A 72,089-nucleotide genomic window follows, 5' to 3' on the forward strand; every position below is an offset into this window, starting at 1 on the left:
GATATAAAATATAGACTGGCAATGGCAAGGAAATCGCTTCTGAAGAAGAGAAATTTGTTAACATTGAGTATAGATTTAAGTGTCAGGAAGTCTTTGCTGAAAGTATTTGTAAGGAGTGTAGCAATGAATGGAAGTGAAACATGGACGATAAATAGTGTGGACAAGAAGAGAATATAAGCTTTCGAAATGTGGTGCTGCAGACGAATGCTGAAGATTAGATGAGTAGATCGCAGAACTAATGAGGAGATATTGAATAGAATTGGGGAGAAGAGGAGTCTGTGGCACAATTTGACTAGAAGAAGGGATCGGTTGGTAGGGCATATTCTGAGGCATCAAGGGATCACCAATTTAGTATTGGAGGGCAGCGTGGAGGGTAAAAATCGTAGAGGGAGACGAAGAGATGAATACATTAAGCAGATTCAGAAGGATGTAGGTTGCAGTAGGTACTGGGAGATAGAGAACCTTGCACAGGATAAAGTAGCACGGAGACCTGCATCAAACCAGACTCAGGACTGAAGAGCACAACAACAACATGGCACAATGGCTCCACGGGTAGTAACACGATTGTTTGACCAATGACAGAGTGTCATGGAGATGCCGAAGAAATTGAAGTAGTGGATAACTGAAGATAGACACAATCTATCACGAGAGAACCTACTTAAATAGTTTCTAGAACCAGCTCTTAATGTTAAATCTTAGAATGTATTCTTACCCCAATGTTTCCCTCCCATAGGGTTCAGTGGAGAAGATTAGAGTATTGCGCCGTGCGCAAACGTGTTCAAACCATCATTCCTCCCACGATCCATATACAGTATAACTGGAATGGGAAGAAGCCCTAATAACTGATTGATATGGAAGTACCCATTGTCATGTACTTCGTATTGGTTTGCAGAGTATGGATGTGGATGCAGATGAAGGTTGCTCGCGCACCAGATACTTACCAATATTGAAATTCAGGTGGACACTCTGTGCTTAATGACGTAACGGCCTTTCCAGAGGACTGGTACGTGTCATGGAACCAACACACCAGATATGTAGTTTGTACAGGTGCAGCTGACTGTAGTAGGTCATGATATGCAAAAAACAAAAACAAGTGTTTGAAGAGTATCTTTAAATTTGAATCGTCGCCACCAGACCTGAGGGGTCGTAACGGAGCAGTATAGCAAAGCACCGTGGAGGTACTACTGCTAGAGAGACAGCTCTGTTTCGCTTGTAGCACGGCGCATGCGCCGTCTGGGGCGCTCGGCGGGCACACTCGACCCACCTGCCGAGGGTTTCATATCCTCCAGACTTCCGCACTGTTGCAACGGACGCAGACGCAATTTCGCGACCGTGTTTTCGCCTGCTGCGGTCGCACTTCAGCCGCGCCTGTTCATCCTTGCCTTGCGTTTGAAACCTAAACGTACGGTGTAGCTTTTCTTTTGTTCCTTTTCTCGTGCTTTTCCTCCGCTACTCTGTTTGTTGATAAATTCCTGTACGCTACGTATATTACCAACTCGCCAAAGCAAAACGACAACGTTTCCTAGAGGAGTTTCTAGAGAACAAAGCATCTTGGGAAATGATGTTCTGTTTATACTCTGCTCTTCTTCACAGCGCAATAAGTAGAGCGTAAAAGCGCGCCATCGTGCAGCTGCAGTTAGTTTCCCCTTAATTTCTTATGTGTGCTGCCGTAAACGTCCACTCAGAGAGAAGAATGACATCTGAGTGAAGAACGGAGAAATGTGACACTGGAATACGAACCGGCGCAGCTACAACTATAACCGCAGATTGCAGAATTTAGCTTCGTTAGTTTTATCTAAAATCGACTAATTTTTGCATCTGTCATCCTCCAACTACCTTCACCTCTCTCTCCTTTACTCGTATGCTTTTCTTTCCACTTACCTCCTGACGAATTACAACTGTTATCATCAACCGTGTTGATCTTCCATTTTTCTTTGATCGTTCGACAGTCCTCGCTCCATTGGCTAATATGTATATAATTTGCCGGCAATGTGGTCAAGCCGAAAAAAATGGTTCAGATGGCTCACTACGGGACTTAACATCTGAGGTCATCAGTCACCTACTCTTAGAACTACTTACGCCTAACTAACCTAAGGACAGCCGCCGTTGTGGCCAAGCGGTTCTAGGCGCTTCACCCCGGAATAGCGTGACTGCTAAGGTCGCAGGTTCGAATCCTGCCTCGGCATGGATGTATGTGATGTCCTTAGGTTAGTTAGGTTTAAGTAGTTCTAAGTTCTAGGGGACTGATGACCTCAGATGTTAAGTCCCATGGTGCTCACAGCCATTTTTTAAACCTAAGGACATCACACACATCCATGCCCGATGCAGGATTCGAACCTGCGACCGTAGCAGCAGCGCGGTTCCGGACTGAAGCGCCTAGAACCGCTCGGCCACAGCGGCAGGCGATCGAATGGATTTGTCCACAGATCCTTCTAAACTCCTATATGCTCTCTTTTATACTTTGTATTGTAAATTTGAACCTTTATTTCTGTTCTTCCGGTCTGTTGATATGTACCAAGAAACTCTTCTTAAAAACGACATTTTTGCTATGTGGAATCAATTATCTTTGTCTTTGGCAAAACCCACGAATCATTAGTAAAAGAGGCGTAGGAATAGTTACGGCTTTTTTTTTAAATTTCATCGCGGTTGCGCTTATTTTTTTCTTAATTTCTCTGTCTACAAATAATATAACTGAATCATTTGGACTTATTTCTCATCTTCGTCTTGGGCTAGTAAAGAATATTAAACGACGCTGAACGAGTTTGTCAGATATGTTTTTTCATTTAATATTTAGAGATGTAATGATAATTAAATCAAGACCCTACGCTGTCGACAGGTGTTGATATACATCAACTGGGACAGCTGAGAATGTGTTCCACGACCGGGACTCGAACTCGGGATCTCCTGTTTACATGGCAGACGCTCCACCCATCTGAGCCACCAAGGGCACAGGGGATAGTGCGACTGCAGGGACTTACACCTTGCACGCTCCCCGTGAGACCCACACTCCCAACTTAATGTCCACAGACTACATTCGTAGTGCCCCTGCCCATTACAGTCATTACTCGCGGCAGACAACCATACCGAGTCCCGTAAGAGTTCGGGCAATACGTGTGCATCCGTACAAAAGGAGGAGGTCAATGGTCAGTTAGCCTTAACTATATGGAGATGCTATCTGTTCTTTCGGACATGTCCAAAATAACAGATACCATGAAACTTCCTGGCAGATTAAAGCTGTGTGCCGTACCGAGACTCAAACTCGCGACCTTTTCACTTTCGTGGGAAATTGCTGTACCATCTGAGCTACCCAAGCACGACTGAAAGCCTCGTCCTCACAGCTTTACTTCCGAATATCCTTTCTTCCAGGAGTGCTAGTTCTGCAATGTTCGCAGGAGAGCTTCTGTGAAGTTTGGAAAGTAGGGGACGAGGTGTCGGAGGTAAAGCTGTGAGGACGGGGCGTGAGTCGTGCTTGGCTAGCTCAGATGGTAGAGCACTTGCCAGCGAAAGGCAACGGTCCCGAGTTCGAGTCTCGGTACTGGCACGCAGTTTTAATCTGCCATGAAGTTTTACATCAGCGCACACTCCGCTGCAGAGTGAAAATCTCATTCTGGAAACAGATACCATCTTCATATATTTACAGATGTTCTGATACTCGGAATGCCATATCTTGTTGTTCTACACTAACCGATCACACTAGCGTGACAACTTGTAAAAAACCTAAACAACCACCTATTGCAGCGCAAGACGTGCAGGAAGAGGCTCAGTGAGGTTGTGGAAGGATCCGACATGGATTTGGAGCCATCCGGACTCCAGTGTCACGGCCACCTGCGCTAGGTTTCGCGGTTGAGGATCCATGACGCAAATAGCTCGATCGAGATGGTCCCACAGTTTCTCGATTGGATTTAAATTTGATGAGCTCGGTGGCCAGGGGAGTACGGTTAAATCATCCTGGTGCTCTTCGAACCACGCAGGTACGCTGCTAACTGAATGACACGTTGCATTGTCCTGCTCGTAGACGCGACTGTGCTGAGGATGAACAAACCTCATGTAGCGGTGGACATGCTCCCCAAGGATAGATGCACACTTGTCTTCATCCACTGTGCCTTGCAGAACGACGAGTTCACCCACGCACACATTCCGCTGGCCTGCACCCTTCCGATGGTTGTTGTAGGGTGTTAGCGTCCAGTCCAGTGGAGCGAGAAACGTGATTCGTATGAAAGGACCACCTGTCGCCAATCACTGGACTTCCAGTTGCGGTACTGGCGTGGGAATTCCAACCTCCCTCGCCGATGAACAGCAGTCAGCATGGGTGTATGCACATGGTGTCTCCTGCTGAGGCCCATACGTGGCAACGTTCGCTGAACGGCCTTTGAGAGGACACTGTTGGTAGCTCTTGGTTCATCTCGGGCGGTCAATTGATCAGCAGCTGCATTTCTGTTCGCACGTACACATCTCTGCAGACGTCGTTAACTCTGTCATCTGTCACTCGTGGCGCACCACAGATGCCTCGGCGCCGGTTTTGGATAGGTCCGTTGTGACGTGCACGGTACCATTTAACCAAAGCGGCATGCGAACACTTCAGAAACGTAGCCGTTTTGGAAATGCGTCCACCCTTGAGCCTAAAGGCAACGATCATGCCGTTTTGGACATCAGAAAAATCTCTCCGTTTCCGTGTTACGATAACGACTGCACTAGAATGAATTTTCACTCCGCAGCGGAGTATGCGCTGGTATGAAACTTCCTGGCAGATTAAAACTGTGTGCCGGACCGAGACTCGAACTCGGGAGCTTTGCCTTTCACGGGTAAGTGCTCTACCAACTGAGCTACCCAATCACGACTCCTGCTCCGTCCTCACAGCTCAGATGGTAGAGCACTTGCCCGCGAAAGGCAAAGGTCCCGAGTTCGAGTCTCGGTCCGGCACACAGTTTTAATCTGCCAGGAAGTTTCAACGACTGCACTGTTTTTCCGCGTCCCACCGACACACATTATGTACCGTCCATTGCTAGTGCTACCACTTGCCATCTTAGAGTCAGTATTGCACGTTGACGAGAAACATTGGTAGTGATCGCATTAATGTGTCTGGACAGTGCAAATACTAAGACTGTGCTCAGTACCTATCAAGTGGAGCTTCTTTGTAAAACTTCTCTGTGAAGTTTCCTCGCCGCGCGGTATTAGCCGAGCGGTCTAAGGCGCTGCAGTCATGGACTGTGCGGCTGGTCCCGGCGGAGGTTCGAGTCCTCCCTTGGACATGTGTGTGTGTGTGTGTGTGTGTGTGTGTGTGTGTGTGTGTGTGTGTGTTCTTAGGATAATTTAGGTTAAGTAGGTGTCAGCGTAGGGACTGATGACCTTAGCAGTTAAGTCCCATTAGATTTCACACACATTCGAACATTTTTTTGAAGTTTTCTCAGTGACAACAAATATTATCCGGTCACTAGGGAGCATTTACTACTACTCAAGTTAGCGTGTATAGTTATTTATTATCTTTGTCATACAGCCACTTCATTTGCCCCGTTTGAAGGTCTCAACCATATTTAATGAGCACAAAACGTGTTTAGAGGATTGGCAGTGTTCGTAAGATCTACGCACTGCAGGCTTTTTTTTTTTTTTTGCTTCTTATTATGTGCCAGGTCACTTTTTCGACCACCGAAGCTATAATTTCACAAGTTTCGATACTTCCACCGTTGTCTGATACGTCGTACCTATATCAGCGTTCCATAACTCCGGCCTGCTTGGATTACAACAAATGTCTCGAATTTAAGCTAATAACACGCTGTTTTCTCTAGCTTTCAAGCCTTGTAAAATAATCCGACTGCCTTTTCTGGATATCCTAGCCAAGCCCCGATAACAAGGAGATGGTATTTTCGCACTTCCCACTTAGCAGTTACCCTCACTGCGTAGGCTCGTCTCCCATTACACATCACTTCTAGTCCATGTTACCTATATGACTTGCACGATCAGGTGCGCAGAGGCAACATTGTAACACACCCAAAATATTGCAGCCGTCCCTCTTCCAGACGCGGAATATCTTCTATCTTGAACACCCAGTGACTGCAGTTACATATGAGGGCTATTCGTAAAGTAAGGTTCGATCGGGAGCGAAATGGAAACCACAGTAAAAATCCAATGAAGCTTTGCACAGACGTGTTCTGCAGTGTCTCTAGTATATCTGTCGATCGTGTCACATTGCTCTTTTCAGTTCTGAGAGCAGACTGAGCACGTAAATATCACTATAAAATAGTGCCTCCTGCCAAGTACGAGGCCCTAAGGGGGGGGGGGGGGATATTTCGCATAATGTCGTGCAGCCCACATAACATACCTGCCATGCGTTTCCTCCTTCATAACAATTCTTGGGGATACTCTGCAGGGGCTCTGAAGATGCTCCTGCAGAGTTTTCGAAGGGAAGTGTTCGGTCACCCACAATACAGCCTGTAAATGACTCCTCCTGAGCTTCATCTCTGCTCAGATGAACCGTTCGCTATTAAGACATCAGTTTGGCGGAGGTAACGAGTTCTACACCAGCTTAGAGAGTGGGCGGAAAGCACAGGTGGCTACTTTCTATGACGAGGATTTTGGGAAGTTGGTACAACAGTAAGACATCAATCTAAGCCAGAGCAGCGGCTATGTAAAGAAGTAGCTGGAAGGTGCTGCTACCTGTTGCAAATATAACATTTTTGATTTTCATGGTGAATCCCATTTCACAACCCGTCAGACCTTACTTTCCAAATAGCCCTTTTACTTCATAGGAGATGTTGTGGTCTTCAGTCCTAAGACTGGTTTGATGCAGCTCTCCATGCTACTCTATCCTGTGCAAGCTTCTTCATCTCCCAGTACCTACTGAAACCTACATTCTTCTGAATCTGTTAAGTGTATTGATCTCTTGGTATCCCTCTACGATTTTTACCCTCCACGCTGCCCTCCAATACTAAATTGGTGATCCCTTGATGCCTCATAATGTGCCTCACCAATCGATCCCTTCTGCTACTCAAGTCGTGCCACAAATTTCTCTTCTCTCCAATTCTACTCAATACCTCCTCATTAGTTATGTGATCTACACATCTAATCTTCAGCATTCTTCCGTAGCTCCACATTTCGAAAGCTTCTATTCTCTTCTTGACTAAACTATCTATCGTCCACATTTCACTTCCATACATGGCTACACGCCATACAAATACTTTCAGAAACGACTTCCTGACACTTAAATCTATACTCGATGTTAACAAATTTCTCTTCTTCAGAAACGCTTTCCTTGCTATTGCCAGTCTACATTTTATATCCTCTCTACTTCGACCATCATCATTTATTTTGCTCCCCAAATAGCAAAACTCATTTACTACTTTAAGCCTCCAATTTCCTAATCTAATTCACACAGCATCACCCAATTTAATTCGACTACATTCCATTACCCTTGTTTTGCTTTTGTTGATGATCATCTTATATCCTCCTTTCAAGACACTGTCCATTCCGTTCAGCTGCTCTTCCAGGTCCTTTGCTTTCTCTGACAGAATTACAATGTCATCGGCCAACCTCAAAGTTTTTATTTCTTCTCCATGGATTTTAATTCCTACTCCGAATTTTCCTTTTGTTTCCTTTACTGCTTGCTCAATATACAGATTGAATAACATCGGGGATAGGCTACAACCCTGTCTCACTGCCTTCCCAACCACTGCTTCCCTTTCATGTCCCTCGACTGCCATCTGGTTTCTGTACAAATTGTAAATAGCCTTTCGCTCCCTGTATTTTACCCCAGACACCTCAATTTGAAAGAGAGTATTCCAGTTAACATTGTCAAAATCTTTCTCTAAGTCTACAAATGCTAGAAACGTAAGTTTCCCTTTCCTTAATCTTTCTTCTAAGATAAGTCATAGGGTCAGTATTGCCTCGCGTGTTCCAACATTTCTATGGGATCCAAACTGATCTTCCCCGGGGTCAGCTTCTACCAGTTTTTCCATTCGTCTGTAAGGAATTCGTGTTAGTATTTTGCAGCTGTGACTCTGATAGTTCGGTAATTTTCACATCTGTCAACGCTTGATTTCTTTGGGATTGGAATTACTATATTCTTCTTGACCTCTGAGGATATTTCGCCTGTCTCATACATCTTGCTCACCAGATGGTAGAGTTTTGTTAGGCCTGGCTCTCCCAAGGCCTTCAGTTGTTCTAATGGAATGTTGTCTACTCATGGGGCCTTGTTTCGACTTAAGTCTTTCAGAGCTCTGTCAGACTCTTCACGCAGTATCATACCTCCTATTTCATCTTCATCCGCATTCTCTTCCATTTCTATAAAATTGTCCTCAAGAACACCGCCCTTGTATAGACCCTCTATATACTCCTTCCACCTTTCCCTTATAGAAGATATGTATCAGGAAATCGAGCCCAACCTTGTCCCATTCTTGTGCGTGTTTACCTATCCCACAGGGGCGTCCAATAAATAATCTAGTACATTTTTTCTCCCCCACTTTTGGTTGGAAAAATACGTAATTTTTTGTGTGATGTATTGCTGTATTCCAGCCTCAGCCTCTATAGTTTCATAAAGTTCCGATGGCGGTGGCGCCATACGTAGCCTTCAAAATGGTGTCTCTAACAGAGGTCCGTTCCAGGCAAAGAACTATCATCGACTTTCTTTTGGGGCAAAACCTGAGCACCGCAGAAATTTATAGGCTCTTGCGGAATGTCTATGGAGATCTGGCACTTAAAAATGCACAGCGAGTCGTTGAGCGATCATCACGCGGTCGTGTAAACCTGTCCGACGACCCACGTGCCGGCCGGCCACCCACAGGTGTGACTGCTGCAATGGTGGAACGTGTGGACACACGCATTCGAGAAGATCAGTGGATCACAATCAAACACCTCGCTGCCTCACTGCACAGCAGGACGACTCTTCAGGATGTGCTGACACACACTTCCACCTGTAGGGGTGTGACCGCTAGGTTCCTCGCCGCCTAATGGAAGACCATAATGAGCAGCGGAGTTGCTTGCTTGTTACGAGGCTGGTAATGACCATTATTTTGTCGAACGTCGACACAGGCGATGAAACGTGGGACCATCACTACTACTATTCATGGAGTGGCCCGACACCAATTGCGATGCCACTACCTGAATTTACTGTATTATTATTAGACCATGCGGCATCGGACTTCCAGAAAACGGCTCTCGCATGTAATAGGTTTGAATAGTGTAGTGTAACGACGTAAGTTTTGTATAAATGATTTTCTTTTGACATATGACCATGTGCAGTCTTCGTCACTTACAAAATACTTCAAAATTAATTATATTCTTTTTAAAGGTGTCTCTGAATGGTTCTTGAACGAAACTGTAATTAAATCATCATCCTTTGAGTCGTATGCGCAGAATTACGTCACTCAGTTCAAATGGTTTGCGCAAACTTTTTTTAATTTAGATATCGTTTGTTTCTTCTCAGAAATTATATTAATACAAGTTATCTGCTTTAATAAATATTAAAGCCACATGGAATAAACTTTTAAGACTCAAACTCGCGATGAATGTTGTCAAAAATTAATAAACTTGTCAAATAAATCAGTAATCCTTCTTCCTTAATATAATTCTTCATAAATAAATTCTCGGAACACGTATTTAAACTTTTGCAGTATACACTAGTTTATTATCTTCATATATACTACATATAGACGTGAACCTGAGCCTTGTGATTTCCCTAAATCACTCAAGGCAAATGCCGGGATGGTTCCTCTGAAAGGGCACGGCCGACTTCCTTCCCCATCCTTCCCTAATCCGATGAGACCGATGACCACGCTGTCTGGTCTCCTTCCCCAAAACCAACCAACCAACCTGAGCCTTGACAAGATAGGACTGAACATTTACAACATGATTAAACTTTCTATGACGTCATTGTTGTAGAAACATGACACATTCTTATTTTTTCAGTTTTTAGAAGCACGATGCAACAACTCGGCTTCAGGATCTTCTGTTGCTCTTTGGCTGTCGACCCGCGACGTATAGTGGCCAGCAACTTTCTCTCTGGTCCCGGCAGTGTTCGTTGCGACGCCCTCTCCGTACATGATACATAAAAATAAATACAAAACTTTAGATAATTCACAAACATTAAAAATATTACATAATACATAAACAAAACACTAAATTAAACTTATATTCACCTGCAAACTGGGCTGACACTGGTGGATGGGTGACGCTCCAATTTCGCGCCCCACTACAATTGACACCCTATGGTGATCCAACTACAACACGGAATTTTTGGAATAAATAATGATAATGGCACGTAACAAACTTACTTTTACGTCTATATTTGATTATTAGTAGCACTGCTATCTCTTTGAAGTGACTGAACAGGAAGCACTTAACTCTGTATGTGTGATATTGCCTAGTGGGAGGACATTATTCATTTAAAATAATACCAAAGCCTGAAATCGTTTCACAATAAATAAACACACATGATAAACACTTGAACCTGGTTTAGGTTAATGTAAACTACACAAATTGTAATTACTGAAATTAATGTTATTGAGCTTGCACTGTGCTGAAGGCACAATGTGTACTCTGGTGGCAGCAATTTCCTTGAACGCCTACTTAAAGAACAATATAGATCTGCTTGTCAATATAGTTACTGAAAACACTAATTGAGAATCACGTTGCTCGGACGGAACCGAGGAATTTTTGATTATGGCAATGTACTGAAGAGCCACCACATCGAGCTGGATAGTAATTAAGGTGGCACAGTACTTGGCATCTTCCATGCGTTGCATGAAGTGGCGTCTGCTGGCAATTTCGGCGTTAGTTCCGTCTATTGTCTCTTGTAAAATAGCTACGCCGATACCCACGCACCATAACTGTTCACTGATGTTGCAACACATAGAAATCACTGGATATGGGGTAATAATGAGCTATTTCCTGTAAATAATTGATTACACTCGGGGAATTTAAACCACAAAATTATTATTGCCTCCAAACTTTACACACTGTAGAGAACTTGGTTTGACTATTACACAAACTGATTCACAAAATATAAATGTACTGGTAATGACGTCGGTATAACAACCACTGTTCATAATAATACTCTTGTAAGATAACTTCTAGTTCGTTGCTACCGAAGTGAGCTCAGCAATGGACCTCATCAGTACTATTTTGCCTCTCGCAGCTCATCTCCATCGAAATACCACGTCTTACAATCCTTAGTGTCCATTTAGCATGTGGCCATACGATAAACGAAGTCCATATCTGTTTTCAGCTCATTTCTAAAATGGTCTGTTAGCAACGTTACCGTAGCACGCACAGACAGTCACTTTTGCGCCACTTAACACTTGTTCTGTCTCAGAGCTATGCCAACTTACTTCTACCCCTATTATTACGCGCCAACCTGTCATTGTTCTCATTCGCGGGGTTTCCCCCCACATCTAAACATTATTTTAGATTGCGCCAAGTTCTCTATTTACAATTAAACATACAATAGCATTACAATATTCAATTACAGTCATTTTCATATATTAAAGTAATATTACATTTATATTTTTACTACATGTAACAATATTATTTTATTTAATTCTTTTGTTATTTCGCTGGCAGAGTGCAGCAAAAGCCAGACACTGTCTCCCGCATAGCGTTCTTTAATTTAGCTGCCACCAGGCGGAAGCACTTCCGCTTTGCCTTCGATTCTGGCCCACAATGGCATAAGCGTCTACTTTCTCATTCACTAGATGGCACATTGTCACGTTACACACTTCTCTTACGGCGAAAAGTTCAAAGCCACACCCTCAGCCTGTAAAGTCGGGGCAATGGTCTTTTGGAACTCTGGAGGGGTTAATTTGCTCGATGTCCTCCTTCGTGGTCCAACGATCAACTCGGAAGTGCATCGTACTACCCAGTTGGCAGCATGAAATTGAAGAAACGAATTCAGATTGTTCGTCGCCACAATTATGCAAACAAAATTATCGTTCTCCATGACAACACAGGTCTGACACCATTGTGTGCACATGAGAGGATCTCACAAAAACTCCATGTGGTTGTTCTCCGCCCTCCATCTCTCACTCCGGATCTCGCACCTTTCGACTTTCATCTGTTTGTCCCAATGCAGGATCAACTCCCAACTCCGCGGGAAGTAGTAAGTGGATGATGGGGGACGGGGGCGGGGTTATTGATGCCGTAAGACGTTGGCTGCGACTTTGGTTGAAAGTAACAATGTGGTCACACAGGCCCTTTCAGTAAGGTGGCGTAAGGCCGTCGCATTGAATAGAGATTATTTTGAAAAATAGGATTTTGTAGCAAAAACAGTGGGGAATAATTTGATGTACTGAAATTCTGAATAAAACCAACCTGCTTTTAGAAAAAAAAATGTTCCATTGCTTATTGAACGTCCATAGTATTTGAGCTTTCCGTTTCGATGAACAGTGCCAGTGGTCAGGTGTACCATGGACATGCTACACTTCATGTCTCATTCGAATCTTATGTATTCGACCGAACGTCAATTCCACGTCGTTCCATATTGCCCCGTTGTTTAATCCCAAGTTATCCAATACCCACCCGGGCTGCCATGCGAGTTAACGCTACCGCCCCCGGGACGGGGAATTATGACAGCCCGGATCGAATCCGCCCACCGGATTAACGACGATGGTTCGGTGTGCCGACCATCCTGGATGTGGTTTTAAGCGGTTTCCCTCTCCCCATTTGGTGAATACCGATCCGGTTCCCATGTTGCGCCTCACACTCACGGTTCGAAAATATTTAGAACACTTGCACACAGAGTTTACTCTATACGCACACAGATCGGGTCCACTGCATCTGTCCTGATGATAAATAGGTGCTTGGTGACCACAGCACTTTGCTCTGCTTACACGCTAACTCAACATGAGCAGCGTATCCAACAATTTTCCATAAAAAAGTGAAAATCGCTGCTGAGTGATGGTGGTCGATGTTGTTGTTGTCTTCAGTTCAGGGATCAGTTTGATGCAGCTTTTCACGCTACTATAACCGGCGCAAGTCTTCTCACTCTCGTATAATTACTGCCACATGGTGTAGTATTAGCCCATCCCTTCTTTAAGCTGTGCCATAAACTTCTTTTCTCTCCCGTTCCATGCAGTACCTCCTCATTAACTGTCTGATCTACCCATCTAATTTACAGTATTCTTCTGCAGTACGCAATTCAAAAGATTTTATTATGCTTTTGCCTGATCTGTGTACTGACCAATTTTCACTTCCATACAAGGTTACACTCCATATAAATACCTTCAGAAAACTCTTACTTGGATTCAAATTTGTATTTGATCTTAACAGAAGATTTCTCTTTTACGGAATCGCATCTTTTTGTACAGCAAGAATGAATTTTATATCGCCTCTGCTTCGACTATCGTCAGTTATTTTTCTGCCAAATTATCAAAATTCATCTACTACTATTAGTGTCTCATTGCCAATTCTCCTTCATTATCGCCTGATATAGTTCTATTATATTCCATTATCTTCGTTTAGCTTTTGTTAATGTTAGTCTTATAACCTCTTTTCAAGACACTGTCCGTTCCGTTCAACAGCTCTTTCAAGCCCTTTGCCGTAACTGACATAATTATGATGCTTTCGGCACACTACAAAGTTTTCATTTTCTCTCCCTGAACTTTTTCTTTATCCAGATTCTTCCATAATTTCCTTTACTGCTTGCTCAGCCTACAGATCGAATAACAAGGGGTAGGCTACAACCGTGTCTCACTCCCTTCTCCAACCACTGCTTCCCTCTCGTGTCCTGCGACTCTTGACTCTTACTGCTTCAGTCTGGTTTTTCTACAAGTTGCAATTAACTTTCGTTTGCTACATTTTATCCCAGCTACTTTGAGAATACCAGAGTTTGTATTCCAGTCAGCAGAGTCAAAAGTACTCTCTGAATCTATAAATGCTGTAAATCAGGGCTTAACAACTGGCCGGTTTTGAGCGCGAGTACTCACGTCTGCTCAGGCACGTGCTCGCGAGCAGGTGCAAGGTCACGGAGTAGGGAGGGAGGGGAGGGAGGGGAAATGCGCGCCCACGTTTGAATGTGATCTCGCGTTCGTAGCAGATTTAACTAGCCATCTGAATGCTTTGAACATTTTACTACAAGGTAAAGATCTGCTAATTACTCATTTCATAGATCGAATACGAGGTTTTAAAATGAAATTGACACTTTGGGTGAGTCAGCTGGAAACAGGAAACCTAGCTCATTTTCCTAAATTATCATCCATGCAAGATGTCACAAAGACTGTGAACGTTATTCACATAGTTTAGTTGATCAGAGCTATCAAGATCTGACAGCACTAGACAGTGATTTTGATCTGTTCTCTCCATATTCAGCGAATATTTAAGAGATTCGTCCTGAGCTGCAGCAAGAAATTATTGACCTGCAGTGTGACAGAGAATACAGAGACAACTTTCAGAACAATAAAAAAAATTTTGGAATTCTACAGACACTTCCCTCAGGATAGATTTCCTCGTTTGCACAAACTGGCGGCGACAATAACATCAATGTTCGGTTCCACGTATGTTTGTGAACAACTGTTCTCTGCAATGAAATGTAACAAGACGCGCCTGAGAAACACATTGTCTGATCGAAATTTAAACTGCACGCAGCGCCTAAAATGCACAAGAACAATTACTCCGAACATAGACGCAATTGTAAAGGGCAAAAAGTACAAGATAACCGAGAATTCCACACTTCAGTGACACCTTTTATTGTGTAACAGTTCACAAATTAATGCGAAGCTAATAAAATTATGTGGCATGTGTACATTCTCCTTTATTTGTTTCATTTGTCGCAGTAATAATTCGTGAGTGATATCCCTGCAGGTGGCCGCGGGTTTACACTGACTGGCGGCAGCTGTTGTGTGCCTCACGTGACTTTCCCCACTCTCCGCTCTGGTCCGGTAGTGGGGGTAGCGTGCTCGCGCTGCTCCATGCTCGCACCTTGCTGCTCACAGCTTGCTCCGCGAGCACGATGTTGTGAAGCCCTGCTGTAAATGTAGGTTTCCCTTCATTAACCTATCTTCTAAGACACGTCACATGGCCAGGATTGCCTCATGTGTTCCTGCACTTTTCTGGAGACCAAAGTGTTTTTCCCCAAGGTCAGCATCAAATAGTTTTTCCATTCTTCTGTAAATAATTCATATTTTGCAACCATAACTTATTAAACGGATGCTCAGTTCATTTAGGGGAACGACACCAATGATAAGTGTAACACATGGCGAGGAAATAATAAGTATGATGGAAACTTCAAAGATCGTAGGTGTCCACACTGTTGAGAATTGACCTTGAAAAAGAAGGTTATGGATCTCCTAAAACAACTTAATTCAGCCACACTTGGTCTTAGACTGTTGAAAATTATTGCAAATCTTTGGATCTCAGGGAGAAACAAATCAGTAAGATGCCACATTTTGCATATTTGATTCAGTAACGTCATATGGAATAATGTCCGAGATTAACTTGTCCTTAAGAAAGTAAGTGTTCGTTGTTCAAAAACTTGCTGTAATAAACATCCGTTGAAGGAGTTAGACATTCTGACTACTGCTGCACAGTATATTTATTCCCTCATGAAGTTTGTTTTAAATAATCACACTCTTCAAAAAGAACAATTATGTACGTAATTAACATACCAGAAGGAAAAATGAATCCTATTACTGCAAGTTAAGGTTATGTTTTGCTCAGTGGTGCACAATTCTTCAATAACAGTTTCTGATCACTTACCTAGTGATATGAAATGCCTGATAGCGAAGTAAAATTTGAAATGAGCTTAGAAAGTTTCCCCTGGGCAAATCTTTATAGTCCATTAAAGAATTTCTCTCATTATAATGCGTAAAAGATGGTGGCTAGGAATTAATAACTCACATCTGTGTATTTAAAAAAAAACCTTATAGATATTCAGCATTTAGCCATGTTTACAGATGAATTCTCGATAATGAATTCCACACCATTACGATTTATCGCGCAGGATTATCCATGGGATATGACTAACTTTGCATCAAAATTTACAAATATACAATATAGAAAGAAAATTGGCGTTCTACGGATCGGAGCGTGGAATGTCAGATCCCTTAATCGGGCAGGTAGGTTAGAAAATTTAAAAAGGGAAATGGATAGGTTAAAGTTCGATATAGTGGGAATTAGTGAGGTTTGGTGGTAGGAGGAACAAGACCTTTGGTCAGGCGAATACAGGGTTATAAATACAAAATCAAATAGGGGTAATGCAGGAGTGGGTTTAATAATGAATAAAAAAATAGGAGTGCGGGTAAGCTACTACAAATAGCATAGTGAACGTATTGTAGTGGCCAAGATAGACACGAAGCCCATGCCTACTACAGTAGTACAAGTTCATATGCCAACTAGCTCTGCAGATGACGAAGAAATTGAAGAAATGTATGATGAGATAAAAGAAATTATTCAGGTAGTGAAGGGAGACGAAAATTTAATAGTCATGGGTGACTGGGATTCGATAGTAGGAAAAGGGAGAGAAAGAAACGTAGTAGGTGAATATGGATTGGGGGGGGGGGGGGAAGAAATGAAAGACGAAGCCGCCTGGTAGAATTTTGCACAGAGCATAACTTACTCATAGCTAACACTTGGTTCAGGAATCATAAAAGAAGGTTGTATACATGGAAGAATCCTGGAGATACTGACAGGTTTCAGATGGATTACATAATGCTAAGACAGAGATTTAGGAACTAGGTTTCAAATTGTAAGACATTTCCTGGGGCCGATGTGGACTCTGACCACAATCTATTGTTTATGAACTGTAGATTAAAACTGAAGAAACTGCAAAAAGGTGGGAATATAAGGAGATGGGTCCTGGATAAACTGACTAAACCAGAGGTTGTACAGAGTTTCAAGCGAGAGCATTCGGGAACAATTGACAGGAATGAGGGAAAGAAATGCAGTAGAAGGAGAATGGGTAGCTCTGAGGGATGAAGTAGTGAAGGCAGCAGAGGATCGAGTAGGTAAAAAGACGAGGGCTACTAGAAATCCTTGGGTAAAAGAAGAAATAATGAATTTAATTGATGCAAGGAGAAAATATAAAAATGCAGTAAATGAAGCAGGCAAAAGGGAATACAAACGTCTCAAAAACGAGATCGACAGGAAGTGCAAAATGGCTAAGCAGGGATGGCTAGAGGACAAATGTAGGATTGTAGAGGCTTATCTCACTAGGGGTAAGATAGATACTGCCTACATAAAAATTAAAGAGTCTTTTGGAGAAAAGAGAACCACTTTTACGAATATCAAGAGCTCAGATGGAAACTCAGTTCTAAGCAAAGAAGGGAAAGCAGAAAGGTGGAAGGAGTATATAGAAGGTCTATACAAGGGCCATGCAATTGGGGACAATATTATGGAAATGGAAGAGAATGTAGATGAAGATGAAATGGGAGATAAGATACTGCGTGAAGAGTTTGACAGAGCACTGAAAGACTTAAGTCGAAACAAGGCCCCGGGAGTAGACAACATTCCATTAGAACTACTGACGGCCTTGGCAGAGCCAGTCCTGACAAAAATCTAGCATCTGGTGAGCAAGATGTATGAGACAGGCGAAATTCCCTCAGACTTCAAGAAGAATATAATAATTCCAATCCCAAAGAAAGCAGGTGTTGACAGATGCGAAAATTACCGAACTGTCAGTTTAATAAGCCACGGCTGCAAAATACTAACGTGAATTATTTATAGACGAATGGAAAAACTAGTAGAAGCCGACCTCGGGGAAGATCAGTTTGGATTCCGTAGAAATGTTGCAACACGTGAAGCAATACTGACCCTACGACTTATCTTAGAAGCTAGATTAAGGAAAGGTAAACCTACGTTTCTAGCATTTGTTGACTTAGAGAAAGCTTTTGACAATGTTGACTGGAATACTCTCTTTCAAATTCGGAATGTGTCAGGGGTAAAATACAGGGAGCGAAAGGCTATTTACAATTTGGACAGAAACCAGATGGCAGTTATGAGAGTCGTAGGATACGAAAGGGAAGCAGTGGTTGGGACGGGAGTGAGACAGGGTAGTAGCCTATCCTCGATGTTATTCGATCTGTATATTGAGCAAGCAGTAAAGGAAACAAAAGAAAAATTCGGAGTAGGTATTAAAATCCATGGAGAAGAAATAAAAACTTTACGAGGTTCGCCGATGAAATTGTAATTCTGTCAGAGACAGAAAAGGACTTGGAAGAGCAGTTGAACGGAATGGATAGTGGCTTGAAAGGAGGATATAAGATGAACATCAATAAAAAAAACGAGGATAATGGAATGTAGTCGAATTAAGTCGGGTGATGCTGAAGGAATTAGATTAGGACATGGCACATTTAAAGTAGTAAAGGAGTTTTGCTATTTGGGGAGCAAAATAACTGAGGATGGTCGAAGTAGAGAAGATATAAAATGTAGACTGGCAATGGCAAGGAAAGCTTTTCTGGAGAAGAGAATTTTGTTAACATCGAGTATAGATTTAAGTGACAGGAAGTCGTTTATGAAAGTATTTGTATGGAGTGTAGCCACGTATGGAAGTGAAACATGGACAATAAATAGTTTAGACAAGAATAGAAGCTTTCGAAATGTGTTGCTACAGAAGAATGCTGAATTTAGATGGGTAGATCACATAACTAATGAGGAGGTATTGAATAGGATTGGGGAGAAGAGAAATTTGTTGCACAACTTGACTACAAGGTGGGATCGGTTGGTAGGACATGTTCTGAGGCGTCAAGGGATCACCAATTTAGTATTGGAGGGCAGCGTGGAGGGTAAAAATCATAGAGGGAGACCAAGAGATGAATACACTGAGCAGATTCAGAAGGGTGTAGGTTGCAGTAAGTACTGGGAGATGATGAAGCTTGCACAGGATAGAGTAGCATGGAGAGCTGCATGAAACCAGTCTCAGGACTGAAGACCACGACAACAACAACAACAATGTGCTGTTGCAGAACCAAACCTTCAATAAAACGTTTTCGGGTACGTCACCACTTAATCGTGAAGTATCAGGGAGTAACGTTTCTGTGACTGTGACAAATGAGTTCATCGGTGTGGTAGTAAGTACATGGCAATTCAAAGTAAATACATGGACAAGAATGAAAGTAAATGTAAAGTGCTCTGAGTAACTCCATTTAGTCACATGGACATAATCTATTCCATAATCTATTTCACGCCATATATTACCATCATATAATTACCAGTTTGGTCGCTTTATCTCGTTTACATTTTCAGAGACACTTCGTCTTTTGTAACTAAGTTACTAATGACTTCTGATCGTTTGTGATATCAAAATTGCCCTTCCTGATGTTCAGTATTTTACACAATTATTTAGCAGCTGTATTTTATAATTACTCACTTGCTGACATAGCTGTCAATTGACGATTAGTTTGGTGTAAACATTGTGACTATTTTCCTTATGATGGGATAAAAGATGTTAGTGTTATATATTGCATACCTCTGGGAGTAAGGTTGTCCAGGGAAAGAAGAGGAAAAGAAAAACTAAGAGAAAATGTAGTGTGGATGTTGAGTGAAATGACATGTTTTAATATCTTTATTGTTGTTTGTTTGGGTTACATTTTTACCAAAACCCTCCTCTACGTTACCTAAGTAGTCTTTCACTTTGTGCAATTTATTGCTTAAGAGGTAGTTTTTAACTGCTTTGTCAAACAAGTTCGTTTTAGTATTGTCTTTAATCTTCTTGGGCCGTTGATCCTAGAGTTCTGCTCCTTGACGCAAATTGATGTTTTATTTTTTGTGCTTATTCTTAGGTTCAGTCTATAACTCTGTCCACTGTCATACACTGAGCTCTTTGTACACTGATTATCAGTGTTATTTATTGTGTGAACTGATGACTGGTAAATGTACTCATTTATTGTAGTTAAGATCCTAAGTGTTTTGAATAGATCTTTACCACAAACTTGCGTACAGTTTTTGGTGTTATTCTTATGGCTCTTTTCTGCAGTTTGAAAACTGTGTTCATATTTTGTGCCTTTTTCCCCAGAAAAGAATTCCATGACTAATCCGTGGACTCAGTATTGACCTGTAGCATCAGCCATTGTTCAAGCACTGTAGGGTAAATCTTTGTCGAAACACTTAGCTCAAAGTATAAAAATGGACCACAGAGATTTTGTGGCTGCATTTCACAAAACAACATTAAGTTTCTACCAGCTATGCTGATGTTCCGTTGTTCAAGAACGCTTTTGTGTATCCAAAATACGGATGTTGTAACGGTTAACGTTTTTATTTACATGGAAGGCTGCGTCATCGCTAAAGATGAGATGTGCACCAAATGTTTATTCTTTCATGGCAAGCAGTATTGCCGCAGCATTATTCAAACCTTTAACGTAGTCTTTCTTTTTCAGTTTCTATTAGATTTGAATGACGAACATTTTTAATTTGAGCTTGGTTTTGACAACACATCAACCGTTAATTGTTGCATTTATAAGTCCGCCTCAATAACTGAACGGTCAGTGCGTTGGAATGCCACGCATGAGGGCTCGGGTTCGATTCCCGGCTGAGATCTGCGATTTTTCTCCCCTCAGGCTCAGGGTCTGGGTGTTGTGCTGTCCTCATCAGCATTTCATACCCATTGTCGACATGCAAGTCGCCCAATGTGGCGTCGCACTCAGTAAGACTTACACTTGGCGGCCGAACTTCCCGACTGGCAACTCCCGGCCACTGACGACATACGCTCATTTCCATGTAGCATTTATAGCTATGGCTTTGTACACAGATTTCCGAGAGGTATGCTCAAAAGAAAGGCGAGTTCTTTCAACGTTTTGTGCTGATATTCAAGGTCGGCGGTACTTTTTCCTTTACACAGATATCCTGTATCTTCAAACTGCTGATGCCATCTGTTAAATTTGTTGGTATTTGGGGGTGCTCTAGTGTACCGCTGCCAACGAATTCTCTGCTTCATAATGAGAGAACGAAAGTTGTTAAATTTTGAAAGATACGATGCCTTCTGTTCGGGATCAGAGATTTCTACTAAAGACGCGGAACGTTTCACTTAATTACCACATCCGATTCAGCGTGCTCAATCAACTATAGAAATTTTCAACTTTCTTTTGCACTGTCTGTAATTCTCATCGATGTATAGCTATATATTATATTCGAGGAATGATCAACAAAGACTTGGATCGATGTCTTTCTGTAGCTTCCGTGATAGTTTCCCATCTGTAGGAAAGATGAATATTTGAAAAGAGCGGGTTTTTATGTATCATGTCAAAGCAGCACTCTAGTATCGGTAAATTGGTAGTAATTTTGTAGATGCTCTGTTTCGCAAAGCATAGAGTGGAGGTGACGCGAGAGCAGCAGTACGGAGCAATGAAATTCTGTGTTCTTTCAAACCACACAACCAATGAAACTTACCAAAAACTGCAGCAAGCGTACGGAGAAGACGCGCTACCTCGTGCGTCAGTATTTAGGTGGTTCAAGGACTTCAGAGAAGGCAGACTTGTCTATGTTAAGTAAGTTGGTACTCCTGTTTCGGCTTTTGCTGTGACTACAGTCATCATCGACGCAACTGCTGTGGTTGACCGTGAAAAGCGGTGGATAACATTACGTAACTTCAGGGAAGTGTTGAGAATTCCTCTTCGAGGTGTCTTTACGATTATCTGCGTATGGACCGAGTTTGTGCCAGTTGGGTGCCACGTTCGTTAACTCCCGACTTAAGGCTGTGCGAATGGAGACAAGCCGTCAGGTGCTGTGCCTCTTTGCTGACGCAGGGGATGCGTGTCTGGAATCGATTATCACCGTTGATGAGTCATGGCGGCATCATTACGATCCTGAAAGAAAACGAGTCAGCGCAGTGTGGAAATCGGTAGGTTCTCCAAAACTAAAAAAGGATAAAATTGTGCCATCTGCATGCAAAGTGATTCTGATCTCATTTTTAGACTGTCATCTAACGATTTACCAGCATGCACTTTCCCCTCATATTACTAATGCAGCAGCGCACTACACGTCAGCACTGGCTAAACTGCAACTTGCACTTTGCAAGGAAACGACCAGAACTTCGTGGGATTCCTTGGTGACTTCATCATGTCAATACGCTGCCTCACGTCGCAAATAAAGTCTTGCTGTTGCTGACACACACACCGCATCCGCATTATAGACCCAAGTGATTTCTTTTTAATTCTCATCACTGAAGACAAAACTCTGAGGAATTCAATTTAAGAACTCTGAAGGAATTCTCAAGGAAAGTGAGGCGATTCTCAAGGAGCTGACAAAGAATGGTCTGCACCATGTGTTCAGGGGCAGGCAAAGATGCTATAAAAGTTTCATTCAAGTACGAGTGGAATACTTTGAAAAATCGTATAAATATTGAAATAGAATAATAAACATATGTGAAACAAATCAGTCTCAGTCTTCGTTGATCAGACCTAGTAGCTACAGACGTTTGGAAGAGCTATATTCATTTCGTACTGTCCTGTACATCGCCCTGGCGAATGTCACCTGCTACACTGCTGAAACGTTGGCCCCCAATACAACGTGATGACGTGGTCAGACACCCAGAAACATTTTACTGCCAGATGACAAAGGATTTAAAAGTGTATTATGCTCATCAGTATCTGAAGGACCCGATTTACATATGAATTGACTGCCATGAAGAACAGGTTCTTTAGTTGCCTCTTGTGTTAGCCATTTTGCATAGTCAAACGACTGCATCTCAAAGAGATTAGAGAAACTGCAAGAAAACTATGTTGTATGTGGTGCATGCAAATCATATGTAGCGCAATTCAGGTCGTTCGGAAATTCTGAGCGTTATACTATGCTTAAAAATACTGCTGGCTTTTGAACTTCAAGAACCGTAAGCTTCCAGATGCGGCGAACTGGTTAATTGCACGACTCCCCGATTCTTTAAAATAAAGTCCCTGTACCTGCCCCAGGGACTGAACGTGCTTCTGAGTTCCACCTCGACACTTCTTGAGCTGCTAGACGCTTTGATAGGATATGAGACCTTCCATCTTGACATTCGTGAAGGACTGAAAGTAGCGGAGTTGAACATTCACTTGTGCTATAGTTTTCACAATAGCGTACTACGAAAGGTACGGAGGATGGGTCTGGGGATCTATAAACAAAGCACGTACCATTGTAACAAGTCTGAAGGTTGACCTCGGCAATACGTGAAGGTTATGAAAGGGGAAGGCCATTATTCAGTGCCATGAGAGAGTCCCATTCTTGATCATGTAGCTTCATGTGAAATATGACAATTTTCGACACAGGAATATGTAGTATTTTATTGACCCATCCAGTATATCTGAAAATTTGACGTAAAGTACGCTATATGTATTGGTGAAAAAGGGTAGGCAAATAAAAATATACATAAATAGACAGTGTCACTGTTATAACAACTGAGCTGGGGTTGCACTCATTGAAACAAATCCATTTTTTGTTGTGATCCGAAACTTTACCGAAATTTGCACCAACGTTCTCATTCAGATGCCAATCCAAAGTAGATTCTGACACACACACACACACACACACACACACACACACACACACACACACACACACACAAGAAAGACCCACCGCGAACTAGTTACCCCAATGGGAGGGAAATCGGTAGATGTGATGTACTAGTACAAACTAACAAATGACTACAATTTCTGAGAAATTAGATCCTTTGTTCAAGAGAAAGAGCTTCACAAATTGAGCAAGTCAGCAACGCGTTGGATCTTATGCAAGCAGTTATTCCGCATGGCACTAATTGATACAGTTGTTGTCCATGCACCTGAGGCGTATCGTGCAAAATTGTGTCAAGCTGGCGCATTAGATCGTCGAATTTCTGAGATGATCGGAGGGTATTGTCCATAATGCTCCAGTACTTCTCAGCTGCGGAGAGGTCCGGCGACATTGCTGTCAAAGGTAGGATTTGGCAAACGGGAAGACAAGCAGTAGAAACTCTGGTTGTGTGCGAGCGGACATGATGTTGCTGAAATCGAAGCCCAGAATTGATTGCCAGGAACGGCAACAAACGGGGCGTAGCAAATCGTCGACGTATCGCTGTGCTGTAATGGTACCGTGAAGGGCTGCGAAAAGGGTACTGCTACGAAAAGAAACGGCACCCAATACCATCATTTCTGGTTGTCAGGTCGTACGGCAGGCAACAGTCGGCTTGGTATCTCTCCGTTCTCCAGAGCGTCTCCAGACATGTCTTCGGCCTGCAATCTCATTGACTTTGAACTGAACCCCAATGACCAGTGAAGACTTGTCTGGACACATACTGGAAAGCTGTGGAATACCAACCTGACTGTCGCCCGCCATACGGCTTGAAAATCAGGAGTGATGGTCTAGAGTGGCATTTGATTTCATAGCACGACCCCTTTGGTTGTCATCCACGGCGCCCTTGCAGCACAGCGATACTCTGAGCCATGTTCGTTGCCCTTCATGGCAATCTATCTTGACCTTACATTTCAACAAAAATGCCCACCCGCACATAGCGAGCGTTTCTACTGCTCGTCATGGTGTCTGACAACCATATTTTGGCCAGAAATATCACCGGATATCTTCTTCATTTGGAACGTTTGGAGCATTATGGGCAAGAACTTCCAACCAGCTCGGGATTCTGTCGATCTAACGCACCGGTTGGACAGAATTTGGCACGATATCCATCACCAGCACATCCAACAACTCAGTCAATCAGTGTCAAGTTGAAAAAGTGCTTTCATAAGGGCCAGACATGAAACAATATGTTACTGATGATTCAAATGGCTCTAAGCACTATGGGACTTAACATTTGAGGTCATCAGTCCCGTAGACTTAAAACTACCTAAACCTAACTAACCTAAGGACAGCACACACATCCATGCCCGAGGCAGGATTCGAACCTGCGACAGTAGCAGCAGCGCGGTTCCGGACTGAAGCGCTCGGCCACAGCGGCCGGCTTCTGTTACTGAACTGCCCAAATTTGTGGAGCTCTTTCTCTTGAGGTCATGCAGTGTTTACGAAATTGTAATCGTTTGTTTGACTGTACATGTATATCACATTTATCGATTTCCGTCCCATCATTAGCATAGTTCTTTCGTGGTGTATTTGTAAGTGTGTTCTTTTTTTTGTCTTAGGATTATTTTGTTGACTGTCCCTCCATATACGAAGAAATATTAAAATGTGAGTGAATTCCTAAGGGACTAAACCGCTGAGGTTATCGGTTCCTAGAGTTACACACTACTTAAACTAACTTGTGCTAAGAACAACACACACACACACACATACACTCATGCCCAAGGGAGGACTCGAACCTCCGGCGGGAGGGGCCGCGCAATCCGTGACATGGCGCCTCTAACAGCGCGGCCACTCCGCGCGGCCATATACGGAGAAATGTGATATCATAAGATAAGTCAGAGGTCGTAGGAAAAGTTTGAGGTGCTCATTTTCCCATCTGCTATTCGAGAATTTAGACGTTGTGCTGGATCCAATTACGTAATACGTTTTCCCTGTACTTGTAAAGTGCATAAATGCCGTCTTTGGTGGCTCGAATCCACGAGGCTCGACATAAAACAGAACGATCCCTCAACGATTACTGACATACGTAAACATGTCGTGAGAAAGAGTCTGTTGCAATATAGCACTCATATGGTGTGAAATTTTCGTATTCTGTCATTCGAATGTTTGAAATAGCTGTGCAGTATTTGAAATGCGTGAAATGTCATTTTAGGTCAGGTAAGTAGGAAGTGTAAAGGTCGAAAATTAGTGAAAATTTCATCTCTGTGGCTGTTACCGAAGAGAAGAGGGCCAATCTTGATAGGTGGAATGATAGAAGCGACTGTACAAGCACCATATTTGCGAAAAGTACGTAGCACGCAAAATGTTTTAAAAACTGCCTTCGCTTGAGGTCAACTACGTACTCAGTTGCAAAATTTCATGCAAGAAATCTGTCCAACATTTTAATTGGAGACAACGGTTGTACTTCCGACATTTTTAATTTTTTCCAGTATCAGTAATTGGAAAACTCAGACATGGAGAGTGTAACGTCTCCAGAACTCAAACCGACTTCTGTGTGGCAAGAGACACGTGGGGCCTAGAGGGTCAAAAACAAAAATTCCTTCTCGATCTCTGATGAACTGGAGGGTCTAGGAAAGAATTGTGCATACACCTCTTTGCAGGTCGAACGCAGGATGCTCTAGTGGAAGCATAGGCTTGGGGGCGGGGGCGGGAGGGAGGCTGGTAAGGAGATGAAATTAACTGGTACAGGGGTGAGCTGAGAGGAAAAGTTGTGAGAGGGTATCGTAAGCAAGTCAAGTGGACGTTCATGGGGTAATTAGTGAGTAAGTAGGTCAGGTCTACAACTTCTCAAATTATTTCTGGAGTCGACCTTCGAACATAGACTGCGCTTACTTGCTGTGAGTCGAGTTTATCTTCCGTTGACACCGCATGAGATTCTGTGGAAAGTAAGCCACGTTTACCAGAGGACGTCGCACCAGATTAAGGCCCAGTTTTGTTTGTGAGTGCCTTACATGTTTCGGCTCATGAGGCAAAATTCTTCATACGCCCTTGGCGATCACCTGCGTTCCTGTGTGTTACATTCATAAGCGACAGTGAATGCGTAAGCTTTAGGGTTTGCTATAAGTGTCTTTTAAAACTAGAGGCTGGTTACATTTTTACATAAACCAAGAGTGTGTCAACCAGATTGTGGATTCCGAGTACTCGTTTCTGAAAACGCTGTGCTTAATTATTGTCCATTGAAAGTTGGGGACCGTATTTAGTGTATGATGCGTTGTTCTTCATATATACAGTAATAAAATCTACATGTCTAATTATCTGCCTGTTACCTAATTTGCATTTCCCTAGTTTCGACAGAATGACCCATTGACACGCGTTACTCTCTCTGAGTCATTTAGAGATTTCACAAAACCCATAGATAAACAGAACTACTTTTCATATTTATGACGAAATTAAATGCAAAAGATCAGAACGTTATTCTTTCCTTATTTTAAACCGTTGTTTCTTTCATTTCACCGAAATGCTATTCGGTCAATACCGTTACTCCGATGGTTTCAAAGATAGTGGATCGCTGCCATACATCTCACTGCGCGATACTAACCGCCATGGCCAGGTGCGAGCAGGACTCTCGCACTAAGGGCTCCGTACGAACGTAATTATGTGTACGGACAGTTCATCCATCAGGAAAACAGTCTCTACTACTTTTGCCTGTTATCCACACTTACTAGCAAGACATCGATTTCCTGAATGACGAGACTATTGAGAACGTTTTACCTTTGCTTTTGAAACCGTATAACAAATGAAAAAAAAATTCCTGTGATACAATAACAAATTAATTTTTCAGATTTTTCCTTCACTTGTCAAATTTTATAAGTCTAGCCTAACGGGAGGTACACTATAGGTTTTGATGAGTGAGTTTGCGAGTGTCAGAACATGTGAGATACAGTCAGTTCCACAAGAAAGTGTACGCCGTTATCTGCGTGAAATAAGACACTGTAATAAATATACGTTTACATGAAAATACATGTTATTACTACTTCACAATTACGAGTATCAAATACGAGGATTGCCCAGAAAGTAGTGCACTGCATTTTTTTCGACAATTCTTTATTGAACATAATGAGAATTACACACACGAAATAATGGTATTTTATCTACACACTCTATTTTTCCACGTTATCTCTATCCCGTTCTTTTGCCTTACTGCAGCGCGAAACAATGGCGTGTACGCCCTGGCGGTACCTATCTTTGTCCTGGTGGCGAAGCCAGTGCTTCACTCTAGAATCACCTGCTCATTGTCCTCAAAATGTATTCCACGAATGGCATCCTTTAATGGCCCTAACAAGTGGATGTCCACTTCGCCACAGTTTCTTTCTCCGCAGTGAGAATTCAATGACGGCACGTTGCTTGTAACGTATATCACCTACAGAAGCCATTTTGAAACTGTCCTGCAGCTACGATATCTGTCGTTATCGATTATAGCTTGGCACCTTAGCCCTCTCTTCGGTAAATAATCCATGTTTCCAACCTCTAATTATCGTTTGATCCACTTCGTAGCGAATATCTTTAACTTTCTCAGAATTTTAGCAACAGCTCCATGCGAAAGCTTTGGTCCCTTTGGATGATTTCCAAGCAACACTGCCTCGTGACTCTTCACATATTGTTGATTCATTTTAAACTGCAACAGTTAAAACAAAACAAAACATTCAGCTCTCACACTGTTTGTCTACACACTGTACAAAAGCGGACTGTTTACAGATTCGAGACCATTACCAGAGATGTCGCTGCGGAATCTACATTTAAAATTATGGCGTACACTTTCTTGTGGAATTGACTGTAAATGGCCATGTCTTTTCATTACACTGACTTAGAAGCTTGACTTCTTTACACCACTAAGAGCTTATCAACTAATTCCACAACAAAAGTAGCAGGCAGTGGTTGACCAATGCCAAACGTCCACAAGCATCTTTAGTAGTTCATAATTCCCATAGTTCATAATTCCCATAAGATTTGTCAGTAGGGCTTAATATTAGATAGTTGATGATATCAAATTGCTGTGGCTGGTATCCTTTTTAACATTTTTAATAGCTAAATTTTTTTCCATCACTTGACTGTTAACATTAGTCTGCTTGAACAGATTTGATGAGGAGTAAATACCTCTTTCAGAACTGGTTTTTGAAAAAGACTAAAATGTTCAAGCTGACCTTCAGGCTGTCAACTGCTTTACTTTTAAAAAGTTGTATATTGTTTGTCCAGCACACTATGTACAAACGTGGTTCTCTTTGTGCAGCTGTGATGGTGTAGGTGTGTAGATGGATTTTATGACAACACGTATATTGTTTTCAAGGAAAGATAAAAATATTAATACCAAATCCTTTTTTTTAGATATTCATTATTCAGTACCATATCAGTTGCAGCAAGCAAACTTCAAACATTTAAACTTTCATCCTGAATTTACTTAGCTCAGTAGTAGGACCTGGGTCACTATTGTGAGATTTTGATTATAGATACTGTTAAATAAATGTTATCAGTGTTATTCATATGCAGCTTGAGAAATGTGAAACACTGTCTCATTGCTCTTGGTAGCAGCAGCGCAGTGTCAGGAGAGCTTCCTGAAAGTGTTGCAGGAAATGCATGCAGATAGTAACTTATTTTATGTCAGCAGGTAGCAAATGATGTTCCACATAGTATCTATGCATGTGGATATGATGGGGAGTGATAGGGATAGTGTTGCTCTCAAGTATGTATATTTTATACTATGAGTTGTATGTTCTGTGATACAGGATGTGAAGTTTTCTTAGGAAGTTGTGAGACTATTTCTATAAAATGTTTTGACAATAACCAAAATTGCAGATCATGAGAATAATTTCCCCAATAGGCTAATAAACCATCATAAACTTAGTTCTTGTTCTATTAAGTTTCATTGGCTTCAAATTCTGTAGATGTTACACTTGAATGCAGGCTATTCTACAGTACCAGTCTATAATCAGGTGTCATTGTTCCATAACTGGCGTGTTATGGAAAAGTAACGTTACATGGTGAAAGTGTTATATAGTTCAAGCCTTTCAAAAAGCCTACATTCATTACCACACTTTCACTGCATACAATATAATAAACTTTCAGTCTTGCATTCAGTAAGTATTACGATGTCTTTTAGCATGCTCTGTTCAGTTATCGTAAAATAATGGTGTTTATATATACAAAGTGTTTATTGCACAAAAGCATGCAATGAGACGAATAAAGTTTAACCACCACTTAAAATGTTAAAGACATCCCTCATTCTCATTAAGACAAATATAGAATTGTGACAGCACCACGAGTGTTTACAAATTTATCAAGTTTCACATTTGGTGAAGGATTTCATATTGTTATTATTATTATTTCTTTACTTTCTCAGACGTTAAGTCTGGTTAAGAATGGAGTGACGCGGACCTTTATCAAGCGTCACTTCCTTTTTGCTGTACGGTACATGTTATATTGCATTTAGGAACTTTCGGGTAATTGAACATGTATCAATAATTACGGATTTCTGTAGTTGTATATATGTGTTTGGATGTAGCTGTATTGCATTGATGTACTGGTGGATATTGTGTGGTATGACTCCTGTAGTTGATAGTATAATTGGTATGATGTCAACTTTATCCTGATGCCACATGTCTTTGACTTCCTCAGCCAGTTGGATGTATTTTTCAATTTTTTCTCCTGTTTTCTTTTGTATATTTGTTGTATTGGGTATGGATATTTCGATTAGTTGTGTTAATTTCTTCTTTTTATTGGTGAGTATGATGTCAGGTTTGTTATGTGGCGTTGTTTTATCTGTTATAATGGTTCTGTTCCAGTATAATTTGTATTCATCATTCTCCAGTACATTTTGTGGTGCATACTTGTATGTAGGAACTTGTTGTTTTAAAAGTTTATGTTGTAAGGCAAGCTGTTGATGTATTATTTTTGCGACATTGTCATGTCTTCTGGGGTATTCTGTATTTGCTAGTATTGTACATCCGCTTGTGATGTGATCTACTGTTTCTATTTGTTGTTTACATAGTCTGCATTTATCTGTTGTGGTATTGGGATCTTTAATAATATGCTTGCTGTAATACCTGGTGTTTATTGTTTGATCCTGTATTGCAATCATGAATCCTTCTGTCTCACTGTATATATTGCCTTTTCTTAGCCATGTGTTGGATGCGTCTTGATCGATGTGTGGCTGTGTTAGATGATACGGGTGCTTGCCATGAAGTGTTTTCTTTTTCCAATTTACTTTCTTCGTATCTGTTGATGTTATGTGGTCTAAAGGGTTGTAGAGGTGGTTATGAAATTGTAGTGGTGTAGCCGATGTATTTATATGAGTGATTGCTTTGTGTATTTTGCTAGTTTCTGCTCGTTCTATAAAGAATTTTCTTAAATTGTCTACCTGTCCATAATGTAGGTTTTTTATATCGATAAATCCCCTTCCTCCTTCCTTTCTGCTTAATGTGAATCTTTCTGTTGCTGAATGTATGTGATGTATTCTATATTTGTGGCATTGTGAGCGTGTAAGTGTATTGAGTGCTTCTAGGTCTGTGTTACTCCATTTCACTACTCCAAATGAGTAGGTCAATATTGGTATGGCATAAGTATTTATAGCTTTTGTCTTGTTTCTTGCTGTCAATTCTGTTTTCAGTATTTTTGTTAGTCTTTGTCTATATTTTTCTTTTAGTTCTTCTTTAATATTTGTATTATCTATTCCTATTTTTTGTCTGTATCCTAGATATTTATAGGCATCCGTTTTTTCCATCGCTTCTATGCAGTCGCTGTGGTTATCCAATATGTAATCTTCTTGTTTAGTGTGTTTTCCCTTGACTATGCTATTTTTCTTACATTTGTCTGTTCCAAAAGCCATACTTATATCATTGCTGAATACTTCTGTTATCTTTAGTAATTGGTTGAGTTGTTGATTTGTTGCTGCCAGTAGTTTTAGATCATCCATGTATAGCAAATGTGTGATTTTGTGTGGGTATGTTCCAGTAATATTGTATCCATAATTTGTATTATTTAGCATGTTGGATAGTGGGTTCAGAGCAAGGCAGAACCAGAAAGGACTTAATGAGTCTCCTTGGTATATTCCACGCTTAATCTGTATTGGCTGTGATGTGATATTATCTGAATTTGTTTGGATATTAAGTGTGGTTTTCCAGTTTTTCATTACTATGTTTAGGAACTGTATCAATTTAGGATCTACTTTGTATATTTCCAATATTTGTAGTAACCATGAGTGGGGTACACTATCAAAAGCTTTTTGGTAATCAATGTATGCGTAGTGTAGAGACCTTTGTTTAGTTTTAGCTTGATATGTCACCTCTGCATCTATTATCAGTTGCTCCTTACATCCTCGCGCTCCTTTGCAGCAGCCTTTTTGTTCTTCATTTATAATTTTGTTCTGTGTTGTATGTGTCATTAATTTCTGTGTAATGACTGAAGTTAATATTTTGTAGATTGTTGGTAGGCATGTTATGGGGCGATATTTAGCTGGGTTTGCTGTGTCTGCTTGATCTTTAGGTTTCAGATAAGTTATTCCATGTGTAAGTGTATCAGGGAATATGTATGGGTCTGCAATGTAACTGTTAAATAATTTAGTTAGATGTGAATGTGTTGAGGTGAACTTCTTTAGCCAGAAATTTGCTATTTTATCATTTCCAGGGGCTTTCCAATTGTGTGTAGAATTAATTGCTCGGGTGACTTCATGTTGCAAAATTATCACTTCAGGCATTTGTGGTATCATCTTGTATGTATCTGTTTCTGCTTGTATCCACCGTGCATGCCTGTTATGTTGTACCGGGTTTGACCATATGCTGCTCCAGAAGTGTTCCATGTCTCTTATGTTTGGTGGATTGTCTATTTTTATGTGTGTGTTATCTATTGTTTGGTAAAATTTCTTTTGGTTTGTGTTGAATGTTTGGTTTTGTTTCCTTCTATTTTCACTTTTTTTTGTATCTTCTAAGTCGTTTCGCCAAAGCTTGTAATTTTTGCTTCTTTTCATCTAATTGCTCTATTGCTTCTTGTTGTGAGATTTTACCTAACCTTTTTCGTTTTTTGTCTGATATTTCATTTCTTATAAATTGTGTTAACTGTCCGATGTCTTTTCTCAGTTTTTCTATTCTGATCTGTAGCCTGTGTTGCCATGCTGGTTTTGTGGGTTTCTTCTGTGTGTTGGTTGGTTCTGATATCTGCCTAGTGTGTATATTTAGTGTAGTGAGTGCTCCTACATAAACCAGTAGTTGTAACTCTTCCATAGTTGTGTATTCATTTATTTTGTTGTGTATGATTGTGTTGATAGTTTTTATTGTTGTTTCGACTTGTGGGCTATTTGGTGGTCTATGCAAGAATGGTCTAATGTCTGTATTTGTGTCTTTGTATTCTATATATGTCAACTGAAATTTTTCTTCTATATCTAACATGTGTGTCACTTCGTGTTCTATTTGTGCTTGTGCTGGTGGCTGTCTTAAAATTTCATTTTCCTCTGATTGTTTAATTGATGCGTGTTGTTCTTTGTTTGTTTGCTCTGGGATGTTTGAGTCCATTACTGTATTTTCTTCTTCTAATTGCACATTATTTTGTTCCAGTATTTGTTGTACTTGTTGTTTGATGTTTTCTAATTCTGAATGGGGTATCCTGTTATTTTTTATTATTACACGAATCTGATCAGCTAGACGTTGTTCTGTTAAAAATTTTAATTCTGGGTATCTGGTAATAAATGTTGTGTATACTTGTGATCTGTATCCAGTTGTGTTGGTTCCTAGGTTTGTTGCTTGGTAATAACAGAACATGAGGTGTCGATTAACTTCATCTGACCATCTCATCCTCTGTCTTTGTTTTCCTTCTAGGGTGGTTGCAGGAAGCATATCCTGCAAAACACCTCTATTTGGATTTAAATCATTTTCCAGTTGGCTAGCAGTGTCATTACCATTGTGGGCGGGCATAGGGTTCAAGCGCCGTCCCCGACCATGACGGCGCTTGTCCGAGGCTTCTTTAGTTATTATTATTATTATTATTATTATTATTATTATTGCTACAGATATACTGTATCCAACCAGTAACGTTGTGGTGTAGTTGTATTCACTTGAAGTTAAGTAATTCAAGAGATTTGAATATATCGTAGTATCTTTACCAAACAAAAATACATATGTAAAAATTGAAACCTAAGGACTAACAACCTAGTTGACTTTTTAGAACCATTGTTCAGGATTCCAAAAACGTTATTGGTCTAGCTTAACTATCCATAATTAAAAGTTATTAATTAATTAAGATTTCAAGACAGCAACGATTTTTGTATCTTTCAATATTTCAAAATTCCAATTCCATAAATTTGAAGCCCAAAATTTTCCTAACACTGCAGTGTTTTTAGGTTTCTCATATTTTGATTTTTAGACAAAGCATTTGAAATTTAAACTCTCGAACTGCTCAAGAGTAATAGGTATTTTAACAGACTGACAGACAGACTGTCGGAAAACAAATGACAATTTTTTTTCGTGTGATATAGTAACAAATTTATACTTTTAAGAGTTTATTCCCTTTACTTGTACTGTCGAAACCTTTGTTCTAGGCAAATTTCGTGGCTCTAGGTCAACCGGGAATACTCTATAGCTTTCAACGAGTGAGTTTGCGACTTCTCTCTCTCTCTCTCTCTCTCTCTCTCTCTCTCTCTCTCACACACACACACACACACACACACACACACACACACACACACACACACGTCTTACGCACAGTCTCAATCTCGAGCCTGAACGCCGTGCCTTTACGAAAATGAATGCAATCTAGCCTCCAGTGACCCATAAAAAGAGTTCTTTGGTGCCCGTCGTATAACTCAGAATACGTCTCCTAAAGGGGATAGACCAGAGTTCGTGAAGATTGTTCAATAGTGATTCAGATTTTGCTATGAAAAGTCCACTCTAGCCTTACTGTACGTGGACTCTGATACGACTTCCACAACAAATGCAATGATACATTGTCAGTGTTTGCTAAGTTGATTTTGGGATACCTGACTTTGCTATATACGGAAAAATGTCAGCGTATTATTTCTGCGATAGACGTCAACACACGATGTACAGTAAGGAAATGCCGTTTAAAAGCCCTTTAAGTCTTCGTTCAACATTCCATCTTTTGTAGCACGTTTCAGAAGCAGCATACACACGTTGAAAAGTAATAGAATGGAACATTTGAAATGAAAAATAACTTCGCATTACTATTATTATTATTATTATTATTATTATTATCATCATCATCAGTTGTGTTTTGAAAAGTGTTATACACTGAAGCGCCAAAGAAACTGGTATAAGCATGCGTATTCAAATACAGAGATACGTAAAAACGCAGTATGTGGCGCTGCGGTCGGCAACACCTGTACAAGACAACAAGGGTCTGTCGCAGTTGTTAGATTGGTCACTGCTGCTACAATGGCAGGTTATCAAGATTTAAGTGAGACTGAACGTGGTGCTATAGTTGGCGAACGAGCTATGGGACACAGCATCTCCGAGGTAGCGATGAAGTGAGGATTTTCCCGTACGACCATTTCACGAGTGTACCGTGAATATCAGGAATCCGGTAACACATAAAATCTCATACACCGCTGCGGCCGGAAAAGGATCCTGCAATAACTGGACCAACGAAGACTGAAGAGAATCGTTCAGCGTGACAGAAGTGCAGCCCTTTCGCAAATTGCTGCAGATTTCAATGCTGGGCGATCAACAAGTGTCAGCGTTTGAACCATTCAACGAAACATCATGGATATGGGCTTTTGGAGCAGAATAGCCACTCGTGTTCCCTTGATGACTGCACGACAGAAAGCTTCACGCCTCGTCTGGACCCGTCAACATCGACATTGGACTGTTGATGACTTTAAATATGTTACCTCGTCGGTCGAGTCTCGTTTCAAATTGTATCGAGCGGGTGGACGTGTATGGCTATGGAGACAACCTCATGAACCCATGGGCACTGCCTGTCAGCAGGGGACTGTTCATGCAGGTGGAGGCTCAGTAATGGCGTGGGACGCGTGCAGTTGAAGTAGTATTGGACCCATAATACGTCTAGATACGACTGTGACACCTGTCTAGTCACCTGCAGCCGGCCGTTGTGGTCGTGCGGTTCTAGGCGCTTCAGTCCGGAACCGCGCTGCTGGATGTGTGTGATGTCCTTACGTTAGTTAGGTTTAATTAGTTCTAAGTCTAGGGGACTGATGACCTCAGATGTTAAGTCGCATAGTGCTTAGAGCCATTTGATCACCTGCATCCATTCATATCCATTGTGCATTCCGACGGATTTGTCCAATTCCAGCACGACAATGCGACACAATACACGTCCAGAGTCGCCCCAGGAAAACTCTTCTGAGTTCACACGCTTCCACTGGCCACCAAACTCCCCAGACATGAATATTATTGAGCATATCTTTGATGCCTTGCAACGTGCTGTTCAGAATAGATCTCCGCTCCCTCGTACTCTTACGGATTTATGGACAGCCCTGCAGGATTCATGATGTCAGTTCCCTCCAGCACTACGTCAGACATTAGTCGAGTCCATCCACGTCGTGTTGCGACACTTTTGTCCTCACGTTTCCATAAACGATATTAGGCATGTGTAGCAGTTCCTTTGACTCTTCAGTGTATTACAGACAATTAACTATGTATATCTTTTATATCAATAACGCGGTGAATTAGACGTGTTGAATAATGAGACATTACTTTAAAATTTATTGATTCTATCAATTTATATGGCGTTTCCCCAGTTTCGCGGAGCAGGTACTATGTAATATAAAAATCCGGCAGGTGCGAGAAGGACTCGCGCACTGAGCTTTCCGAACAAACTTAATAATGTATATAGGCTGTCCGTGCATTCCAGGAATCGCGAATCTCGATGGTTTTTGCCTGTTGTAGACATTGATGCTGGTAAGAAACTGGGCCCAGGTATTCCCAGACTTTCCAGAATATTGAAATATCAAGTTTTAAATCGGAAACAAATAAAAAAAAATTGCATGGTAAAATTATAAATTAAGTTTTTGGACTTTTTTTTCCTTTAGTTGTAGTGAGTAAATTTCACGGTTCTAGAGTAACGGGAATTGTCCTATGGGCCTGAAGAGTGAGTTTGGGAGTATCAAAATATGCGACATAAATAGCAGCATTTTTTGACTGCATTGACTTAGAATCTGCACGTTTTTTTTTTTTTTTTTTTTTTTTTTGTTTTTTGTCTGCCAAGAGACAGTAGACCTTAATATGTAGCTTACATTTCAACTTGATACGTCAACTCGTACTTGAGAAAAGGGATTTTGAAAAGTCGGACGGATGGACAGATAAACAGACAGACAGACGGGCAGGCAGACAACCGTTCAACCGTTTTTACCGTCTGAGATACGGAACTCTAAAAATGTGTGCAGATTTAAAAATCAGTGTTATTATTTAAATGGTTCAAATGGATCTAAGCACTAACATCCCAGGTCATCAGTCCCCTAGAACTTACAACTACTTAAACCTAACTAACCCAAGAACATCACACACATCCATGCCCAAGGAATGATTCGAACCTGCGACCGTAGCAGCAGCGCGGTTCCGGACTGAAGCACCGAGAACCGCTCGGTCACAACAGCTGGCAGTTATTTAGTTCAATGCAATAATAATAGTAACTGTAACAATAAAAGAAGAAAAATCTTAGTAAATAACTGAAAACAAAATACGTTGTAATAAGGTAATAACCTTGGCTATGGGCCTGTACGTTGAACATTAAAGTCTTAAATAGTTATCAAATGAAATTTAAACGCCGCCTCTACTACCAACGGGTTCACGCCAAACACAGTGAGGTTTCTGTCACAACCATTCTCGATATTAACTATTCGGGTTTTCTATTTTCTCACGTGATATTCTGCGAACTGTGTATGAAGGGAAAACCCCACTGCAGACTGTTAGCGAAGATACGTGCACACAGAATAGGCTCCCAGATATGTGACTGGTTTCGAAAACTTCTTAAGTAGTAGGACCGAGTATGTTGCCCTCGACAGCGAGTGTTCTCCTCATACGGAGGAATGTAAATAGTAGTTTTTCCATCGCTCTGCTTGCAAGTGGAACAGGAAAGGAAATGACTGGTAGGGATACAGCATACCCTCCGCCACGCACCTTATGGTGGCTTACGAGAGTGTATGTAAATGTAAAAGCAGCCCCGTGCCCAATATAGCACTTACAAAAATAATGTTTAATGATGTCTAAAAATATTGGTTCATCACCACGAATACGGCTTGATGCTTCAATATTTTTTTATTCCATTGTATCTTACACCTTATCAGATCCCTGTGGAGCATTTAGATGACAACTTTATTTAATATGGGTATTGAAGTCCGCCTATCATGCCAAAAATCGTTCTTTATAAATGTCCAACAAGTCTCTGTGACATCGTTAGTGGTTCTTGTTAATCATTTCTATAGAACGCAGATATGTTTTAAGTAATAAATTCGGCTTAAGAGGAGTTAACGTCTGTTGTGATTATTACTTTATTTTTCTAGAATGTTACGTAAATGTACAGCAATAGCTTTGTTTCCACCACTACCTTATATCCTAGCTTCCAAACTGGCGCAAGTAAAGCTGCGAGGGTGGGTCATGGGTCGTGCTTGGATAACTGAGTCAGAAGAACATCTGCTCCTGTAAATCAAAAGTCCCAAGTTCGAATCCCTGTGTGGTATACAGTTTCAACCTGCCAGCAAGTTTGAAATCAGCACACACTGTGGACGTATTGCGATGATTCGTCTGCAAGGAATTTATTCCCATCATTCCCTCTTGAAGGAGAGAGGAAAAAAGTAATAGCCTTCCAAGTGTTTTTACTGTCCAGTTTCTGAAGAAATAAGTTTAACTGTACGATTACTGACGATAAACTAAGGTTTCTGCCAGTTGCTCGTTGTCTGTGAGAGACAACGATGTACGAGCAGACGGATTCTAGCACATCGTCGACAATTGACAAAGCACGCTCATATACAGCGCGGTGTATTCACCAAAACGTGATTGGTCCGAAGAGTATTTAATTAAGAAAAATGGACATGTTGTCCTGAACTGCGAATGTTCATTAAAAATGGAATCAAAAGTCGAGATCCCCTAAAGTAAGCGTATTTAGACCTCTGATGTTCGTAGCGTACATAAACAATTTTTCAGACTGGTCGCTGACAGTTCTGTTATCTATGGTAACTATCTTCGCTGGACAGTAGTAAGGAAATGCAGAAAGACTTCGAGAACATTTCGACTTGGAGTAATCAACGGTAATTCTCTTGTTACGTGGATAAATCCAAGATTGTGCTCATAAAAAAGAGAAAGACCCCGATAGCATACTATTAGAAATACATTATTAGTGACGAACATCTCGAGAACGTCGTCTTCTTTTTCTTAAAAGGAAAAAGAGGAATCATAGTAGACAATCTTTTGCTGATCATACAGCCACTCTGTCAATCGACGTAGAAATTGCTATACTTCATTTCGAACTCTTAAAGGAAACCGCCAAACAAACTGTCTTGGAGCTATACTTTATAGAACACAACTAATTTCAATGCTGCCCCGCCACAACCCCGGACGAAACATGGTACCATCAGCAGAGCAGAAAAATTAAAGTACCTGATGAAGCCATTATGAAAAACAGACTAGACAAGAAAGCAATTGAGGAACGAATACATGAACTTCAAATAGCCTACCAAACATTGCGCTAGATTTTACAACAAACTGTGCTTTTCACGAAACACTAAGACGACACTGCGAAACTGTTCTGAATAAGGAAGTTATGTGTGCAGCCGACACTCTGTTCCTAATCGCAAATAAGGCCCCCTCAAAGAACTGGAGGAAAAAAAGCGCAGGATCATTAGGACACTTACAGGTTCCAATAACGTCCACCATAAAAATCCTTCAAACAAGTATATGACAAAATAGAGAAAATTACAGACAAATTTGCAGACGACTTGTATGATCTTACGGTCACGTCAAATGAAAGGGCGGGAGCAAACTGACCAGTAAGATCTTCCGCTTTTTTGATTCAAACCCCAAAAATACAAGCCCTCGTCAAAGACGCCTGGTACGGTCTAGAAATCAAACAAATAAGACCAGAAGGTGCCTGTGAGAATGATCTCTTCCGCGACAAGGTAATGAAACTCGGGCTATGCCGAGATGAATAAGAAAAATGAAGACACGGTGCTCTTATTGCATGGATACGTAACAAAGGCCATTCACGAAGAGTGAAAGAAATCCGGACATTAAAGAAATCCGGACATTAAAGAAATCCGGACATTAAAGAAATCCGGACATTAAAGAAATCCGGACATTAAAGAAAGCAAAGGTCACTACCAAATGTAACGTAGTACTGGATGCCTCTAACAAATATGTTGGGTTGGTGCATACGTTCATGCGTTTTTCCATAAGTTTAAGAAACACAACAGATATACATTAGAGACTTCACACAACAATGGTACATTCTCGTTCATTATTTACAACATTCCTCCGACACTGGGATATTAAATCTGACTGGCCATTCGTAGTGCATCTCCTCTTTACAAGAATATTTTAGGTAAAAATTTACAGCTCTAATTGCGAAAATAGGCCAAAATAGATCGTGAGTGTGCGTGCGTGCGCGTGTGTTTGTGTGTCTGTATGTGTTTATTAGCGCTGGAGAAATATTTAGGTGTTCGGCTCGCAGCCAAACGCGAGTCCTACTGTTTTTTTGTGGATTTCGCGTCGCGTGGGTGAGGCAAAGCGAATTTTCTCCGAACGAATTATTGCGGAGTTTAGCAACAGACCGAAGCGAAGTGCGGCGCGGCAAACGAGATGGCCCCGGTATGTTGCTGATCGCACTTCACGCTTCTATAAATATTTACGAGTTGGAGAACGCTTAACGTACCGTCAGAACTGGGAGACAGAGGACCATCCGTGCATTCGAACTGGCGAACTATTCACGCACTGAACGGACGATTACATCTTCCACTTGATATAGGACATAGACGTTATGTGTGTAATTAGTTGTTTGTTAAGCTTGCAGGTATACATCAGTGACTCTCACGACTGAACATATGAAACTCGTACCACAAGAAATAATGTCCGATTACCTTGCCATGCAGCTGTGGAATGAATATCAAATGTGTTTTTCCACACACAAATGCCAAAATACGACGTTAAATATGCATAATGACACTCCAGCGTAACGTATGTCAAAACTAAGCACTGGAAACGTTACAGACGTATAATATATACATACACTGATAAGCCAAAACATTGTGACCACCTGCTTAATAGCTTGTTTGTCCGTCTTTGGAAAGAACACATCACTGATTCTGCGCATAAGGGTCCGACAACTTAATGCTAGGTTTGTGTAAAGTATGTGGCATGTCAACGCATAGATCATGCAGTTCCCGTAAAGAACGGTCCGCTGACTTGCGTACGCGGTTACGGCGCCCGATAGCGACCCAGATGGCTTCCATAGGATTTATATCAGGCAGATTTGGTCTCCGAGACATCAGCGTCAGTTCACTATAACGATCCTGAAACCACTGTAGCACGGTTCTGGCTCAGAGACACGGACAGTTATACCGCTGAAAGATGACAGCGCCGTCGGGAAAGACGTCAAGCACGAAGAGATGCAGGTTGTTCACAGCTGTCAGCGTGTCTTCGATTACTACACCAGGTACCATGGAAGCGCAGGAGAATGGTTCCAATAAGATAATACTACTCCCGTCAGCCTGCGTAGGTGGCGCGCTGCAGGTTTCGACCCGCTGTTCACCTCGATGACGACGTTTGTGGAGGCGACCATCGGTCTAGAGAAGCAAAAATGTGAGTAACCCGAAGAGTCGACACGTTTCTATTGATCAACGGTCGAATCTCGATTGACCCGTGACCACTACAATCGTAAATGATGATGTCGTTGGGTCAACATATGATCACATAGTGGTGGTCCACTGTATAGCTCCATGTTAAACAATGTACTACTGATGGTGTGCTCCAAAATACTTGTGGATGCACCAGCGCTCTCCTTTTCGTCACAGATGTCACGCATCACCTTGTATTCTGTAGTACAGAGGAGACAAGCCTCCGAACACCACATTCTGTGAAGAGACGTGCACCTCCAACCGGTTAGCACCTAGTGATAGTTTCACTGTCCTATCTCTTTCTGTAGATACTCACGACAGTAGCACGGGAAGATTCGACTGACTTCGCCGTTTTCTGGATACTCGTTCACAGACTCCGCGTAATAACAATCTGGTCTTTGACAAAGGTGCTTATCTCAATGGATTTGCTTTGTTTCAGCCCATATATTCGCTAGGGTGATCCCCGTCTGTGTCCTCTCCGCTTACATACTTTTGCTATCGCGTCACGTACGGCAACGACACAAGGCGGCATCTAATGTTGGCGTGGACAGTGGTCATAAATGTTTTGCTGGCCGGTGTGGCCGTGCGGTTCTAGACGCTTCAGTCTGGTACCGCGTAACCACTACGGTCGCAGGTTGGAATCCTGCCTCAAGCACGGGTGTGTGTAATGTCCTTAGGTTAGTTAGGTTTAAGTAGTTCTAAGTTCTAGGGGACTGATGACCACAGATGTTAAGTTCCATAGTGCTCAGAGCCATTTGAACCATAATTTTTTGGCTTATCAGTGTACAGTGACAGTCACATTAATGCGACCAGGTAACAAAAGCCTGAATAACCATCTTTTTCAGCGCAGAACGCTTCGAGATATGCGGGAAGAGCGTCAATGAAGTTCTTGAAGGTACAGACCGGGATGTCGAGCCATCTCGACCTCAGTTCCATGACTGCGCTAGGTTTCGCGGTTGAGGATCAAAATGGTTCAAATGGCTATAGGCACTATGGGGCTTAACATCTGAGGTCATCAGTCCCATAGACTTGGAACTACTTACACCTAACTAACCTAAGGACATCACACACATCCATGCCTGAGGCAGGATTCGAACCTGCGAACGTAGCAGCCGAGTGGTTCCGGACTGAAAACCCCAAAACCGCTCGGCCACAGCGACCGGCAGTTGAGGATCCATGACGCAAACAGCTCGAACGAGGTGGTCGCACAGATTCTCGATTGGATCTAAATCTGGGGAGTTTGTTGGCCAGGGAAGTACGGTAAACGCATCCTGGTGCTCTTTGAACCACGAACATACACTGCGATCTGTGTGACAAGTTAAATGTCCTTATGGTAAATGCCATCACGCTGAGAAAAAATAAACTACATACTGGGGTGGACATGATCCCCAATGGTAGACGCCTACTTGTGTTGATCCATTGTGCTTTACAGATGACAAGATCGCCCAGGGTGTGCACTCAGCCTGGACCTTTCCGACGATTATGGTATGGTGTATGGATTAAGTCGTTTCACAACTTCAGTGATCGTTGTTACATACGGGCATCCACAGGGGTACCTGATTTATGCAACGATGCTGACTGCTGTCCATATGCGACGGACACTGGAATTTACACGCCAGTGCCACAACGGAACGTCCACTGAGTAGCGACAGAAGGACTTTCCAGATTAATCACGTTTTATGCCAAGAGCCATCCACCCGATTGGCATAAAACGTGATTAATTTGGAAAGTCCTTCTGTCGCTACTCAGTGGACGTCCCGTTGTGGCACTGGCGTGTAAATTCCAGTGTCCGTCGCATATGGACAGCAGTCAGCATCGTTGCATAAATCAGGTACCTCCTGTGGATGCCCGTATGTAACAACGATCACTGAAGTATCGTTGAGGCGAAACTGTTGGTAGTCTCTTGGTTCATAGGAGCGGTCAGTTGCTCAAAACTGCCCGTCTATTCGCACGCACACATCTCCGCAGCTATTGTTCCACCCTTTCATCTATGGCCCATGGTGCACCACAGTTGACTCGGCAGCAGTTGTGTATACTTGAATCACGGCGGTAAGCGAATAGTTAACAAAGTTAGCCGTTTCGGAATCGCTACCAACCTTTACCCAAAAGCCAATGTTCATGCCATTCTGGACGTCAGATAAATCGTTCCAGTTCGCACTTGAACAAAGTCTGCATGCCCCCGCCACGCTTTAATTGCCATACACCGCTAGTGCCGCTACATAGCGAGTGTGAGTGGTTATTGTACGTTGACGTCGAACATAGGCGGTGGTCACATTAATGTGACTGAACCATGTACTTCCCTACGTATTTTGCTTTCAGCCACAAGCATCTACACACGTGAGACAAAAAATGTAGTGAACCATGGGAGGCATCACAATAATACCATATAACACTGCACCTAACCTAAATGGCGTAAATTGAGCTACGAAGAGAAGCAGTGGAGGAAAGGGAAAAAATTGTTGACCAAGAGGGCTGAAATAGTTATCGTTATTCATGTTCACAGCAACTTGAATGAGTGAGCCCAGGTCATGGTGCAAAAAAAGCACCACTCTAGCTTAACACAATCACCGCCAGCCTGACCGATGCCCTGTACACACAGCAAGTTAAACTCTTCGCAGGGCAGTTGGCGCACTCTAGAGGTAAAATTGAGGCTTGTCAGACGCCGCGCGGGATTAGCCGAGCGGTCTGGGCGCTGCAGTCATAGACTGTGTCGCTGTTCCCGGCAGAGGTTCGAGTCCTCCCTCGGGCATGGGCGTGTGTGTTTGTCCTTAGGATAATTTAGGTTAAGTAGTGTGTAAGCTTAGGGACTGATGACCTTAGCAGTTAAGTCTCATAGGATTTCACACACATTTGAACATTTGCTTGTTAGACCACAACACACGGCTCCAGTCGCTCACTGTACAGTTACTGTATCGTTTGGGCTCCAAAGGATGTTGTAAATTATCGGTTTGTCTAACCCGGAAGTATTCTAATTGGCCTTATGGTCTGACATGAAATAATTACACATCCTCCAAAGACAGTTACGAATTAAATGACTATTAAATAAAACAATAATAAAGTAACTCATAAATCGTCTGACAATCATACAATACTAAATTATAACCCTAGCACACCTGATAAAAATGTCTGGAATGAGATAATAACTGCATATAACATGAAATAATTGAAGTAGCGAAGTAGTGCTGCGATTGTTGAGATCATAGTATAAAGGACACACTAGTGGCATAGGGAATGCATTGCATCAGTGCCGGAATCTGAAAGTAAGACTTCAGAGTGAAGTTTTACGTTGCTGAAATTCTATACAGATTGCTTTACTGACCCTCCGCATCATCTCATGGTCGTGGTTTCACCTCACCAATTCGCGTTGTAGATGAAGGCTGAAGTGGCTGCAGACTGAGTCATTGGCAACATACCATTGACTCTCGCCAGTGGCTAATGTAAGTTCAACTCAGTCCGAAGTCTTTCAAAATCTCTCAGCTCATTTGCTCTGGTGGCATCACAAGCCGGCGTGGGTGAAGTCTGATGGTGGAGCCTCCCAGTGCTGAATATGTGTGGCCAGTGTGCTGCTTTAATATTTTCTCTGGTGAGCTCGTTTCCTAATGTCATACTCTACCGTTCATTAGGGCCTCATCTTGGTCTCTCCTTGCCTCTTGTGATGCCAGTGCAATATTTCCCTCCCTCTTAACGAACTATCTTCCTTGCTGTGGTAACGTCATTTGCTTGCCGCAATAATGCAAATGACCCTTCTATAGGAGCAAAAATATCGAAGAAAAATCTGTGGTGATGTCACTTACCTGCCGCAACAATACAAATGACCGTTCTGTTGGAGCAACAATATCGGAGAAAAATCTGTGGAGGGGTTAGACTAACATATGGTACCTTTTCAGTAACTGCAAAGATAATTACCTGGATCATTGCACTGTGAAAGGCTGATTGAAAAGAGGGAAAAACAACCGTTATATCTCCCTAGGACATACAGCTCTGCTGTAGTAAAGAGCTGAATCAAAACTATCTTCGAAATGATCACAGTAACAATGGAACATAGAAAACAGCTCCTTCGTCAGTTTAACGTCTATTTGCCTGGCTACATGTTGTGGCCACCAACATTTCATTTCCATTACACTCATAATTACGTCTTCTGCTTCATTGTACTGTGAGTGTCTGTTGCAGATGATGTTCTTGTGTGCAATGTAGTAGTAACATCTGGAGTGAAATTCAGAGAGACCTGTAGAGAATCAATATCTGGTGTAAGAACTGGTTCAAGACACTTAGAATAATGGAAAATATCTGGTCAATGTAACAAATGTTGTTGCCTTGGCCTGATATGTTAACAAGACTTCCGAATGTTATATTGGAATTCTGTTACACTGAAGTATTAGATACGCAAGAAGCTGTTTCAAAACAACTAGTTACCATTAAAGATTATATGCAACTGTAAAAGAAAATTAAATACATACATAATTTAAAAATGGATCCGTGTTACAGGATGATTCAGCTGCCACTGCAATCGGATTTACGCAACCTGCAATGCCTGCAAATACCAGCAGAAGATGTTCATATTCTCTCACTCGCTACGTGCAAACTATTAGTCCTACAGAAAAATGGAACAGGACCTCGTTGATGTAAATGTAATGTAGTTAAATGTTATATTGGGGCACGTTTCTCTAGAGGTCGTACTTTTCTAATTATTGAAGAAAAATGTAGAATAGTTATCCTCAAAGGAAATTTCCTTGAATAAGTCGAAAACGGCGGCATCCAGCACAAACGTATACCAGTACAAAATTCACTACATTAAATCTCCCACAAAAAGTTGCTGTTCATTTTTTCTGTTGGTCTAATATTGAGTGTAGCAAGCAAAAGAATTTGTAAAATGTCTCTTGTGGTTTTTAAAGGCGTGTTTGATTGCGTAACTCATTGGTAGGGGCAGGTATATATGTTCTACATCTCCTCCTAAACAACTCTACCGATTTCAACCAAACCTGGTGCACATACACTTTCTGCATGCAAAGGATCACTGTGCGTGTAGAAACCATGTTGTCTATCAGAGACGCAGGGATGGGATCAAAGGAAGTGTAGGCCACAACATGTAAATTCCCGCACTTTATTCATCCAGTACATTAGAATGAGACCACTTTGTGACTTGCAACAATCTTAACATACAATTTGAAGCCTTTATGAATTTTTTTTCTCGCTAACAACCCCCACAAAATGATGACAGGAAAAAAAGTTATGGCTTACCACATTTTCGCTGTTCATACAGCGAAACTGCCGTATCAGGCATGACGTTTTAGTTTATTACTTATGTGTTACTAACCATATTCATGACAAGTTTTGCAAACAATTTTCACATTACCACTGAATGTGCCTGCAAAATTATATCATTGTTCGATACATTGTTCAGGAGATATGAAGCCATAGGAATTGAGCTACATGAAAACGAAAGTGCAGGACGATATTCTTTAGAAATGCAAGTGAAATATTTGTATAAATATGTGTGAAATATATTAAACACAAGTGAAATACATTTTACATGTGAGTAGTCTTGCAAAGTTACGGGTAGAAAGCTTCTCGTAAACAAGTTTATCAGTTTCAGTCAAACTTGGTACACATGTTATTATATGGTAAGAAATACTGTAGGGGTAAAAACCAACATCCTCTTACTGGGGTGGTAGTGATGACGTGGAGAGAGAAGCGAGAGAAGAAATGGGCAGACAGAGAGAGCGAAGGAGGACCCAGACAAGATATGAGGGAGGAGGAAATGGATGTATTGTGTGTGTGGGGGGGGGGGGGGGGTAGGAAGTGGACAGACGAAGGGAAGAGGATATAGACGGAGATGAAAATGAAGAAATAGGTAGAGAAAGGAAAGAGGAGATGGAAAGAGGGAGAGGGAGAAAAGATGGACACAAAGAGGGAGAGGAGATAGAGATAGTGTAGAGATTATAGAGGAGCAGGAGGAGCTGGACTTATATTGGGGAGGATACGGTCAGAGGGGCAGAATTAAATGGACAGAGGTGGCAGGATCACATGGACAGAGAGAGTGGGCAGTAGCAGATGGATAGGACATAGAGAGTGGGCAGTGCAGGTGATGATCAGCGAGAGGGTAAGAAAGAGATGGACAGAGAAGAGGGCAGTGGAGATGGAGAGAGAAAGGGGCAAGGAAGAGATGAGCTAATGGACTAAATACATACACAGGAACGCCAGATAACAGCTAGTAAACACTAAAGGAATTGAAAGTCTCTTCCAAAGAGACTACAAGATGAACTTAAAAAAAACCATAATGAAATGTTTGAATTTCTTGAAATGAGACAGTCTCAGATGCAAAAATATTTCTTTAAGACACGTTTCGCACATTTGGGGAATCATCAGATTTGCATATAAATTAATGTGGGAAAACAACATGCCCATATATGGTATCAGTGAACGAATGATGATTTTACACATCAATTCCCAACACGATAGGACGATGGTTCCTTATAAAATTTTATCTTAATGCCATATGTGGGCATTAATGAGTGAATGCTGGTTTTCCACATCAGTTTTTATGCCAATCTCATTAAGCCCGAAATCGGCGAAACGCGTCATTTCCTGTAAATAAAAAAAGCGATTTTGCAATCTAGACTGTATTACTTCGAGAAATTCATAGTCAGTTGCTGTACCAGGCGCCCAATATGGAATTGAACCAATTTTGTTTTTACATGTCTCGGAGTTAGATCAGGCGATGATGAGGAATCTTCGATTCGGAATTGAGACACTAAAAGTAATAGATGAATTGTTATTTAAAAGCGAAATAATTGATGATGGCTGAAGTAATGAGGACATACAATGTAGATTCGCAAAGGCAAGAGGAGTGTTTCTAAAAAATTAAATTTGGTAACTTCGAATATAGATTTGTTAGGAGGTCTTATCTGAAGGTATCTGTCAGGATTGTAGCCTTGTACGAAGTAGAATGTGGACGACAAACACTTTAAAAAAGAAAAGAACAGAAGTTTTTGAAATGTGATGCTATAGGTGAACGCTGACGATTAGAAGGTTTGTTGAGTAACTAATGAGCAGGTACTGAATTGAAATAGGGAGAAAAAACATTTTTTAGACGACTTGACTAAAAGATTGGACTAGTTGATGGGATACACCCTGAGGCATCAAGGAATCGTCGGTTTGGTAATGATGTGATGTGTGCGGCAGCGGCAGCGGAAGGGGGAGCGGGGAGGGATAAAAACTGTAAAGTCGAAGGTTTGCTCCAGTAAGAAGATTCAAATTGTAGCCATAGGTTGCAGTGGTGATGCTGAGATGAAAAGGCTTGAACAGGCTAGATTAATGTGGGGAAGAGCTGCATCAAATTGTTTTGACAACAAATGTACTGAACGTTAATTGCCTTCTGATGTTGGAAAACTGTGAATCAGTCACCACGTAAATAAATCTCGAAATGTGGGTAATGGAATTATCAACACTGTGTGTTACGTAGTTTGAGACACTGACTTAAACAACCACTTGGAACTCCACGTTGGATAACTGTGAAGTTTCCAACGCCCGCTGAAACGTAAGTGGAACACTATCCCACTACATCGGGCACTGTGTTATTTCGGTTGCAGTGACCCCCACGTTGTGCACGCTAAGGCAGTGCCTGCTGTCAGCTGTCACTACTGCTGGCCGCTGGACGGTGCCAACCAGTGTGGACACGACAGACAGAGAGAGGCACAGGCGGGGAGCACACAGCCGAGACCAGACGGGCGAGGTGCCAGGCATTGTCAGGCTGCGACTGTCCGGTCGACTGCGTATGAAATGCTTTGGCACTGGGTCACTCCGTACCTCTGCTGAACGAAAAACATCACGGGATGGTTTCCGTAGGACTTACATCAGGCGCATTTGGTCGCCGAGACATGAACGTGAGTTCACAATAAAACTCCTAAAAGCACTGTAACACTGTTCATCAATTGTGTTGATGAAGAATGACATCGCCGTCGGGAATGACATCAGTCATGATGGGTCGCAGGTGCTTCGCATCTGTCAGAGTATCTTCCATTACTACAACAAATCCCATTCAAGCGCAGGAGAAAGTCATAACACAATACTGGTCTCACCAGCCTGCTTACGTGGCGAGCTGCACGTTTCGAGCCGCCGTTCACCTCAATGATGGCGTTTGTGGAGGCGACCATTGACCTAGTGTAGCAAACATGTGGTTCACCCGAAGAGCCGACATGTTTCCTTTGATCAAAGGTCGAATCTCGATGGTCCCGTGACCATTGCAACCGTAATTGACGAAGTCGTTGGGTCAACATGTGAACACGTGGGGGTGGTGTGCCACAGAGCTTTAAGTTCAACAATATACGATAAACGGTGTGCTCCGAAACACTTGGGCGTGCAACAACATTGTGATCTTTCGGCAGAGATGCCACAGATCACCATCTATACTACACAGATCAGACAAGCCCCCCAACGCCATGTTCTGGGAATAGTCTTGGACGTCCAACCATTTAGAGCCTAGTGGTAGTTTCTGCCTCTTTCCGTAGATGCTCATGACAGTACTTGAACATTCGACTAGCTTCACCGTTTTCGAGATACTTGTTCACAGGTTCTGCGTAATAATAATCTGCCTGTTGTCAAAAATTCTTATCTCACTGAACTTCCGGATTTGTAGCCTACATCTCCGCTAGCGTGATCCCCGTCTGTGTCTGCTCGGCTTACATACTTTTGTTATTGCCTCACGTTCCAGCACCGTCACCAGGTAGTATCCAGCGACTCTGGACAGTGGTCATAACGGTTTGGCTTATCAGTTTACAGTGTGTCAAAGAATATGGTAGTACTCAGTGAAACGAGGAGAAAAAGATTCATTAAACGTGAATAGAGAAACGCATACTTTCTTAGATCTAAACAGTAGTTCGTAGGAGGGGCTGCGCGTGATGTCCATTTACAACACTTCTTCATGATGTTCATCCATAGCAAAGCATCTGGGTGCCCTTCAGGGTAAGTAATTGTGCGTTGTTTGAAGTACTTCAGTTGTTAACGTAGTACCATTCAGATAGGAGTACCTTTTGGAGTGCCAGATAACGCCGGCCGGAGTGGCCAGCGGTTCTAGGCACTACAGTCTGGAACCGCGTGACCGCTACGGTCGCAGGTTCGAATCCTGCCTCGGGCATGGATGTGTGTGATGTCCTTAGGTTAGTTACGTTTAAGTAGTTCTAAGTTCTAGGGGACTGATGACCTCAGTAGTTAAGTCCCATAGCGCTTAGTGCCATTTGCACCAATTTTTGCCAGATAACCTGTGTCAATAAAATCACGGAAAAGACAACCAAATAGCTTATCAGGTGGTACACTGCCATCTGGACACTGAGGGAAAATGACATGGGCATGTAGGTTACTTTAGTGGAAAAAATCATAACCGCCCCATTGTTAACAAGTGGTGCCAAAGGTGAAAATGTGCTGAGCCACTGGAACTCACAAACAGCTCATACAGTAAACAAAAAGTGAAGCTATCCAGTGCAGTAATTCCGTTATTGTTGTTATTATCTACACAAACAACAGGTAGGGTAAGGCAGTTTTGACCGCCATGAACATCACTATTGATTAGTACGAAGTCAAACTTAATACATAACGCAATAATTGTTGATTGGTACCAATGACTGCAGCAGTATTACAGGGTAGCTCAACGTTGTAAACCTATTTCTAGATGGTACGACGCTACCTACAAAAACAAGACGTCGAGGTGGAATCTCAGCCACCGAGTAACTTTTAGGTCTACGACTTTGCTTCCGCTTTTTTGCAACAGTTGGAAGTTCCAACAGTGGTGGCGCAAGTGGCAGGTCGTATGTTTCATACAATAAGCTTAGGCAGTTGTAAACATAACGCCATCAAAGTATTATCCGATTTGGGATTGCCTCATAAAATTATCAGTTGCGTATGTCAGCTCACGAGTTCAGGTCTTGTCATTTGCGGTGAGTTTTAATTTTCTGTTTCACATGAAGAAATCTGCGGCCAAGGCTCATAAAATGTTGGTTAAGACCTATGGGGAGGCATCTATTAGTGAAACAACGTGCTGACAATGGTTTCAACGCTTCAAGAACGGTGGTTATGACGTCGAAGACCGGCATGGAAGTGGAAGAGAGAAGTTTTCGAAGCTGCTGAAACCAACGGAAAAAATCACAAAAGATCGTGATCGAAAGAAGCTGATGCATTTGAGCTCTCTGAAAGACAAGCTACCACAATATAGCGGTCGACATGAAAGGTGATTTTTCAGCATGACAGTACTCGACCCCAAGTTGCAAATCCCGTCAAAATATACGTGGAAACGTTTATATAGAACGGCCTATAACTTCCACCGTATTCTGCAGACATTGTTCTCTTTGACTTCCACTTTTTTCGATCAGTGGCACACAGCCTGGTTAGGCAGCACCTCCTGTCATACGTACAAGTGCAAAATTAGATCAATTGATGGATCTCCTCGAAATACACTCAGCTCTTCCGCCACAGGATTCGTATGCTGCCCGAAAGGTGGGAGAAAGTAATTGCCAGCGATGGCCAGTACTCGTACTTCAAATCATAAATTTTTTGTAACTTACTCACAATAAAGCCTCGAACTTCGGGAAGAAACGGCGGAAGCTGGGTTCTAGACTTCACTGTATGGTTCCTTATGCAGAAACACGCAAACAGGATAATTTCTGCCTCTCGACAGTGCATTACCCGGACGGATGCAGTAGCAGTTCAAGACTGCATGCGCAGGGTGGGACGTGGTGCGTTGCAACAGCTTACGCAATAGCTGAAGCCACCTACTGAGCACCCAGAGGGGACCACGGAGGACAGGATACGGTGCTAAGGACCTGGAGCGGCTACAAAAGAATAAATTCCACGTCCTTTTATCCAAGTACACAACATATCATCACATCATCAGAAACTGTATTTATGCTTTGCATACAACGACTTCACAGTGGCTTGTCAGTAGCAACGGATCTACAGCAGAGGTAGAATATCACCATACATTCTCAGACAACATTAACGTCTTGCAAGTGACGACATTTCGGGCGGGAAAGTTTCCCAATGCAGTAATTCTATCAGTGTCATTATTATCTGCATCAACAACAGTTGGTGTAACGCAATTTTTAGCGCTATGAACATCAATATGGTGTCCTCCATATACAAACTGGATTACGAAGTTTAAATCACCAGTAGTACTGCTACAGCCACAGCTACCCATGAGCCATTATTCCATGGCCTAAGAGTGATATTAGGCTTGACTTCGCACTAAGGAATGTTGATGTTCGTGACAGTCAAAACTGGATTACACTAGTTGTTGTCTTTGTGGAAAAGAATAACACTGATGAAATGAGTGCATTGGAAAACATTCCTCCTTTAGATATCATCGTTTACATCAACGTTATACGAGACTGTACAACGCAAATGGTACCACACAGCTACCTGCAGATACCTAATGTTCCTCCCTAATATGTGTATCTAGGATACTGTGACACAGAAAGACATGAAAACACATTATTCTACTAATGCAGGGACTCCTTTGAACAAGTTTTCAGATGCTACAAAATATGTGCTTCTGGATCCATGTTTGCTTTTATTTTTTCATTTTCAGGGAGTACTGTCAATATTCCACACTTTCTATACCACCAAGTGTAATCATCTTGTTCGGGTTGAAAGCAGCTGTTGATGTTCTGTTCATGTTTGCGAATCAAATTTTAACTTTTTTTTAAACCCCCATTATGCAAAACACAGTTTACTTACTTTTTACTATTCGTAAATGTGCCGACACCAGTGTCTTATCTCCAGTGGGTCCCGAATAATTTCTGTAAAGTATTATACAAAGATCATTATGCTGTTTCTGTTTAAGACTTAAAAACTATAAAAGGTGCGTTTTGTTTAATTTGTTGCGATTGATCATCTGGAATTATGTTACCTGCGAAAATTCCAGGTGAACACTCGCAACACAGTAAAAAAAATGCTCATGCTACGGATTTTAGGCCTAATCTAGAAAAATAACCATGGTATTTTATAGTAATAAATGGACCTCAAAATATGATAGATATGTGTCGAAACATATCTGGGCAAATAAAAAAGAAATACGGAGTGTTTTGCGTAAGATGGAGTTTCAAAAATGCAAACCTCGCACAGTCAATTTCTAGCAGCATTTGTTCTTCTACCATTCTCTTCTTCCTTTCATCATTTTATTGTCTGGTTTAATGCTGTTTTCCTGCATCTTCGTTCTCTACTGATCTTTTAATTCCCACAGTATACTGCGGGTGAGATTGTGGAATAACAGAGGACATACTGACGAATGAAAATATTAGAAAGGTTACGAGACTAAGTAAAGCTTAATTAAAGGAATTTTGCATTCAACAGTGTATTTGTACATAGATCCGAACTGAAAGATACACATTTTACAGAGTAGGTAACAAAACACGAACATTCCTCCTGCAACAAGGAAGCAGTCACTAAGTTAACAGGGAGTACGCGGAATCCTAGCTGACAGTCTTACGCATCTTTGCTTTGCCGCCAGTAGCCTACATTCGATTCGTTGGGAACAGCAATGCAGTGGTGTGGAACGTACACGATGGTGGCAAACGGGCTGCATGTCGTGTTTCCAGTGCACCTCGAACACGCCCCTTAAGTTTCACAAATAGAGTTTTTCTTCACCAGTCCATGCTGTGGTCTTATTCATCTGTAATTCGTCCACCGGATTGGTACCACTTAGCCACCAGGAAGAAGCTGGGGTGAATTGAATGTCAGCAGAGTTACACTTTTGGTTGCTGTAACCTGAGCACGTAAGAGCGAGCTGAGGGGCTCCTTGTAGTGCTTGTATCCTGTGAGGCAGCGTTGGAATATCATACGTTACAGTATTGAGAACTTAAACTTTCCTTACTGACGTACCTGGAACGAGAATATCTGCCAACTGAAGAGGAACCGTAAACTTTTCTCCATAATTTCATGGTCTCGTCAAATGTTCATCAACATTTGGACCAGTGTTTCGACTGCTGTAAGGAGGACACAATCTTTAAACACAATCTTGAGAACACGTATCAAACAGACCAACTTCAAAGCCAACTGTAGAATGTGCAAGCATTTGCGTATCGTCGTGCAGCTGAAGTGACGTATTTGTCATGCACAAGAGTTATGCTTGGTCAACCATGTACTCGGCTACGATGAACATATCCTGCCTCTTGGATCAGTCGCTAAAAGTTAGGAGCCATACTTCGTGTGCAGCAGTCCTTGAATGTGGAAGTGGGTCACTTTGCCTACTGCTTTAAAATGTCCGCTGATACCACCACATACAACAAGATACTTTATTTATGGTACAACCTTTACCGAGAAACTATACTCTGCTCAGGACAAACGAGGAAACGCGAAATGTTGATATCCCTCTACAGTGAGTTTTCACTCGCTTTTCTTCTTTTCAGTTAAGCATGTTTAATTTTTGGATACTAATCTATGAAATTCAAAATGGCCGACAATGTATAATATTAATCTTTTGTAATCTGTCCATCTCTAAAGTTTTCCCCCATCCATGTTATTTATTCTGAAGTACTAGACGTCTTATTCACCTGCCCCTTATCTATTTACGAATTTTTTACATATTTCCTTCTTCTTTTTTCTAGTGTTTAATTTTAATCCTCTGAGTGCAAGTGATTTCTGCTGAAACAACAATTTTACTTCAGAATGAAATATTCACTCTGCAGCGGATTGTGCGCCGATGTGAAACTTCCTGGCAAATTAAAACTTATGTGCCAAATCAAAACTCGAACACGGGACCTTTGCTTTATATGGACAAGTGCTCTACCAACTGAGCTACACAAGCACGATTCACGACCTCTACCGACACCTTTACTTCCGCCAGTATCTCTACTCCTACATTCGAAAGATCACAGAAGCTATCCTGCGAAACTTGCGGAAGTAGCACTCATGGGAGAAAGGATATGGCGGAGACGTGGCTTAGCCAGAGCCTGGGGAAAGTTTCCAGCTGAAATTTTAGTTCTGCAGCGGAATTTGCGTTGATGTGAAACTTCTTGGCAGATTAAAACTGTGTGCCGGGCCGAGACTCGTAACTTGGAACCTTTGCCCATAAGCTGTGGCAAAGCTATGTCCCCATAAATCCTTTCTTCCAGGAGTACTAATTCCGCGAGTTTCTGTGCTGTTCTGAAGGTAGCAGACGAGGTGCCGGCTGAAGTAAAACTGTGAGGACGAGTCCTGAGTCATTGATGGGTAGCTTAGTTGTTAGAGTAGATGCCTGAAAAAGATAAAAGTCCTGCGTTCGAGTCTCGGTCTGCCATATAGCTATAAACTGCCAGGAAGTTCACAGTTTAAATATTATAATTTTTTGAAGTAAAAGTGGCCTTCGCATGAAGACAGCGGTGCTATTTCTAGACAGAGACATCTAATGGTACACTGAGGCACTTTTACGAATGTAGAGCAGTGTCGCAGTCAGTTACAGTTAGAAGCAACAGTCGGTACAGAGACTGAGTTTTGCGATTGTAGGAGTGTGGTTTTCTATAGTGACCTTATTCAGGACATAAATGACAATGAAAGTTACTACATCTTAAGTTACTGTAAGTAAATTTGAGTTTGCACTTCTGCTTTCACATGTGTTTCGAAATGAAATCTCTGGAGTAATGTACACTTTTCATATAAATCTGTCAAATTTCAGGCCCTTTTTGCGTATTGTTTAGGACAGTGATTTGCCTTAGACACTGAGTTCATGCAAGTTTAAATATGTGGGATTGTGTCTAGGAAAATGGTGAAGTTGCTTTCAGATGTATCTCATGGAATAACGGGTGGATGAAAACGGTATGTACCACTGGTTCCAAAGTGAAACCACAACCATAAATCAATTACTTACATTTTCCAGTTTTTTTTTTGTATTCGTTGCTTGTTACGATACGTGTTTATTATTTGAAAAATTTTAAAGTCATTTTCGAATATGAAACAACCTCCTTAAAATAACTCTTTACTTTTTTGATAATTTCGACTTGTTCGTTGCTTACTATGGTAATAAAGGTCACTTCTGTGAAAATTTTAAAAGTAATTTTTTTATGTTATTAAGACTCAGTGGGTTCATCCGTCCACTGAAGCCAAAATAAGTCATCTCCTAGCAGCGGCAAAGCCAACAGAATGCTTACCATCTGGACAGAACTTGGACTGAACTACATGGAGGTCACAGATCAGGCTACGAATGGGCTTTGAATAACCTAAGGACAACATAATGAATCTGGGATACTTACAAGGGCCAACACTGTGTGAATGCGGACGAGTACAGGCGACGAAACGTCGGTGTCAGTGTTTTATGTTGCTGTGATTCTTGCAGCGAGAAGGATTTGTTCAAGGCAGATGCAAATGCTGAAACGGTTGCTCGTTTCTGATCAAAGATTGTTTGATTTCAGTTTTCTATGTGTGTATATTCAAAAATCTATGCTAGTTCCTTACGTTAAGTTGTAAATCTATATAATCCTACGTGTATATTTCTTACTCGAGTAAATAAATCAGTCCACTTTATTTTTAACAGCCTAATGTGGTATCACATTTCTTTTGCTCCCATTTTTTTCATTCCTGTTTCCCCTCTGTTCATAGACATTTTGTGTATCTTCGACTCCTACAGAATTGCAATATTTTACTTATTTTACTCTATTCTTCTCAAATGTGATCTTCCTAGTGTGAGTATTGTCTTCCATATTATTCTACAGTTCTTTCGACACATTTTGCTTACTCGTCACCATTATTCTATCGTAGCTACGCTGTTTCCTCTGCCCTATATACGACATCTCCCCTACGACCTTTAAATTATCCTGATTTTCCTTATTTTTCCCTCCAGTGCTCAGCGCCTGGTCTAAATTGATACTTCCGTATCTTCACATTTCATGTATATGTATCCTTACCAGAAATTACAAAATCTGAGGTGTAGATAATTGTCATTTTTATCTACAAGTGCCTTTTTCCAAAGATTAGCGATGATTCTTTTTCTAAGGTTCTGATGCTAAATGTGGCCACCAGAACAGAAACCTTCTTCTCCTATTCCTGTCATATATTTTATACTTCTACTTTTGTATATTTCTGCCTTTTGACATTTCCCTAAAAGCCTCAATTTTTCCAGGGATTTTCTTCTTCGCTCACTGTCATTCAACATCGAAATAGTTTTTTCTGTATTTATTTACTTAATATGATCAGATTAAGTCCTTCGGGTCTTCTCACTAATGTGACTTGAGTACTAGAGATGTAAGACTTTCTACATCACAGTTTACTCCATTGATGCTATTAATGATAGTGTAATACACTGAAGAGCCAAAGAAACTGGTATACCTGCCTAAAATCGTGTAGGGCCCTCACGAATACGCAGAAGTGCCTCTACACGACGTGTCAAGGCCTCGATTAATGTCTGAAGTAGTGCTGGAGGGAACTGATACCATGAATTCTGCAGGGCTGTCCATAAATCCGTAAGAGTACGAGGGGGTGGAGATCTCTTCTGAACAGCACGTTGCAGGACATCCCAGATATGCTAAATAATTTTCATGTCTTGCGAGTTTGGTGGCCAGGGGAAGTGTTTAGACTCATAAAAGTGTTCCTGGAGTCATTTCGTAGCAATTCTGGACGTGTGAAGCGTCGCATTGTCCTGCTGGAATTACCTCAGTCCTCCGAAATGTAGAATGGACATGAGCAGGTGATCAGAAAGGATGCTAACGTACGTGTCACCTGTCAGAGTCGTATCTAGAGGTATCAGAGGTCCCATATCACTCGAACTGCACGCGCCCCACACCATTGCAGAACCTCAACCAGCTTGAACAGCCACCTGCTGACAGGCAGGGTCCAGGGATTCATGACGTTGTCTCCATAACCGTACACGTCCATCCGCTCCTTAGAATTTGAAACGAGACTCTTGCGACCAGGCAACATGTTTCCAGTCATCAGTAATGCAGTGTCGCTATTGACGGGCCCAGACGAGGCGTAAAGCTTTGTGTCATGCAGTCATCAAGGGTACACGAGTCGGCTTTCGGCTGTGAAAGTCCATATCGATGATATTTCGTTGAATGGTTCGCACGCTATCACTTGTTGAAGGCCCAGCACTGAAATCTGCAGAAATTTACAGAACTGTTGCAACACTGAACGATTGTCTTCAGTCATCGTTGGTCGCGTTCTTGCAGGATCTTTTTTTCGGCCGCAACGATATCGGAGGCTTGATGTTCTACCGGATTCGTGATATTCACGATACACTCGTGAAATGGTCGTACGGGAAAATCTCCACTTCATCTCTATCTCGGAGATGCTGTGTCCCATCGCCCGTGCGCTGACTATAGCACCACGTTAAAACTTACTTAAAGATTGATAACCTGCCAATGTAGCAGCAGTAACCGATCTAACATGCGCCAGTCACTTTTTCTCTTATATAGGCGCTGTTTAGATATCTCTGTATTTGAATACGTATGACTATACCAGTTTCTTTGGCTATTCAGTGTAAATGCTAGTACTAACGGTAGGAACGGAAGCGAAAATATTATCTGAAACAAGACTTTTTTAATTCAGAGGTGCTTTGGAATAGCGGTACTGCCAGAACACTAAAAATAGCAATAGTAAAAACAACAGTATCAACACCGTTAGTATAGGAAGTATGATTCAGTTCTGTAGTATAGCGAAGCAGTTGATTCCAAGCACGGATTCCTGCTACTGAAAAGAACTTTGAGAATTCGGCTGAGAGACAGATACGGACAGAAGGTATTTCGCTCCGATGGGACAGAGAGTTTCTACTCTGATTATGAGATAACGGTGCAACGTAGCTGAGAGATATGAGGGACTGAATACGTTCAGCAGGCGGTAGACAAAATGTATGGAAGTGTCAGCGTGGCGGCATGTAACAGTGATAGCTAGGCCTAAGATTGTAAAGTACTATCAAAAGCACCACGAAAAACACCTTGCAGGATAACATCACTGTAATCGACAAGTGAGTGTACAAACGGCTGTACACGTTTTTTATAAGAGGACGAGTTGATGATCTTTCCTTGTTGCAACCTCGATTAGAACTTGTGCAGCTAAAATCATCAAGAACGTAAATAGCGGCCGTGCAACTGCATCGCTTTCTGCCTGCGTACATAATATTGCACTGCCAATAAGTGGGAGAACAACACGGCAGTACGCGACATTCAGCCGCCGCCGCCGCCGCCACCTGGCCTGTGTTGGCTCAGAAACCGCCGGTACTGGAAGACGGCTCGGAATGCGGCTCGCGTCGTGTTTCACGACTACAAAGCAACAGTCTCCACGGTGCGCGTATTCTGCTGCTGAGGTGGCCGCACCGGACTATTTATACCGCTCTTTGTGTGTCGCTCGCTCCAAAACGCAGCTCATTTACGACTTCTGCTCCCGCGTGCCGGTGTATTCTCCGCGTCGCAAGCTTCGTCCGGACTACCCGACCGAGGCGTAGAAACCGAGCAGTAACTCCAGAAGGCAGACAGCTCGATTCGGGTCATCGACAAGAAAACTGTTTCCATGCACAAAGCTCCGCTGTTCGACTTGTATCGTGCTGAAGATTTTTTAGTACAAGCGGTATGATTTGTGTTGTTATTCTATGTGCGTCGCGTTTCAACACAGACTCCAGCTTTGGAAGATTTCCGTCCCCTTCGTCGCCAAGCAGATGCACAGCTGCACACTGCAAACTACTGTGAAGTGCATGGCAGAGGATACTTTCTGTTGTACCAGTTGTAAGGGGTTTTCCCGTCCCACGTATCGTGGGAAGAATGATCGTTTAAACGTCTCTTGCCTGCGGTACCAGTCTAATCTTCACCTCGCGACCTCTAAAGGAGTGATGCTTACGGGATTGTAGTATATTCCTAGATTAACCACTTAAATTTGATTCCTTAAACATTGTATGTATCTTCACGCCTCTCCCAGTTCAGTTTCTTCGGCGTCTCGCGTGGATCCTACAAATACAGTATTTCGCCATTCGTTCTGTCATTCTTTGTACACGTTCGATATCCCCTGATTGAACCATACACTTGAACATTGTATCAGGTCGTCGCACGAATGAATGGTAACCAATATCTTTTGTTGACTGACTGCATTACCCTGGGTTTCTGTCAATGTACCGATTTCTGACACCTGCTTTGCCTACGACGGAGCCTAAGTAGCTGTTCGATTTGAATTTCATATCCCTACAAAGTGCTATAGCAGGTGTTTGTAAGAGTTGACCGATTCCATTTGTAACCAGGGATTGATTGCCGAAGTATTACGCACGTTGGGCGCAGAGTACTCACTATTCAGCAGTGTACTGTTCTGACAGCGAATACACCGTGCAGAAGCTAAGCAATTAAGCTTATACTTTTTTTCTGTCTTCAGTGTACTGCAGTTTAGCGGAGTTTTACACCAAACACGTTTTTCTCTTATTATCAATGGTGGTTCCGTTAATACAATATACATAATACACTTTTGAATTTTTATTTGCTGTGTTTGTATTCTTTACACTTCATTTGTTTAGAAAGCTAGTGACCGCTTGTTAGCGTTAGTCGGCTAGTCAGCTGAGCTAGCAGCCAGCTGAGACACTAGCAGCAACAGGGAAGTATCCGATTTTGTGACATTTCACAAATTCCTAATCAGGAGCGAACTATTTAGTCTCACCTGAGTTCTTTGGTAGTTCAGTTTTTGAGTCTCTGCGTGTTTATCTAATTTATTGGACAAAGCGTTTCCCTTGTCTACTGTAGAGTTCCGTAGCGCTTGTGGATCGTCGTTGTTTGTCTGTGTAGTGTAGTTTTCCACGGTCTTTAGTGTTAGTAAGAACTGTGGTTGCTGTGTGCGGATGCGATCCTAGCTGGTGACACTTTTCTCTCAGCTCCAGGCTGTGATGGCTTCGGTTACACAGCTTGAAGCTGCAGTAGATGAGCATCACGGTTGTGAGCCGGCTGTGGGAATCCAACGGACGTCTAGCACGTATCAGTCCGCCGATCGGTCAGCGCCGGTGGTCAGCCAAGTTAACTGCTCGCTCACTTGTGGTCGAATGAGAGGTCGCTTAAGGTGGTGGCAGGTGACAAAATACTTCCCAGGAGGCCGAACATAAAGCCTTCCCGGTTATTCTGACAAACAGGTCTGTGGCTAACACTGTCCCTCAGCCAGATGCAGTCGCTTGTCCGTTTCAGAGGGAACCTCTCAACGTGCAAGATCTGGTCAATCACAGAGGGTGGGATTATTGGTAGTTGGGAGCTTCAATGTTAGACTCGTTTTGGGGCCCTTAGGGAAATGTTTGACAAGGAGTGGAGGAAATCCAATGTGCACTCCACGTGCATACCGCATGGACTTATTACAGACGTGGAACGAATCCTTCTGGATGGCATGAAGATAACAGGCTGCAGCCAACTGCGAGTGGCGGTTCATGGCGGTACCAATGATATGTGTCACTTCTGATCGGAAGGGAGTCTCTCTGGTTTCGAGCTGCTAACAGAAGTGCTAAAGGCTGCCAGTCTTGCTTGGAAGATGAAAGCAGAGCTCATCATTTAGAGCACAGTCGACAGGGCGGGTCGCGGCTTCCCCAGAGCCGCGTGGAGGGTCTGAGTCAGAAGCTCAGACGGTTCTGCGACCGGGTAGACTGAAGATTCCTCGACTTGTAACATAAGTTGGTTAGGTTTCTGGCTCCGCTGAATAGGTCAGGAGTCGGCTACACGGGTAGGAGGGGCAGTTTGGCGTGGACTAGGCGGTTTTTTAGGTTAGAGGATGTCGGAGAAACACAAAAAGGTCTTCAGTCTCTGGGTGCAGGTCGAACACAAACAGAAAGTAGATAGAGGAACCATCGGTATAACAGTTGTAAACTGTCGTAGTTGTATTGGGGAAGTACCAGAGCTCCAAGCAATAAGAGAAAGCAATGCAAGCTGGCTAAAGCCGGGGGTAAGTTAAACAGAAATTTTTGCGAAGAACCTCACCGTGTTTCGAAAGGACAGGCTAAACACAGTGGACGGTGGCGTGTTTGTTGCTGTTAGAAGTAGTTCATCTAGCAGTAGATAGTTCCTGTGCGTTAATATGGGCAGAGATTCTTGGAAACCAGAATAAAATAACTGGATCAATTTACCGATATCCCAACTCAGATGGCAATTGCTGAAAGTGCAAAGGAAACTTTAATCTAATTTCAAACATCTATCCGATTCATACAATTATAGTTGGTGCTGACTTTATTTTATCCTCAATATGTTGGCGAAAATACATGTTTGAATCTGGAGGTACGCATAAAACATCATCCGAAATTGTGCAAAACGCATTCTCTGAAAATTATTTCGAGCAGTTGGATCATGAGCCCACTCGAATAGTAAACGGTTGTGAAAAATCACTTGACCGTTTAGCAAAAATAATCCAGAGCTGATTACGAGTATTAAAACGGATACAGGGATTAGTGAACACAGGGTTGTCGTAGCCAGACTGAATACTGTAACTCCAAAAATAAACGAAAAATGTACCTATTCAAAAAAAGCAGGTGAAACTTCACTTGACACCTTACTGAGAGACAATCTCCATTCCTCTCAGATTAATAATGTAAGTGTAGACCGATGTGGCTTCAGTTCAAAGAAATAGTATCAACAGCAGTTGACAGATTTATACCAAATAAATAAACAAACGACGGAGCCGATTCCCTTCGTACACGAAACGGTTTGGAACACTGTTGCAGAAACACTGAGAAAAGCATGCCAAATTCAAACGAACACAAAATCTTCAATATTGGCGATCTTTTATACATACTCGAAATTTACCGCGTAATTTAATGCGAGATGTTTATAACAGTTTCCATAACGACACTTTGTCTCGAAGCCTGGCAGAAAATCCAAAGAAACTCTGGTAGTATTTACACTGTGCTAGCAGCAAGACATAGTCAGTTCCTTCTCTGTGCGATAGCAATGGAAATACTATTGACGCGACCGCTACGGTCACAGGTTCGAATCCTGCCTCGGGCATGGATGTGTGTGATGTCCTTAGGTTAGTTAGGTTTAAGTAGTTCTAAGTTTACGGGACTGATGATCTCAGATATTACGTCCCATAGTGCTCAGAACCATTTGAACCATTTGCTATTGACGACAATGCTGCCAAAGCAGAATTACTAAACTCAGCCTTCCGAAGAAGACGAAGTAAGTACACTAGATTCGAATGAAGAAGAGCTTCCAACATGACTAACTTAGAAGTAGATATCCTCAGAGTAGAGAAGGAACTTAAATTACTTAATGAAAGCAAGTCTTCTGGTCCAGACTATATACTAATTACTTTCGTTTCAGAGTATGCTGATGAAATAGCTTCATACTTAACTATGATATACAGCCTCTCGCTCGACGATCCGTACCCAAAGACAGGAAAGCTGCACACGTCACACCAATATTTAAGATAGGATTAACGGAGTACATCGAGGGTTCAGAGAGGAACAACACGTTTTGTACTATCATGAAATACGGGAGAGAGTGTCAGTGTCGTGATACAGTATCATCCGCGCATTTTTCGAGATTGGAACGATAGAGAATTACTGTGAAGGAGGTTCGGTGAACCCTCTGCCACGCACCTCAGTGTGATTTGCGAAGTATCGATGTAGATGTAGATCTTACTTCTCTAAATGGCATTAATCTAGCACACACTGCCAGTATAGTGACACTCCGTCTTGTCGAAAACTGAAATTTTCAGCATAATTTCGCAATTTTGGGGTAATATCAGATCTGCAACATACTTATGTCCTTGGTTCTTTCAACAGACTTTTCTTGCCGAAAATAAAGGGCCGTATATCTTTTCTCGGGAAACGGTGCAAGACGCAAAACGTTACGGAGTGCGTTTCTTGTGCTCGAGTATGATCTGCGGCTGCTGTTTTCCCCATATATAAACACTGTGACGATTTATTTTTTTTTCCACTTAAATGCGACGTAAACTGATCGCAGGTTATTAAACGTGAAAGAAAATTGCCATGTCCCATCTCCAAGATCCAACTTAATTCACAAAACTCTACACGTAGTCATTCATCACCATGACGAAGGGTTTGTGCTTACTGATGCCCCTATGGTTTGAAGCAGGAACGTCCCCGCAAAACACGGCAGAGAGGCACGAGGTGGATGGCTAACTCTTGTGCTGACACGACGACATGCAAGTACCCTACAACGAGCCGTTGGAGGCCACTAGCCCCCTGTACCAAAATTCTCGTAAAATGTCCCTGAACAATCTTCAAAATGATATTGGTGGTCTTTGTAACACTGCATCACAGTATGTCACATGATGACACGGTGTTGTTTTTACATTATTCAGTACTATTTCTTTTGCACGAATGCAAATGTTTTCGTCGTTTCTTTGTCGTACGTGATCAATTTTAATGCTGTGGTATCAATTTATTGTAAACGACTGAAAACAATAGAGGCAAAGTGAACCGTATGGTATAGTTAATTGACAAAATTTGCATATACATATCCTGGTGACAAGAGTGTCTATTGACAATTGTAAAGTTTCTGATAATGTTAAACTATAATCAGAACTTAAGGAATAGATACTAAACACACCACAAACACCATTATGACTTACTTCAAAACTTTATGATTCTCATTATCATTATTTTCATTAAATACGTTCTGTGATTTGAGGTTTGGATAAAATCACTATCTGTCCATGCAGTTTAGTATTTCTGATAAGTGTTTGTGTTTCATCATTGTTATATGACATTGTAAAATAAAATAAAATTCCTTGCCTTTTGTGGTATCGATAGCTACGATGCCACAACGTAGGTGCGCTCTCGTACGTTGGCAGTACGAGAGCGGACGAACAACGCCGACCACAGCGCCCTCTAGCCGACGCTGTGGAGCTCACGAGCGCCACTCCACATTCACCCCATTTGATTACGAGCACACGACCAAGCAACATTGTTTCTATTTCATAGTGGGCGAGCCACTGCAGATTTCCTTTGTAACTTCTAGTAGCTATTAGATTTGATACCTTTACGGCTTCGCACCTACGTGCTCTTCTCAACCAAAGTTAAGTAACCATTTATGTACTCATATTCTGCCTATAGTAAACTTGTAAAATCTACAGGCGGTACCGAAGTACTTTACCTTTTCCTGCTCCTACTCGCGTCCCTCACTCTCGGCCTATTTTGAAGAAGCAGTTCACAGGAGCAGATCCACGCGCCGCCTATCCAGGTGGGATACAAAACCTTTTCTTCTTCCGAAACTTCGAAATTTGGTATGATAGCTTAACCTAGCCTACGGGCTACATAACGATCCATTTCTCTGCTTCTTCCGTGGGGTTACAGTATTCTGTCGACGGTATTCACTAACTCTGCACCACCGATCCTTTTCCACTTCCTGACATTCTTTCCGTTGCATTTCATCTCTTACACGGTTTTACCTTCTTTTGCACTATTTCATCATTAAAAGCTACGACCCGTTATCAACAGCTACACAAAACAAATAGTATTGCCGATCTTCTTCGGGTTACGAAATACTACTAAGCTCGCGATGTAGACAGTAAATCATGTTAGCAACCCTAAATAAAAATCGAGCAGCGTAGAACAACAAAATTATGCTTTGTGGCGATGTGGAATTGACTGCATATAGATCTGTGTGAAAGCTTTTTGTGAATGTTCATATACACAATGTGGCGTACAGCACAGATGAATCTGGTTCACCATAAGATTAACAGATGTCAGGAGCATGCATACATAATACAATCTTTAAACTGACAACAGGGTACTTTTAGGCACTTGTGGTTCTCAGTGCCTTTTTTTTTTTTTTTTTTTTTTTTTTTTAGCTGTAAGTGAAACCAGCGCAAGTGAGTGTGTACAACTACAGCACGGTGACTACCCGTGTAGTAATGCCTTGCGGCTATGAACGGCAGTGAAACTGCTTTAGATCACAGTAAAATGATGATTTATCGACAGGCTTCAAGAGAATTTGGCTAAAGCATGCATAAAGTTATCTACGGCTGACACAAGAGGCGTCGTCGATGTCAGTGTTGTCGCCGAATTAATAAGCCGTGCCAACAGTTTCGCAGTGAGCAAGACTGAACCATTTCAGATACCCAGGTTCATGAAGGACTTGCCGTTGTGTCAGAGTTTTCTTGGGACAATACATTAATTTTGTGAAACTTAATCGTAATTGTATAGTGATTATTACTTCAAGTCATTGTTACCATAAGGAGGGTGTATATCATATAATCCTTAACACCGAGAATCAAATAATGAGTGAAAGAAGTATAAAAATTTAAATACGATATTTCTACCACAAAGTAAAGCTAAATTTTTCTCTCAAATTTAAAGATAATTTCTTGTTGTTTAATTAAAGTCGTCACATAAAGTTTGTAATGCGGCAGCCTTCATTAACTTTTGAAAGTAATGTCTGATAATCATTAAATCAACTGAATCAGGAAAAATATTGTGAAATTTAACTTTTATTGAAATACTAGCCGACAAACCCACTATTTCCTGGTTATTCATTTTGCCAATATTCGGTTAAAAAGGAAAACAAAGAATGAACTGTATTTCTATAGTAATACTGAAAAAATTTTATTTCCATGTATTCGTGAAAACACCTTCGAGAATATGGAACACTTTTCTGTACTCATGTCACAATTACTTCGCGTGTCTACAACGCGTTTTCGTAAACATCTCAATGACAACGCCTCTTCATAGCTCTGTAGATGGCTGTTGTTTACACCTACAGCCGTTTGCGCTTCGCAGTAGTAAGCCGTCAAAGCGCTGACAGGAGTCAGTGATTTCCTTAAGTTGACTCGTCTGTAGGAGCGTCTTATTAGTAAGGAATATACGTATTGAAACTTCATGCATGATGTTGCATTTTTTCAAGCATACCAGTATTTATGACATCATATTTCTTAAAGTTTTTGATAAAGAATTATAAATAGTTGGAGCAGCTGGTTAGTTAAAATCAGTAACATTAAAGAGTATCGTGAAGTTAACTCATTTACTCATTACCGCATCGCTTAACATAACAATACATTCAGTCTGAATTGTAAATTTGTGCTCACAGACCGTCGACAACAACTGATGAACTGCCAGAGATTAGTGCGTTATCTTGGAGTTCGGTTCAGCCAATTTTAAGGGAAGATTTTTTCCAGTTTTACAACTCATCTGTAGACACAGCCATCTCTGTTAGAGAGTTTTTGGCTAAAATGGCTTGGTTCCGCTGTCCCACGCACCTTACTCGTCTGATCTGGCTGCGTGAGACTTTTTCTCATTTCCACGCATGAAAAGGGGCGGGAAAGGAGGCCAATTTGACAATATTGAAGAAGTCAAGAGAAAAAAAACGAGGTAGGAGCTGTCAGCCATTTATAAAGATGACAACAAAAATGTTTCAAACAGTGAAAGCACCGGTGGGGTAAATGTGTCAGTTGTAATGGAGAGTAATTTTGAGGGGATAAGGTTGTTTTGTAAACAATTTGAAAACAGATAAGTTTTAAAAACAAAAATTTTTTTGTGGTACCCCCTCGTATGTGAGGTTCTTTGTTACGATTGTCTGCGTCCTTTCGGACATGTTCGCGTGGTGGTTTTGTGAGAATCATCAGGTAGACGCGTCATCCAAGGAGATGATTAACATAAACTGTGGAAAGAGCAACGCCGACAATAAGAATTAACAGGTGATACAGCCTAATATGTGAAACTGTAAGAATCCCCAGCAAAGGGAACGTATTCCGCTTTATGGGAGAACAGAAATAACAGGTCGCTGCTGTTCGCTCGGTTCGTAACCAAGCTACCGTGTCACTAGGATAAAACTATTCTTTTGCGTCACAACAGAAATGTACCCCGGTGTGACGTGGCTGGTGTTACACAATGAGGGCACCACACGTGGCCACCAGCAGACAGAGCGCCACCTCTCACCTCTGAATGGAGATAGCAGGCTCGCAATTGATGGGCAGACGGGCGCACACTCAGCTGTAACCGATATTCGCGGCTGATCGAACGCCGCGCGCTCTACTGGCGCAGCGCGAAGCGGGGTGACGATTGACGGCGATACGGCAGCGGAGGCGGCAGTTTGTGTGACAATTACAGGACAAATGAGGTCAAACAGCCTCCGTGGATGTTACTAAGTCATTCTGTCAAAGGCTGTAACTTCATTGCATCCGGTCGCACGCACACATTCGGTAACGAAAGCAGTCCTCTGAATCGCCGGCTACGATACGATTACCTTTGACGCACCATGGAGTTGCGTCATAGCGCAGTCTAACATAACAGTTGCGAAACTGCGTCTCTTCTTTGTTACCACCCAGTGACAGCAGCTCCCCAAGCGGCCAGCAAACGACACTTCAGAATCTGATATCGGATGAGGGGGAATACTAGTACTGCATTATTTAACGTATCAAAAAAGCCGCCGCATCTGTAGCTTAAGGGAAAACCACACAGATGTGATAATATATCGTCAAAAGCAATAACACTGTTTCTCAACACAAGCTACACAAATTCCACAATTGTTGCTAAGTATATCCTCAACACATTCGCTTCTGAAACAAAAGCAATTACATTTACAAAAATATTCGTGTATTACAAATTCGAATGAAGAGTAAGAAAGGACGATTCATTACACTCTATAAAATATTTTAAAGTGTCAAGGAAAGTATGATAATAAGAACAGACACCAACAGAAATATATGTGCTTCTCATGCGTGATATTTTTTTTATATTCTCTTGTTTTCAGTGGAATAAGCAGCAACTACAGACATATTCGAAAATATGTCTTCATGAATGAGCTGCAGCTTACGTCTCTGAATTAGTGTAGTTCGGCCGTTTTTACATGTACTTCACGATAATTCATATCTCTTGGCAAATTACCAACGCATTGAACGCTAAAATATAACAAATATTCCGTTAATTAAGTAGGAAACAATTAAAAACAAATCTATCCTTACGACGCATGTGACACTCTGCTTTCTCCCACTTGGAGCGCTGGTGTCGCTCTAACTGTCAAACGGTAACAACTTTTGCACCAGAGAGTGTCGTGACTGTATTTGTTAGACTGCGGTGACAGTTTTATCTTTGCAGGGTAGTAGCATCACAGTGATACCGTCAGTCACGTGTTACGTTTGAGTTCGCGCCATAGAGTAAATATCTCTGGAGTGAGCATTGCGTTCTGCGCATGTTGTCAACATTAAACCAGGATTGTCACGTGATCTCGGGACTTCGCTGTGCTTGTGTGCTTTCTGTAGCGTTTAAAGTTTATAATACCAAGAGTTTTTGTTGTGTTTCACCGTTTGTTGATAGTGTAGTAGCGATGGTGAATTACGTTGTTGCTACGGATGGAAAGAAAAATATGTGAAAGGAGGGATAGTAACTTTTCATGGGTACATTCCATATAGCTCTAATTATAGTTTTCATTTTAGTAAGACATTGTATACGTTTACAAATTTCGAGACGCATTATAATTTAGACTTGATTCTGTAGACCTATTTTTCTACGATTTTATGACTATACAACAGATATTACGGCTCGTACAAAAGCTTAGAAACAATCGCTTCCTCTCGTAAATTTGCTAGTGGAACAGGAAAGGGAAAGGTTAGTTGTTTCAGTAAATACTATCCTCCATGCATTTATCAGTGACTTGTCAATTATGTATATAGATTACTCCGTCTACTATTCATTTAATGAACTGGGAGCAAGTGCTTAAAATGCGTTAAATAAATACCTCAAAGTGCCACCAGTAACAAAAATTGTGCTTTAGGTCGCAAAAACGAGAAAATAAATACGCAGAAATACAAGAAAAAAGGACGAATTGGCAGGGATATGATCGCTAATGTGTGGTAAATTCGGTGTTTTTCGGACACTTCCGAAAGTACTAACGTACTGTCAAGTCGTTTTGCCGGACTATCACTGCAAAAATATACTTCAGGCTCTGTAATACTATAAAGTGCGGTATCATACCAAAAACTACCAAAAATCGAGTGCATCTGAACTATGACACCTATCGCAAAGAAGCTGAATGTAATATCACTTGCCCTTAAAAGTTACGTAGCTGGTTTATTCCCGGTATCAAATGGATGCTGTTAAAATGTGTTCGCAACATATATAAATAATCCACGACACGTACGAAAAGAATCCGTCTGTTCTAGGGATGTAGTGACATTCTAAATATACAGGGCGCTATACGAACAAACACACGACGTCCTGAGATCAAGTGATCAGGCCGGCAATGTATGTTGACAACACAAAATCTGTTCTGCGCATGTGAGTACTCACTCCAGAGATACAGGGTGTTTCAAAAATGACCGGTATACTTGAAACGGCAATAAAAACTAAACGAGCAGCGATAGAAATACACCGTTTGTTGCAATATGCTTGGGACAACAGTACATTTTCAGGCGGACAAACTTTCGAAATTACAGTAGTTACAATTTTCAACAACAGATGGCGCTGCAAGTGATGTGAAAGATATAGAAGACAACGCAATCTGTGGGTGCGCCATTCTGTACGTCGTCTTTCTGCTGTAAGCGTGTGCTGTTCACAACGTGCAAGTGTGCTGTGGACAACATGGTTTATTCCTTAGAACAGAGGATTTTTCTGGTGTTGGAATTCCACCGCCTAGAACACAGTGTTGTTGCAACAAGACGAAGTTTTCAACGGAGGTTTAATGTAACCAAAGGACCGAAAAGCGATACAATAAAGGATCTGTTTGAAAAATTTCAATGGACTGGGAACGTGACGGATGAACGTGCTGGAAAGGTAGGGCGACCGCGTATGGCAACCACAGAGGGCAACGCGCAGCTAGTGCAGCAGGTGATCCAACAGCGCCCTCGGGTTTCCGTTCGCCGTGTTGCAGCTGCGGTCCAAATGACGCCAACGTCCACGTATCGTCTCATGCGCCAGAGTTTACACCTCTATCCATACAAAATTCAAACGCGGCAACCCCTCAGCGCCGCTACCATTGCTGCACGAGAGACATTCGCTAACGATATAGTGCACAGGATTGATGACGGCGATATGCATGTGGGCAGCATTTGGTTTACTGACGAAGCTTATTTTTACCTGGACGGCTTCGTCAATAACAGAACTGGCGCATATGGGGAACCGAAAAGCCCCATGTTGCAGTCCCATCGTCCCTGCATCCTCAAAAAGTACTGGTCTGGGCCGCCATTTCTTCCAAAGGAATCATTGGCCCATTTTTCAGATCCGAAACGATTACTGCATCACGCTATCTGGACATTCTTCGTGAAATTGTGGCGGTACAAACTGCCTTAGACGACACTGCGAACACCTCGTGGTTTATGCAAGACGGTGCCCGGCCACATCGCACGGCCGACGTCTTTAATTTCCTGAATGAATATTTCGATGATCGTGTGATTGCTTTGGGCTATCCGAAACATACAGGAGGCGGCGTGGATTGGCCTCCCTATTCGCCAGACATGAACCCCTGTGACTTCCTTCTGTGGGGACACTTGAAAGACCAGGTGTACCGCCAGAATCCAGAAACAATTGAACAGCTGAAGCAGTACATCTCATCTGCATGTGAAGCCATTCCGCCAGACACGTTGTCAAAGGTTTCGGGTAATTTCATTCAGAGACTACGCCATATTATTGCTACGCATGGTGGATATGTGGAAAATATCGTACTATAGAGTTTCCCAGACCGCAGCGCCATCTGTTGTTGAAAATTGTAACTACTGTAATTTCGAAAGTTTGTCTGCCTGAAAATGTACTGTTGTCCCAAGCATATTGCAACAAACGGTGTATTTCTATCGCTGCTCGTTTAGTTTTTATTGCCGTTTCAAATATACCGGTCATTTTTGAAACACCCTGTATTTACTCTATGGTTCGCGCCACAGACTAACGCATGGAGTCACGAGACTCCTCATTTCTTTTATATACTTCGACAGCAGCGCTCCAAGCTCGCAATAAGTGACACTTATGAATACAATATCGAATGAATGAGAATGGTGTCGTTTATACTGATCTGTAGAATAGTATTTACAAAAA

This window comes from Schistocerca nitens, chromosome 8, assembly GCF_023898315.1.
Source record: "Schistocerca nitens isolate TAMUIC-IGC-003100 chromosome 8, iqSchNite1.1, whole genome shotgun sequence".
Classification (NCBI taxonomy): domain Eukaryota; kingdom Metazoa; phylum Arthropoda; class Insecta; order Orthoptera; family Acrididae; genus Schistocerca; species Schistocerca nitens.